The sequence below is a fragment of the Aedes albopictus genome, chromosome 1 (assembly GCF_035046485.1).
Source record: "Aedes albopictus strain Foshan chromosome 1, AalbF5, whole genome shotgun sequence".
In the NCBI taxonomy this organism is placed as follows: Eukaryota; Metazoa; Arthropoda; class Insecta; order Diptera; family Culicidae; genus Aedes; species Aedes albopictus.
The window spans coordinates 267,817,801-267,889,889 of NC_085136.1; the positions used below are offsets into that span (position 1 = coordinate 267,817,801).

The 72,089-nt window shown below is 44.4% G+C and overlaps 1 protein-coding gene across 1 annotated transcript; it reads left to right on the forward strand.

Annotated features, from left to right (window-relative positions):
- The first annotated feature begins 45,222 nt into the window (after positions 1 to 45,222).
- Positions 45,223 to 51,623, forward strand: LOC134291708 (uncharacterized). Its single transcript, XM_062859829.1, has 2 exons — positions 45,223 to 46,753; positions 46,914 to 51,623. The coding sequence occupies exons 1-2, from the start codon at positions 45,223 to 45,225 to the stop codon at positions 48,611 to 48,613; spliced, it is 3,231 nt and encodes a 1,076-aa protein (XP_062715813.1). The 3' UTR covers positions 48,614 to 51,623.
- Positions 51,624 to 72,089: the final 20,466 nt, after the last annotated feature.

The following is a 72,089-nucleotide window of genomic DNA, read 5'->3' on the forward strand; positions in this document are numbered from 1 at the left end:
AAGTGACGTAAGCGCCATTCAAAATGTCGATATTTTTTGGTATATTAAGTATAATATCTGGTGTAAAAATAACCGTCTAATACCCAACCCCGCTTTTAGATGGGGTATAGTTTGAGAATTTTTGTAGTTTTTGTTCCGTGGAAAATCAAATTTTTTATATTTTTGGCTGATATTTAGGACTGTTTTGTATATCTCCAATTTTTTAAATCATTGAAAAATTGATGTTTTAGTCATCTTCTAGAAGTCATTGTTTATTTTGTATTGAATCGCTACAATTTACATATTTTAAATTTTTCCCAAATCATTCTATCCTAGTTTTATAGTTTATGAAAATCGAATACACTCTAAAATTATTTTCCTTAAAATTACACGGAAAATAAAATTTTCTATGAAAAAAATTCAAAATATAAATATTTCAACAACAATCATAAAATCTCAAAATGTTTTCATCTCAAAAAATGCGTACCCCAAATAGGCTTCCAGGAAAAATATAAAACTGTGGGGATGTTCAAAAATAAAAATTAGAAAAATCAAAAACTGAAATTCACGAAATCGAGAATTAAAAAGAATCATCTTCCAAAACATGTTTAAATCGATTTAAGATGACGAAAAATGATATTTAGATCAAAATAAAAAAATTGGGTATTAGAGGGATAACACTGTGGTATGCCTGCTGTATTAGAATGCAAGATCTAGTCGTATTCTATCATCTATGGAAATAAACTTAGAGGATTAGCAAGAGTTTTATGCAAAATAACCAAAAAATGGGCCAAAACTATCAATGTCGCTTACGTCACTTTGCAGAATTACGGCAGTCCTGGAGGAATTTCCAGAGGTAAACCCTAGCGAAATCGCCTTGAGGACTCTGTCGACAGAACTCCTAAAGAATTCCCCAGAGGAACTTCTGATATAATTTCCTTCTTAGGGATTCTCCAGAAATCTATTGTGGGGGAACCTCCAGCAATTTCTTCCGGAGGTTCGTCGTTCTATCTGAGATTTCTCTGGCAGTTTTTCTCCCCATCACCAATAACTTCCAAGTAATCCTCTAACAATTCCTCCGGAGAATCCTCCAACTTTCCATTCCAAGGAATCCTCCAGAATTCCTTCCCGACTGGGGTACCGAACAGCAATCCTTTCTGGAAAAGCCTCCAGCAGTTTCATTAGAGAGTATGCAGTCAAATTGTACCGCTACCGATTGTTCCGGGAAACCCTCCTGCAATATCTCCGGGAATCTTACATCGTTTCCGTCTGTGGAACCTTCCAGGAATTCCTTCTGAAGAATGAAGCTATCCCTGTACTGATGATGACGTGACGAGCGAGGACAATATTAGAGCTGACGAATCGGTGCGTAACCAAGTGGATTGAAACAGGGCGTTACGACCACTCCATGTTTGCGAATAGCTTCGCTGTGGCCATACAGTAGATTCAGAATTTGAGGACAGCGTTCATCGACATACAGGGGATAGACAAAATGATCGGGACAGGCAAAATTTTCACTTTTCTAAAAATGTTCAATTAGCTGTAACTTTTCGAAAAGTTCACCAAATATTTCCTAATTTTTACTGTAAGTTCCTTAGCTAGTTGTGTATTAGTGGACAAAATTTGGAAAAGATCGGACAATTCTTCACAAAGTTATAAAGATTTTTGAAAAAGGTCAAATTATCCGATAGCCAGCTTTGAGCTGTTATATTTCCGGATTCAATGAACCGAATGCAATGAAATTTTGACCATTTATGACTTATATAATGAACTATGAAAAACCATTGACTTAACTTAATATTCTTAACACGGAAGAAAACTATAACGATTAGATTATTTTTCTAATAAAACACCAAATTATCCAAAACATCAACATCGTTTCAAAATTCAAGATGCTAATTATAGTTCATTTAGTTTCCCTCTAATTGACTTATATATAAATGCGTTTTGAAGGAAAGTAACAACATAACCGCCAATAAATTGTAAAAGTAATGGGATGCATATTAAAAATAGACCAATTTACTAAAAAATCGTGAAAAAACAAAATCGCTATAACTTTTTCGCTTGTTAAAAATTTCAAGTTATGTCAAATGTTTTCCAGAGTTCATTTTATAAGTTATGAATGGTCAAAATTTCATTGCAATCGGTTCATCGAATCCGGAGATATAACAGCTCAAAGTTGGCTATCGGATAATTTTATCTTTTCAAAAATCTTTATAACTTCGTGAAGAATTGTCCGATCGTTCCCAAATTTTATCCACTGATACACAACTAGTTGAAGAACTTACAGTAAAAATTTGAGAATATTTGATGCACTTTTCGAAAAGTTACAGCTAGTTGAACATTTTTTGGAAAGTGAAAATTTTGCCTGTCCCGATCATTTTGTCTATCCCCTGTATTAGCGAATATCAAGAGAGCTACTTCTAAAGCGGGGGTGCCATATATACAGATTTATCAGTATTATACAGATTTTCGAGCATCGGTACAGATAGCGTTTATATAAAATACAGATTTTCCATTTGTATGGGATACAGATTTTTTATCAAAATTTTGTATGGAATACAGATTTTTGGACGAGTGATACAGAAAATCAGCTGGCATCCCTGTTCAAAAGACCTGAAGTTCGCTCGGTTAGCAGCGGTTAATGACGAATATCGACTGGAATGTCTGGATTAACTCGGCTTTTTTCAGTTTGCACGGTTGGTAACATTTCGCTCGCTGAAGTCAGGGGATCCGACCTGTCATCACTAAAGGCAGTGCGCAACTTCAAGAAGCCATGTAAGATACACCAGTTTCGCATTGTGCAAGAGGATACGCAGTAGCGTGGTTCAAAAAACTGTTTTTGCTCCACGCTGCTTATTCGATTCATAACCAGATTGTATGACTTCTCCCAAAAATTGAGCTGAATTGGTTGAAAACTGAGAGTGCACAACAAGCCCTTCAAAGTTTGTATGTCAGTCATTTTGAGGATAGGTTCGTTGGTGTAATAAAAAATAACCTCAAAAATGTTTGACAGTTCTCAGGTCATATGCAACATGAGCAAAAAGAGGACGGCAACACAGTCGATAAAGTAGAAGATATTTTTTGTCCTTATCTTGCTTGTGTGTGATCTGTCCAGTGACCTGAGAACTGCCAAACATTTTCAAGGCTAGGTTGGTTGGTGTAATGAAGAATATTGATAACATGAACGCCGAAGGCGCAGGAAGGCATTACCTAGATCAGCTTCTGCGATAGCGTTCAAACAGTGCGTTGATGACTACATATTTAGACAGTTTCGACAGTGAGGAAGAAGCCATTGAGGTCGCGAAACTGAAACCAAAGAATATTGCTTTCTGGTTCTACTGTCGTTTTTCGACGGGTAGGGAAACCTGGCTTGCAGAATATGAAATAGGGTAAACAGGTATAATATGCCCCCCCTAAGCAGAAATGGCAATATATCTAAAACTTGCGCCTTATTTCATCTATTGTCTACTGCAAATCGATGTTCGTAAAGTTAGTGAAGTGTTGCATGCAAACTTTGCCTTTGGAGGAGCGGCTATGGAAGCTTTGAAACGTTTTTCGAAAACGTTCCAAAATTTGCCTTATCAAAACAAACGGGGCAAAAGAAAAACCTCCAGCCCCGTGATAAAACTGTTCCAGGGAATAATTCCACTACATGCTTATCCTAGGAGGATCTTTTAACAAATGTTTAACTGTATAAAAGTTGCAAAATAACACAAGCGAACAGAGCTAGCTTCGTTTACAATGATGTCAGTTTACAAGAGGTAAAATATTACGCCAAAAGCCTCGATTTCAGACTTTTTGATATTTTTGTTGCTTTTCTGTACCAATTAACTAACGGATCAGGTTGATGGCAATTATTCTTCAATATTCAAGATTTCTAATCGATCACGCATGCGAAAAGCGCTTGAATCGCTAGAAAATGAAGGGGGGCGTTTTGCCCCGGTGGGGCGCATTATACCCTTTTACCCTACATTGAACCCAATAAGGAGAAGGTTGTAAAGCGAAGGTTTTTGAAAATGTCCTGGGGTTCTAAGCGATGATCGATTCACGTTCTAGGTAGACGCAAGTATAGGTAACGTGTTTCCCACAATACGCAACTTGCTGCGATGCGTCATCAGCATCGTTGACGTTCTAAGACTGTCGCACTTTCCAGTACACGGATGGGTTATCATACAGAATGAATGATGGACGCAGACAGGATGGTACGAGGAAGTTCCGGTAGAAATTCAAGAAAAGTGGGAATGCTGGGTCGCTGAGATTTCCCTAATTCACATCATCCTCTCAATTTTTTTGTTTTTTTTTCATCGAATGATGAACTTCCACATGATGCAAGCAAAGACTCGTTCGCTTGCGTGGCGTATCTACGGAAGGAGATCAACAAGCAAGTTTACTGTACTTCGTGATGGCTAGTGCAAAGGTGGTGACACGAAAGGCTTTATCTATACCGGATGTGGTGGACCATTATCGAATCGAATTCGTTGTGCCTTGTTCAACTAGTGCTGCGGACTGATTCGGAAGCGGTGCTAACCTGGATCCGGTCCGACCATAGACGATACCGTCAATTTGTAACTTACCGGATGGGTGAAATATTGATGAACACGAATGCAGGAGACTGACTATGGATACCCTCAAAGTAAAACGTGGCTGATAAAGTTACCAAGTGGGAAAAAGATCCCCGTTTCAGCTCTGACTTTAGATGAGTCGCCGCGCGAGTAACGGAAGTTCCTTCGAGTATTCCTTCTAGGATTTCTTCGGGGATGTCTCATGGCATCCCTTCAAGGATTTCTTCTAGATTTATCCTGGAATTCCTTCTGGATTCATCCTGGAATTCCTTTGGGGATTCCTCCTGGAATTCCTTCGGGGATTCCTCCTGGAATTCCTGCGGAGACTCCTGCTGTAATTTCTTCGGGGATTCCTTCTGGAGTTTCTTTGGGGGTTCTTTCTGGAATTCCTTCGGGGATTTCTTCGGGAACTCCTTCGGGGATTCCTCCTGCAATTTCTTCAGGGATTCCTCCTGGAATTCCTTCAGGGATTCCTCCTGGAATTCCTTCGAAGATTCCTCCTGGAATTCCTTCGGAGATTCCTGCTAAAATTCCTTCGGGATTCCTACTGGAATTACTTCGGGGATTGTTGCTGGAATTCCTTAGGGGATTTCTCCTGGATATCATTTGTTGATTTCTCCTGGAATTCCTTTGAGGATTCCTGCTGAAAATCTTTGGGGATTCCTGTTAAAATTCCTTCGGAGATTCCTTCTGCAAAATCCTCAGGAACTCCTCCTGGAATTTCTTTGGGAATTCCTCCTGGAATTCCTCTGAAGATTTTTGCTGGCATTTATTCCCGAAGGAATTCCAGCCAAAATCCCCGAAGGAATTCCAAGAGGAATCCCTGAAGAAATTCAAGGGGGAATCCCCGAAGGCATTCCCGAAGAAATCCTCGAAGGAGTTCCAGGAGGATTTCCTGAAGATTTTCCAGAAAGAATCCCCGAAGGAAATCCAGGATGAATCCCCGAAGATTTTCCAGAAGAAATCTCCGAAGGGATTCCAGGAGGAATCTCTGAAGGAATTCCAGGAAGCATCCCCGAAGGAATTTTAGGAGGAATCGCCGAAGGAATAAAAGGAGGAATTCCCGAAGGAATTCCAGGAGGAATCCCTGAAGATATTGCAGGAGAAATCCCCGAAGGAGTTCCCGAAGAAATCCCCGATGGAATTCCAGAAAGATCTCCCGAAGAAACCCCAGAACGAATCCCCGAAGAAATTCCAATAGGAATCTCTGAATGAATTCCAGGAGGAATCCAGAAAAAATCCCCGGAGGAAATCCAGGATGAATCCAGAAGGAATTCCAGGAGGAGTCCTTGAAGGGATGCCATGAGGCATCCCCGAAGGAATTCTAGAAGGAATACTCGAAGGAACTACTGGGAAAATTCCGAAGGAATTCCTGGAGGAATTCCCGAATGAATTCCAGGAGGAATGCCCGAATAAACTCCAGTAAGGATCCAGAAGCAATTCCAAGGAGAAATTCCAGGATGAATCCCGAAGGAATACCAGGAGGATCCCCCGAAGGATTATCAAGCGTATTTTCTATATGTGTGAATTGATGTATATCATCGTACATTTCCTTTGCTTTATATAACATGGCCTGAAACCGGTTCCGGAGGAATCTACCGGGAATCCGGGGAAATATATCCGGAATTCGAGGTGGCCAAATGATACTTGACAGTGCTGAGGAGGTTCCTAGTAGGAATCAGCAAGTAGATGAAAATTGATGTGTTGCATCATATATGTGTTTACTTAGTGTAGCCTGGAACCAGTTCCGGAGGATATTCGGAAGTGGCCATATGGTCTCTGGGAGATGTAATATGAAGGTTCCAAAATTTGCTTGTTTTTAGGACCTAGATGTGAATTGATGTGTCGAATCGTACATTTCCTTTGTTTCACACAACATGTCGTGAAACCGGTTCTGGAGGAATCCACCCGGGATCCGGAGGAATCACGTGTTTTTTTTTCAGTTTATGTATTGGCTGAAACCGGTTCCGGAGAAACTTGAAATTTGAATTTTTTTTTACGATATGCACACTGCTCAGCTCTAACCCGACAAAAAGGTCTCTTACAGTTATAACCCTTTGCATCTGGCCCTCTTATTTGACAATACTTATTTCAGCTCGTTTTAAGTCTCGTTCTGCTCTTTTCTAACTCTCCATCAAATCAACAAACCGAAAAAAACGTCATCATCAGCTTTCTTCAGCTTCAACCAAAAGAGTCAATGTGGCAGCAACTGCTGTTGCTGCTGCTGCTACTTCTGCGCTGCTGTCTGGAGGTCTTTGTTTTTGCATATAATACCTCTTCCTCGCTCGCTCTGTACCCCATCACTCTGCCCTCACCTCGCCCAGTTCGACAAAGCGACATTGCTCGCAAATTAATGGCTTTTTCCTGCTGACGAATGAAGTTTCGCGAGTGCTGACTTTTAGGGCTGAGCCGACGGCATCATCTGCCATCGCCGTGCCGGGTCTTTCCTTACAGTCTCAACTTCACAACTCGTGCCTGCGGTTAGCTCTGTGTAGAATAAATGAGCTCAAAAGTATGCCGACACGATGACGGCGACGATTCCCTGATTCGCACTATTGGATTGTCCAACGACAATAATTAGGAACAGGGGACATTTATGGTTAAGGGGAACCAAAGCTATGCCTTTGTTGAATTCTTCACATAAGTAGAATGTTATTGATGATCAAACCAATTTGGACGACAATTTTATGATATTTTTTTTTTTAATAATAACATTTGGGAAAGTGTCTTCTTTTCTTTGACGTAACGTCTCCTACGAGACGAAACTTGCTCCTAAGCTTAGCTTTCTATGAGTGCATTCACTATCAATAATTAAGCTATACTAACGCAGATTTATGCCACTTTCTACAGTTTTGGCGGGGTTTTGTCGAGATTCTTCAAAAACTCAACATTCTGACGCTTGTGTACCGCAACGATCCTCTACACCTCCTTCAGAGTGCCCCTTGGCCCCACAATACTCTACCAATCATCGCCACCTGCTGATGATGAGCGAGGGTGGAAAATGCGCAGAAAAAAAGTCAGAAAGCTTTTAACAATCACTCTCCTTGTGCCATCACATTTGGTGTGGAAAGTAGGATGCACGGGACGGAGAAGCGACCGGCGGCCGCTTCAAACAGCAATTCAAAGCCTGTCAATCGATGATGGGGCTACTTGTGGTGTGTATCGAAATGTGCACCATTAACGATTCATGTACAGCAGCTCAGTGCCAGTGCCTATATGTGACGGTCGTTGTCATCATCAGAGCGTCGTCAATTTTTGCATAAACCTACATATCCACCACGCACTTGACTTGATTGCTCGGTGCTGTTGCTGATGTACCGCATCGCATTATTATCGCTTACGCAGCACGCTCGATCGATCGATGGATGGATGGATGGATGGATGGATCGATCGTCGCCGTGTTGGTCGGAACTCGATTCCAAACTGGTAGCGAAAATGCTGGTTTTAACATTTTCTGATGGCAATAACAAAAACAGTCAAACGACACCATCAGAGCGAGGCAATCAGTTTTTGGCCATGACAGGTTTCTGTGCTTGCTCGTACATGATGTAATCAACCGGTATCATACATATGATATGTATGAAAATTTTACGCAAATGGGAACATGTCGTCTCAATAATCAGCGCCCGCATTAACATCAAACTGCCATTATTGGTAGAGATTGGTTGGACCCATTTACCCGGTGGAATGATCCAGAATTCTGAATCTAGTTAAATTTTGACACCTTTCTTTTCTGCTCCCGGTTTTGAATCCAAATTTTACCATTTCATCATTCCATCTATACCAATTTAAACAGTATACATATGATCATTTGGAAATTTTGAATACAGAAAATTTCAATAAAACTGTACTCTAGAGATGCGCTATGCACGGTAGCTCATAAGAATAAGTATGAAAACCAAACAAATGTTAAAATTCAACCGAACGATAATTGTTTTGAACTTCCGTGAAGTTAAATCTGAACAAGCATAAAATTTGCACAATACCGCATCTGAAGTTCTATTATACGTTGTTATAGGTTCCAAGGGGCTGTCCATAAACCACGTGGTCATTTTTTTGGGACTTCTCAACCCCCCCCCCCCCCCCCGCGTGGTCATTAGTCCTTACTAATTTTTTTATTCGTCCATACAAAATGCTCATTGGCCGAACCCCCCCCCCCCTCATGACCACGTGGTTTATGGACAGCCCCCAATAGGTTCCAATCCATAAATGACGTAGCATTTTTGTCCAATTTTTGACACCCCCTCTCCCTCGTTGCATAATTCTTCATATCCAAGACATGACTCGTCACACTTTTACAAACTCCCGCTAAAATGCAACGTCATTTATGGATGGTCCCCAATCCACTATTTATTATGCGTTTGGTTTTCATGAAATTGCTGCAAAGATTCCTTCAGAAATTTATCCACAAATTCCTCTACAGATTCCTTTATGCGCATAGGTTCCCAAACTTTTTTGGTTGGCGACCCCCCTAGCTACTGGGCTAACTTTTCGCGACCCCCCAGAGAAAAATGTAAACTTAAAAAGATTTCAAACTTTTTCATAAAACCAAATAAAAACTGCAATTTTACTACATCCTTTCAACATACAACATGTATAATCTTAAACAATGACTAAATGTACTTTAGTGATCTTGTACCGACTTTTCGTGCACGGGCTTGGTGGTCTAGTGGCTACCGCTTCTGATTCGTATGCAGAAGGTCATGGGTTCAATCCCTGGTCCGTCCTTTTCATCCTACTTTTTGTATCTTTCTATCCACTTTCTCTCGCTCTCTCTTCTCTACATATACAACTCATGTATATTCATATGTTCATAGCCATCGCTAGAAACAGAAACGATCCGACTTCCACTCACAGACTGTGTGGAACTCACAGTACAGCGTATATATAACGCCTATAAGTTATGCAACCAAAGCGTGCTGTGCCGCTTGACCTTATTCACCTTATTCACCACACAATCTCTAACGAACACTATAAATAACCCCTATCCATGGATCGCATCACCGACCCAACGGTAACTCCTAGATCTGTCATCTCTAGTCTCTGTCATCTGTCGGTCTCTAGTAGCAACAACCAGTACACTCTAACATTCCTTTCCCTTCCCAGCTGACTATAAGGACTGCGCCGGCGCCGTTATTGATCGAATATGCATGAGCTGCTAAAATTGCACTTTGAGAATAAGTGGAATGTCCCAGCCCCTTATTCAGTTGGATCTCTGTGCAATTGGTACCAGTTCAGATCAATCACGGAGGAGCAACCATTGACATGTATAGTCAGAATTGATCGTTTAGTGATCTTGTACCGACTTTTCGAACCCTCTAAGAGGGTGTACTTTAGTGTTAACCCTTATGTGGCCGGCAAGGTACCCGGGTACCCAGCACCCATTTAAAATACACGGTGTAGAAAAAAGCAAAAAGTTTGCCGGCCACATAACGGTTAATATTACCATAATCATCTAACATATATTATGAAATAAAAACAAAAATACATACTTATACCAATACCAATAAAATGAAACTGTCTCTCGCGACTCCCCTTCCTAAGGCCGGCGACCCTCCTGAGGGGTCACGACCCACAGTTTGGGAAACTATGCTTTATGGATTTTATTCAGATATTCCTCTAAAGATATTCCCAGGGATTCGTCTCATGATTCTTCCAGAAATATATTCAGGGTTATATCCAGGAATTTTCCAAGGGCTGGATCCAAGACTTTCACCAGGAATTCCTCTGATTTTATTAGGAATTCCTGTAAAGAGTACTTCAGTATTTCAGAGTATTTCACCAGAGATTTCTCCACAAAACCACCCAGGCATGCCTGCATAATTTTCTTCTCAAGGATCCCACCAGGTAACCCTGCAGAAATACCTCTAGGGATTTGTACAGGAATTCCACAAGGAATTCATCCAGGGCGTTAAACTCAAAGAATTCCTTCAGGAATTCTACCAGGATCTCTAAGGTTTTCCAATTACTCCATGAATTCATGTAGAGATTTCATCAGTAACATTCTCTCAGATATCCTCTCCAAGGGTTTATCCAGGAATTTCTTTTGGAACTTTCTCGGGGAACAATTTCACCAGATATTCCTCCTGAAATTCCAGAGATTTACCTAGGAGTTCCTCCAGAGATTATTCCTGGCTATTTCTCCATAGATTTCTTTGGTTATTCCATCAAGGATTTATCCTGGTGTTTCTCCAGGGTTTTCCCAGGAGTTCTTCAGGAAATTCCTTCTAAAGTTCCTGCAGAAGTTCCCCTCCAAGGAGTTCTCCGGTGATATCTGATGGAATCCCAGCGCAGTCAACCGATCGACCAGACACAATTCCGTCCCGGGATTCGCGTGATATTGAAAATATGAATAACACGGACTGTTTACAAACGACGTCTATTTACAACATCAGACTAGTACGGACTGGAGAAAAACAAACATTCATCGTCAGAATACACATTATCACTTATGCTTCGTCGATTGTTACACTCACAAACTCATATACTAGCTATCCCACCAGGGGGCTGCCACTACTCTACTCCAACACTCCTCCTTAGAGCAGCCCCTCTACCATAATGAACTACATACAAAAGTTTTGCTCCTCCTGGCTCGAAACCTCCGTTAAGCCTCCGTCAAGTAGTACAACCCTTCGCTTTTCTCACCAACTGCAATGACTGTACTACCATCCAAGATTCGGCAATTCGTTGAACTAAACACCACAGCATACCCTTCATCGGTGATACGGCTGACGGAAAGTACGTTACCGGACAATTCAGGCACGTACAGGAGCTCCTTCAGTTTTATGTCTACCGGCCTTCCATCTAATCCACGCCCGAAGATTCTTCCTTGCCTTCTTCCTTTGGTCGTCACTGTTCTGTCATCTGCCAGCGTAACCTTCTCATTCCACAACATTTTTCTGACCAAGCTTCCTTCCGAACCAGTCATGTGCTTAGTACAACCAGTATCCAAAATCCACTTTTGCCTTGTCAACGCTCTTCCGGTTGTCGTCGTCGTGGTCGTCCTAAAGCGCACTCCTCCAATAGTACCACTTCCTCCTGGTTCCAGATTCTGGATAATCATCGACTCCACTTGATCCTGCTTGCTCTTAATTTTTGGTACTTCTTCTTGCAATACTAGACAGTTTCTCCACACATGGCCTTTTTCTTTACAATGATGACACACTCGTACATTTCTTCGATACTTCAAAAAAAAAAAATGGTTGCTTTCATTGCTATCTCTTGCACGTTGTTCCGGTTTCCGCTCTCGCATTTTCTACGCCATTCATCCAGTAGCTTCCCCTTTATACATTCTACTTTCAAGTCCTCTTCCGGACGACCTTCGAGTGTAGTAACTAGTGGATTATATGACTCCGGCAAACTGTACAAAATAATCGCCACGACAAAACGTTCTTTCAACGCTTCACCCATTTTTGATAAACAATGAACAAGCTCTTCCGCTTCCACCAGATGACTGGACATACTCGCTCCTTCGACCAGGTGTAACGAACAAAGTTTCCGCAAAGCATTAATCTTGTTCGTCAATGAACCCCGTTCGTGATATCCTTTTAGCACATCCCACATCTCTTTTGCACAAACGGTTCCCATAATATGGCATAACTTGCTATCTTCCAGTGCTAACCCTATCAGAGCTCGAGCCTCCTCGTCTTTCCGTATCCATGCTGACGTTATATCCTCTACACTGAGATGATTTTCCGTATACTTATTATATGTGAAACTACATAATTTTTTGCAATTTGTCATCCCAAATAAAATATATGGATGAGAAACATAACAAACATAAGATTCATCCCATATAAAAATTATGATTTGAAGCGCATACAAATTATTTGCGTTGATTATATAAAATTTATGTGTGAGCCTTATAGCTTTTATGTTTTGAAAAATTATAGCTTTTATGCGTTTCTTTCAAATACAAATTATATTCATAGCAATTATTTTTAATTTCTTCTGTTTTGAAATAACTTAATAATTATTATGCAATCAATTTTATTAAAATTATTATTTTTATTGACATCAGGAGTGGTTTTCGAAGAAGTTGCGAAAAGTGCGTCTATACGCCATATGATACAGCTTGACTTCGTTTCTGATGCATTGTAATCCTCGTGCGCCGCATCGCCATCGTCGTCGACTGCAACAAGAAGTGTACCCTGCGTTGGTCCTGTACCTCGTCTTCCTTCCAGCTCAACCGAATCTCAGCGTAGGTTGGCTGCAGCAAAAACGCCAACGTTTTTCATCAGGGTACGCGATATCCATGATAATGTTAAGATTAATCTGCTGGTTTGTGACGAAGATTCCGGAAATGTTCACCGCTGCTAAGATGCGTCGGATCTGTCCAGAATGGTGCGGTTTTAGATGCACTGCAGGAGCCCCGACAGGAATCGTTGTTCGTCGGTTAAATACCTAGTTTGTCATGTAGAAATGAAAAGCAACAATCAAGCAATTGGCGATTTGCTACACAACATCAGTATTTACCTTCTAAAGCGACCGTCAGAACCGCAATCAGACTATTTTACTGCTACTATCTCAGCTTGCCACCTAGCTCGTCGTTTTCCGCCATCTGCTTTTGCCAAACTTTGAAATTATGTTTGAAGAAACATAAATTTTAACTATAACACAGCAACCATAAATTTCATAATAACACAAACATAAAAGTAAAGAATACATATATACACCTTATGAGTCGCCTCATATTGAATAATAGGGTCGTTTTAATATTTATGTTTTCATACATAAAAACAATGATTTCAAAACCTTATACCTATTATGTTTGAGAGTCTTATAATCATTAAGTTTGCTTTTTTGTCAGTGTACTTCGGGCTTAGGGTTCTTCACAATCGTCCACAAGTCTTCCCTCATGAGCATTAGCTCCATCCTAAACCGCCACGTACTCCTGTTGAAGTCATTCAACCGATCAAAAGTTATCTTCGTTTCATCCATATTTCTCAACAGTTACTACTTTACGCCGACAAAAAACACCTCTTTGAACCACTGTGTAGCTTTCCTTGCGATTGCACTCCGCTACACTTCAGTCAACACATCAAAATAGCACTTACTAGTCCGTCACACACACGTCGGGGGAAAAATCGTTCGGAATCATTCACTTCAATTCATATTAAAATGCCTCTCAGAACAGAGAACACATTTAATTATTTATTTTCACGAAATCTGGGCCATGACCTGATGGAATCCCAGCGCAGTCAACCGATCGACCGGACACAAACCTGTCCCGGGATTCGCGTGATATTGAAAATATGAATAACACGGACTGTTTACAAACGACGTCTATTTACAACAGCGGACTAAGTAGTACGGACTGGAGAAAAACAAACATTCATCGTCAGGTCAGAATACAAATGCACTTATGCGTCGTCGATTGTTACACTCACAAACTCATATACTAGCTGTCTCACCAGGGGGCTGCCACTACTCTACTCCAACAGTATCTCCAGAGATTGCGCCGGATATTTCTCTAGGGATTTCTCAGGAAGTCTAAAGAATTTTCTCTTGGAATCCCATCAGAGATTTATCCAGGAATTCTTCTGGGGATTTCTACGGAGGTTTTTTTCAGGAAGTTCTCAAAGGCTGTTACTAGCGTCGCTGATTGCACAGATCTTATGAAATTTCTTAACTTATCTTGATGCGTGGAAAATTCAGATAAGGATTCGCTGGAAAATGTGCAGCCGCTGCACTTTTCATTACCGCAGTATAAAGCTGGGGAGGAGCGTCCGAAGTTTTCAGTGAAAAAATTGTTTGTTGTTGGAAGAACGTGTCTCTAGAGCCGGCCTGCCGATATCATTTTGTCAAGTTGTTCTCGATTTTAATGCAACCAGGGGCTAACCAAAAAGGTGGGCTGCAAAACGGTGAGTCGATTAAGAGAGGGCCTAACATAAATGTGGTCCTCACAAGTTCCTACGCTTCCACGGGCCAAGCGATGACAAAGACAACCAGCTAAGAGTTGTGTGCTTATCTGGTAGTGCCGCCTGGGCACTGTTGTCTTTCTGACTTCAGCTAGATTGAGAAGGTACGACCCGAGCGTCTGTACACCAAGGAGGTTCGGCTCAAACAGCGTCTGTTCTGGCATCCATCGGCTGAGTAAGAAGCGCTGCACCACGCCCAGCTAGATCCAAGGTGGTAGCCCCATCAGCATGGTCGTCCCAGTGTTGATTGGGACGTTAAACAGAACTGGCACGATGGCCCTCTGGCGAGACAGGAGTGTTGACGTAGGCCCAATAAGCCACCCGTCAAAATCCCCATTGCGAATAACATAGGAGAAAATACGACTCGATACAATCGGCAAAGACCCACGCGACGAAATAAGGACTACGATTGGAAACTTGGAACATGGAATTGCAAGTCACTAGGTTTCGCAGGATGTGACAGGATAATCTACGACGATGTACATCACCGCAACTTCGACATCGTGGCGTTGCAAGGACTTTGTTGGACTGGACAGAAAGTGTGGAAAAGCGGGCATCGAGCGGCTACCTTCTACCAAAGCTGTGGCACCACCAATGAACTGGGAACAGGATTTATAGTGTTGGGCAAGATGCGACAACGTGTGATCGGGTGGCAGCCGATCAACGCAAGGATGTGCATGTTGAGAGTTAAAGGCCGTTTCTTCAACTACAGCATCATCAACGTCCACTGCCCACACGAAGGGAGACCCGATGACGAGAAAGAAGCGTTCTACGCGCAGCTAGAGCAAACATACGTGAAAATCGTTGTCGGCGACATGAACGCGCAAGTAGGAAAAAGGAGAAATCTACAGACCGGTAATCGGGCGAAACAGCCTGCACGCTGTATCGAATGATAACGGCCAGCGATGCGTAAATTTTGCAGCCTCCCGTGGTGTGGTAGTCCGAAGCACCTTTTTCTCCGCAAAGATATCCACAAAGCCACCTGGAGATCAGTCGAGCATCAAACAGAAATCCAAATCGACCACGTTCTAATCGACGGTAAATTTTTCTTGGATATAACCAATGTCCGCACATACCGCAGTGTGAATCTAGATTCGGATCACTACCCGGGTAGAGGTGAAGTACTGACGATCAAAACATGATATTGGTTTGATTGATATAAGAGATAAAAGATCTGAAAATAATATCTGAAAAATGTTCCTGGAACATCTGAACAACATCAAAATTTGATATTTCAAGATCAAATGAATAGCTTGCTGCTATTGCTTAGATCTTACAAAATCTAAATATGATCTGATGATGATGTTCCAGGAGTAAATTTTTGATCTTATTTTTAGATCTTTTATCTCTTATGTCAATCAAACCAATATCACATTTTGATCTCAATATCAAAATATGCTATTATTGAGCTCTTTTCGTCTACTCGGGTACTTGGTCGCTGTATGCATGCTCTCAAAATTTTCGACAGTTATCACCACGCGTCGAAGTCGAACGCCGCGGCTCAACATCGAGCAGCTGCTTAACGTAGAAGTGGCTCAAGACTACGCGCAGCAGTTAGCAGTGGCCCTACCAACGGAAGAGCAGCTTGGAGCAGCTACACTTGAAGATGGCTGGAGGGCCATCCGATCCGCCATAGGTAGAACCTCGGCTACAGCACTAGGTTTTGCGACTCCGAATCACAGAAACAACTGATACGACGCCGGATGTGAACAGTTGAAAAACGAGAAGAAAACAGCATGGGCGAGAGTGATGCAACACCGTACGAGAGCGAATGAGGCACGTTACAGACAGGCGCGGAACAGGCAGAACTCAGTCTTCCGGATGAAGAACCGCCAGCAGGAAGAACGAGATCGCGAAGCGATGAAAGAGCTGTACCGCGCTAAGGACACACGAAAGTTCTAAGAGAAGCTGAACCGCTCGCGCAGAGGCTTTGTGCCACAAGCCGACATGTGCCGAGATAACCACGGGAATATTCTCACGAGCGAGCGTGAGGTGGTCGAGAGGTGGCGGCAGCATTACGATGAGCACCTCAATGGAGTCGTTGCAAGTACTGAAGGTGGCGTGGTAACAGACTAGGAGTATGTGCACAGGACGAAAGATTTCCGGCCCCTGACCTGCAAGAGATTGAGGAGGAGGTTGGCCGGTTGAAAAACAACAAAGCCACTGGAACAGATCAACTACCAAGCGAGCTTCTAAAATACGGTGGAGAAGCACTGGTGAGAGCACTACACTGGGTCATTACCAAGATTTGGGAGGAGGAAGTATTACCGGAGGAATGGATGGAAGGTATCGTGTGTCCCATCTACAAAAAGGGCGACAAGTTGGATTGCGGGAACTGTCGCGCGATCACACTACTGAGCGCAGCGCTCAGATACTCTCTCAAATTTTATGCCGCCGTCTATCACCGATTGCAAGAGAGTTCGTGGGGCAACGGACCAGATGTTCGCCATCCGCAAGGTGTTGCAGAAATGCCGCGAATACAACGTGCCCACACACCACTTGTTCATCAATTTTAAATCGGCGTATGATACAATCGATCGAGACCAGCTATGATAGATAATGCACGAATACGGATTCCCGGATAACCTGATACGATTGATCAAGGCAACGATGGATCGAGTAATGTGCGTATTACGAGTATCAAGAATACGGCAAGGTGATGGTATTTCGTGCTTGTTGTTCAACATTTCTTCAGAGGGTGTAATTGGGAGAGCGGGGATAAACACGTGGAGCGATTTTCACGAAGTCCGTTCAGCTGCTTGGTTTCGCTGATGATATTGATATTATAGCTCGTAAATTTGAGACGATGGCGGAAACGTACATCCGACTAAAGAGTGAAGCCAGGTGAATCGGATTGGTCATTAATGTGTCGAAGGCACATGATGGCAAAGGACTCCATGGCTCCGCGCCCGCCACCCCGAATTTCTATCGATGGTGATGACATCGATGCGATTGAAGAATTCGTGTACTTGGCCTCACTGGTGACCACCGACAACGACACCAGAAGAGAAATTCAGAGGCGCATTGTGGCAGGAAATAGTACTTACTTTGGACTCCGCAGAACTCTACGATCGAATAAAGTTCGCCGTAACACGAAGTTAACTACCTACAAAACGCTGATTAGACCGGTAGTCCCCTATGGGCACGAAACATGGACCCTACGTGCAGAGGACCACCGCGCCCTTGGAGTTTTCGAACGGAAGGTGTTGTGTACAATCTACGGCAAAGTGCAGATGGAAGACGGAACTTGGAGAAGACGAATGAAGCACGAGCTGCATCGGCTGCCGAGAGAACCTACCATCGTCCACACTATGAAAATCGGGAGGCTACGATGGGCGGGTTACATCATCAGGGTGTCGAATAGCAACCCGATTAAAATGGTTCTCGGGAGTCATCCGGCCGGTACAGGAAGACGTGGTGCGCAGCGAGCTAGGTGGGTCGATCAAGTGGAGAATGGTTTGCAGATCCTTCGCAGAGTGCGGAGTGCGGAGACGCACAACCATGAACCGAATGGAATGTCGACGATTCATTTGTACAGTAAAGGACACTCAGGCCTTAGCCCGACCGGTAAGGTAAGGTTAGCTTGAGTAAATCTACGCTTTTTCAGAGCTGGTTGCTCAGTGTGCTACTTGGAGTAATCTTGATGATACCACAGACCATGAGCGAGCGATAAGTAGAAACCAAAACAAAGAACGCTGTTGGCAAGAATCGGGTAAGTGAATGAAATTTCCCATGCCTGGCTATCCTAGATCGTCTTCCACCGCCTATACCTATAACGAATAACTTCGTGAGGAGTTATCAAACCGGCTACGTCGATGGCCGGTCGCTCAAGATGTTTATGGTACGGCAACTCTTCCGAAAATACCGGGAATATCAGATTTCCATGCATTACATGTTGCATACAACAGTATCGAGCTGTGACAAATAATGGACGAGAACGAGTTTCTCTAGATTGATAAGAGGAATAATGGATAGTTTGCAAATCTGCGTGAAGATTTCTGGCGCAGTACTTCACTCGAATCTCGACAGGAACTAACGATAGGGTGATGGAATTCCGTGTCTGCTGTTCAACATTGCGCTAAAGTTTTTCATGTGGAGACCCGGGTGTAGCAGCCAGGGCACGATTTTCTATCAAGTCGTTCAATTCGACATAGCTGTAGGTACATACGCCCTATGCCTTAATCGAAAGGAACAGATGTCGGTCTGGTGGTAAACGGTTTGTCGTATTTGACTAGTGGATGGGTTATCTAGAGTTCTTGTAAAAAAATTAGCGAGTGGTATTGGAACTACTCTTGGTTGCTCTCCTCTCTCATCTTCTTGGCGTAACGTCCTCACTGGGACAAAGCCTGCTTCTCAGCTTAGTGTTCTATGAGCACTTCCACAGTTATTAACTGAGAGCTTCCTCTGCCAATGACCATTTTGCATGTGTATATCGTGTGGCAGGCACGAAGATACTCTATGCCCAAGGAAGTCAAGGAAATTTCCTTTACGAAAAGATCCTGGACCGACCGGGAATCGAACCCGTCTTGGTTGCTCTAAGTCTGTCGAAATCTTTATATACCAAATAAAAAAAAAGTGAAACAGCTACAAATCCCACTCACTCGCAATTTGTAACCGCTGTCAGTCAAAAGGTTGCCGAACATAAATATGCACCGACCGTGCTCATTATTTCCGCTTGATTTAATTACACTAAAACCCCAATTTACGCTCACTTCTTTTGCGCCAAACTCAATTTGCGCCCCCCGATTTACGCACTAATTCCCAAATAACGCTCTTCCCATTTACGCACTAATTCCCAAATAGCGCTCCCCCAAATTACGCTCCTTAGGCGTAAATTGGGGTTTTAGGTATTCGGGAACAAGTATGTAACATGTGATACATATGATACATTGAGGGTTAGGGTAGAGGGTAATGTTAGATGGTAGGGTAGAGGGTAGGGTAGAGACTATAATAGAGGGTTAGGGTAGAGGGTACGGTAGATGGTTAGGGTAGAGGGTAATGTAAGATGGTATGGTAGAACGTAGGGTAGAGGGTAGGGTAAAAGGTACAGTCCGGATTCGCTGGTTGGGTCACGACTGCGCCCCGATTAGCGAATCGTGTTCGTTCGTTGGGGCAACTGACAACTGATCAAAATGCTCTAGACACACGCAAGTGACGAGAAATACGTCACGGAACACTCACATACTTGCGTAAACGTTCTGTATACAGGAGCTGTGATGCGACGGCGGTCAGACGTCAAACTCGTTTTGACATCTATTTTGACATTGACAGTGCTTTTTTGTTGGGTTTTGCCCCAACCAGTGAACATTCAACCATCGAGACAGGCTGTCTCAGACAGCCCATCTAACGAGCTCTCAACGAACGAATCGTCACTGTATAGTAGAGGGTAGGGTAGAGGGTTAGGGTAGAATCCTACCTACCTAGGGTTGGGTAGAGGGTTGGCTAGAGGGTTCGGGTAGAGAGTAGGGTAGAAGGTAGGGTTGAAAGTAAGGTAAAGGGTTAGGGTAGAGGGTTAGGTTAGAGGGTAGAGTAAAGGGTTAGGGTATAGAGTAGGGCAGATACTATGATAGAGGGTTAGGGTAGAGGGTTAGAGTAGAGGGTAGGGTAGAGACTATGATAGAGGGTTAGGGTAGAGGGTAGGGTAGATGGTTAGAGTAGAGGGTAATGTTAGATGGTATCGTAGAAGGTAGGGTAGAGAGTAGGGTAAAAGGTAGGGAAGAGGATCGGGCATAGGGTTAGGGTTGAAGGTAGGATAGAGGGTTGGGTAGAGGGTTAAGGTAGAGGGTGGGGTAGAGGGTTCGGGTAGAGATTAGGGTAGAAGGTAGGGTAAGTAGAAGGTTGGGTTGAGGGTAGGGTAGAGGGTTAGAGTAGAGGGTAGGGTAGAAGGTAGGGTAGAGGGGAGTGTAGAGGATAGGATGGAGGGTTAGGGAAGGATGACATGAGATGATATGAAAGATGAGATGATAGATGAGATGAGAGATGAGATGAGATATGAGATGAGAGATGAGATGTGAGATGAGATGAGAGATGAGAGATGAGAGATGAGAGATGAGAGATGAGATATAGATATGAGAGATGAGAGATGAGAGATGAGAGATGAGAGATGAGAGATGAGAGATGAGAGATGAGAGATGAGAGATGAGAGATGAGAGATGAGAGATGAGAGATGAGATGAGAGATGAGAGATGAGAGATGAGAGATGAGAGATGAGAGATGAGAGATGAGAGATGAGAGATGAGAGATGAGAGATGAGAGATGAGAGATGAGAGATGAGAGATGAGAGATGAGAGATGAGAGATGAGAGATGAGAGATGAGAGATGAGAGATGAGAGATGAGAGATGAGAGATGAGAGATGAGAGATGAGATGAGAGATGAGAGATGAGAGATGAGAGATGAGAGATGAGAGATGAGAGATGAGAGATGAGAGATGAGAGATGAGAGATGAGAGATGAGAGATGAGAGATGAGAGATGAGAGATGAGAGATGAGAGATGAGAGATGAGAGATGAGAGATGAGAGATGAGAGATGAGAGATGAGAGATGAGAGATGAGAGATGAGAGATGAGAGATGAGAGATGAGAGATGAGAGATGAGAGATGAGAGATGAGAGATGAGAGATGAGAGATGAGAGATGAGAGATGAGAGATGAGAGATGAGAGATGAGAGATGAGAGATGAGAGATGAGAGATGAGAGATGAGAGATGAGAGATGAGAGATGAGAGATGAGAGATGAGAGATGAGAGATGAGAGATGAGAGATGAGAGATGAGAGATGAGAGATGAGAGATGAGAGATGAGAGATGAGAGATGAGAGATGAGAGATGAGAGATGAGAGATGAGAGATGAGAGATGAGAGATGAGAGATGAGAGATGAGAGATGAGAGATGAGAGATGAGAGATGAGAGATGAGAGATGAGAGATGAGAGATGAGAGATGAGAGATGAGAGATGAGAGATGAGAGATGAGAGATGAGAGATGAGAGATGAGAGATGAGAGATGAGAGATGAGAGATGAGAGATGAGAGATGAGAGATGAGAGATGAGAGATGAGAGATGAGAGATGAGAGATGAGAGATGAGAGATGAGAGATGAGAGATGAGAGATGAGAGATGAGAGATGAGAGATGAGAGATGAGAGATGAGAGATGAGAGATGAGAGATGAGAGATGAGAGATGAGAGATGAGAGATGAGAGATGAGAGATGAGAGATGAGAGATGAGAGATGAGAGATGAGAGATGAGAGATGAGAGATGAGAGATGAGAGATGAGAGATGAGAGATGAGAGATGAGAGATGAGAGATGAGAGATGAGAGATGAGAGATGAGAGATGAGAGATGAGAGATGAGAGATGAGAGATGAGAGATGAGAGATGAGAGATGAGAGATGAGAGATGAGAGATGAGAGATGAGAGATGAGAGATGAGAGATGAGAGATGAGAGATGAGAGATGAGAGATGAGAGATGAGAGATGAGAGATGAGAGATGAGAGATGAGAGATGAGAGATGAGAGATGAGAGATGAGAGATGAGAGATGAGAGATGAGAGATGAGAGATGAGAGATGAGAGATGAGAGATGAGAGATGAGAGATGAGAGATGAGAGATGAGAGATGAGAGATGAGAGATGAGAGATGAGAGATGAGAGATAAGAGATGAGAGATGAGAGATGAGAGATGAGAGATGAGAGATGAGAGATTAGAGATGAGAGATGAGAGATGAGAGATGAGAGATGAGAGATGAGAGATGAGATGAGAGATGAGATGAGAGATGAGATGAGAGATGAGATGAGAGATGAGATGAGAGATGAGATGAGAGATGAGATGAGAGATGAGATGAGAGATGAGATGAGAGATGAGATGAGAGATGAGATGAGAGATGAGATGAGAGATGAGATGGGAGATGAGATGAGAGATGAGATGAGAGATGAGATGAGAGATGAGATGAGATGAGAGATGAGATGAGATGAGAGATGAGATGAGAGATGAGATGAAATGAGAGATGAGATGAGAGATGAGATGAGAGATGAGATGAGAGATGAGAGGAGATATGAGATGAGAGATGAGACGAGAGAAGAGATGAGAGATGAGACGAGAGAAGAGATGAGAGATGAGATGAGAGATGAGATGAGAGATGAGATGAGAGATGAGATGAGATGAGAGATGAGATGAGAGATGAGATGAGAGATGAGAGATGAGAGACGAGAGACGAGAGATGAGAGATGAGAGATGAGAGATGAGGGATGAGAGATGAGATGAGAGATGAGATGAGATATGAGAGATGAGAGATGAGAGATGAGAGATAAGAGATGAGATGAGAGATGAGATGAGAGATGAGAGATGATGCATTGGTGCAAGGGTGCCAGGCGTAAAGCGATAGATTGTGTGAAAATTACTGTGAAGCGGCACAGTCCTCTTGGTTGCATAACTTGTAGGCGTTTGACACTGTGTTGTGATGAAAATTGGAAGGAATGGAAACGGCTTTTTATTAATCCGTTTCTGGTTCTAGCGATCGCTACGAACATACGAATATACATGAGATGTATATGTAGGAGAGAGAGAGAGAGAGAGAAAGTAGATAGAAAGATACAAAATAGGAGGAAAGAGACGAGCCAGGGATTGAACCCAGGACCTTCTGCATATGAATCAGAAGCGGTAGCCACTAGACCACCAAGCTCGTTCCTCAAGAATCCCAAAGGCGATGAGAAAGTGAAATCGGCTTTTCAAATTATGCATCTCAAGCAGCATTATACAATAGGGTTCTGGGTCATTTTGCCGAATGCCATTTGGTCGAACTCCATTTTTCCGAAAAGGTCATTTGGCCGAATGCCGTTTGGCGGAAAAATGAATGATGAAATAAAGTGACCATGGCATTGTTTCCCGTTTCAGTATAGCTCAAAAGAACAGTCCATGATTCAAAGAAGGAAAAAGCTTTTATAAAGTATCGGTAGTTTCAACGCCAACTAATCAATGAAAATCAAAACTAGACAGAATAGCCTATGATTGAAAGAAGGAAATACTTCTGATGGTCATATTGGCAGTTAGAATGTCAAAAACTACCTCTGAATTCTTTTGATCATGATTCGGCCAAACGGCATTCGAAAAAAAGACCCTATCGGCCAGATGGCATTCGGCCAAACGACATTCGGCCAAACTAACTTAAACTTAAACTTTGCTCTTCATCCTAGCACTTTCGGTTCTTGAGATATTCACATGGGCCGTGACCATAGATTAGAAATAATTGATGTTTCAACATATCTATATTAGGGATACTGATCGTTAGAATGATCAATCCGTAAAACATTGGCTTTTCTTCCTAGTTCTTTCGGATCTTGAGATATTCACGTAGCCCGTAATCATAGATTGGAAACCACTAATTTTTCAACATATCTATATTAGAGATACTGATCCTTACGATGATCAATCCGTAAAACATTTGCTCTTCTTCCTATCACTTTCGGTTCTTGAGATATTCACGAGACCCGTGATCATAGATTGGAAACCACTAATTTTCAACATATCAATATTAGAGATACTGATCCTTAAGATGATCAATCCGTAAAACATTGGTTTTTCTTCCTAGCACTTTCGGATCTTGAGGTACTCACGTGGCCCGTGATCATAGATTGGAAACCACTGATTTTTCAACATATCTATATTAGAGATACTGATCCTTGAGATGATCAATCCGAAAAACATTTGCTCTTCTTCCTACCACTTTCGGTTCTTGAGATATTCACGTGGCCCGTGATCATAGATTGGAAACCACTAATTTTTCAACATATCTGTATCAGAGATACTGAGCCTTGATATGATCAGTCCGAAAAACATTTGCTCTTCTTCCTAGCACTTTCGGTTCTTGAGATATTCACGTGGCCCGTGAGCATAGATTGGAAGCCACTGATTTTTCAACATGTCTGTATCAGAGATACCGATCCTTGAGATGATCAATCCGTAAAACATTGGTTTTTCTTCCTAGCACTTTCGGATCTTGAGATGTTCACGTGGCCCGTGAGCATAGATTGGAAACTACTGATTTTTCAACATATCTATATCAGAGATACTGATCCTTGAGATGATCAATCCGAAAAACATTTGGTCTTCTTCCTACCACTTTCGGTTCTTGAGATATTCACGTGGCCCGTGAGCATAGATTGGAAACCACTGATTTTTCAAACATATCTATATCAGAGATACTGATCCTTGAGATGATCAATCCGAAAAACATTTGCTCTTCTTCCTATCACTTTCGGTTCTTGAGATATTCACGTGGCCCGTGACCATAGGTTGGAAACCACTGATTGTTGCCATACAACTACATTGTGGTAAGTACATACTCCCTGAAGTGCAGAATTCGGAAAACCTTTTATCTTCACATCTCTGATTCTTGAGAAATTCGCTTGGCCCATGACCGTAGTTTGGGAACCACTGAATTTAGCAAAAATGCTAAATTATTAATTGTAATTGAATAACTTATAACCTTTTAATAGGTTAGGAACTTTGTGATTTCGATCTTCACAAACTAATTATAAAACTGAAAAAAAAAACACTGCCCCGATTTACGCACTAATTCCCAAATAGCGCTCCCCCCAAGTTACGCTCCCCCAATTTACGCTCCCCCCGTTTTGAGCGTAAATTGGGGTTTTAGTGTATTCAGTTCTCGTTTTCACCCGCCGCTGATGCATGGAAGGTATTTTCCTTTTCCTTCGACACGTTCGACGTCAATCGAATCCTATCCATTTAGGAAGGGAGAAAGCAGTGCATTCTGGCGTTGTTCCTGCCATGGCACGCAGGACACCAACCATTAAGGGGCTGTCCATAAACCACGTGGTCATTGGGGGGGGGGGGGGGGGGGGGGTTCGGCCAATGACCATTTTGTATGGACGAAAAAAAAATTTGTATGGACTAATGACCACGCAAGGGGGGGGGGGGTTGAGAAGTCCCAAAAAATGACCACGTGGCTTATGGACAGCCCCTAATTACTTTCGCTTCCAAGTGTTCACAAACAGACGACTTATTGTGACGGACGAGGTAGGAATGCACGCCCCTGTTGGTTGGTTTCGTTTTGCTGCAGTAGGTACCTACATAATTCCTTCCGAACTGGGTTGGAACTCGGGCGTATAGTTTCCGCCTGTGAAGATAGGGGTTCATCACTGATGCAATCAGTTCGGGTAGCGAAGATTGAACTTCATCAGAGGGATTAAATTTTTCCGAAGGATTTTGAGATTAAATATTATTCTTTCATAACTCGGGGTATAATGGAACGGTATGGAGTTTTTCGAGAATTTGGTAGTGCTTATTGTTGAATGCTGACATGTCTGCACCCTCCTATATTGAGTGCTTTGGGTAGGGAAACCGTCCATCTACGCCATTCACCGCAGTTCATTTAAGTGTCTGGAAAGGAATGCTGTTTAATTGCATTTCAGTAAAAGTTTGGCAATCAGGCAAAGAGAAGTGAGGAGGAGTAATTCCACTAATCGCTAGAGAAGACATAGAAAATTATACGTTGCGAATTTTTGTATGAGCAGGGCATGTTTGACCGCACATGAAAAATCTACGTAGAATTTCTGCACCCAAAACACCGTTTATGTTGAGAACGTGTCATGTCCGGGAGAATTGTCCCATTCTATGGCAGATTTCCTACACATATTATGTTAATGGGGTAAATCTTGTATGTAGGGTTTTTGACCCTATTTCCGGCACTACAGGTAAACACAATTTTACTACACCTAAATTCACAACAAAACGACCGTTTTCGTCCACTTCTTCTACCTGAATCAGTTACCTTATTGCGTGAACTTGTTGTTAACAATGATTGTTGTGATGGTTTTGTGCCGGAAAGTTGATTTTGAACGAGTTTACTGCACCTCGCCCTGCGCCAATTCTCGGCACTAGTGCCCAACTTCCGGTAAAATCAAATGGGAAATCTTTGTGCTGACGAAGTGCACTTGTCCGCGTGTAATAGTTGTTTTGAGCACTTCTACGGCTTCAGAGTGAACGTGTAGGTTATTCACTGTTCGTTGCTGGAGATGATTACCTACGGAAATGCGTTTGGAGAATATGCGGCAAGTGATTATTTTGATTTGTTTTGCTGTGAGGTGCCGGGAATAGGCCTTTTCAGCTGGCAGGTTCGTGTATGCCACTGTTTACAACCGCCGAACAAAGGCGCAAACGCTAAACTGTCATTTTCATAGGATTCTCAATGTTGAGTTGATTTAAGACGTCAAATGAAAAGTGCCCAAGTAGTTCGAAACCCTACCCAAGGAAGCGCCACAAAACACGTGTACAGGCTAGATTTTGGTGCCACGGAAACGCCCGAGAATTTTGTCTCGAAAACCGAGCTCTCAAAGTACATGTTTTTTGCGGACAATCTAGAAGGTTGTTGTTGCGCGCCGGCCGTCGTCGTCATTGAAAGCGAACCGAAGAACCCTCTGTGTGGATCTCATTGTCCGCTGCAGTAGCAACGACGACGACCATCCAATTTACCGCCAACAATAGAGTCATCAATACTTTCTTCACAGTAATATCACTTGTCCTTTATGTGTGACACTCCAACGATACGGTTCGAGCGTTTCGTCATTCCCCTTGATGATGCTCCCCGTCCATGGGCGGGGGGACCCTTGGCGCTGCCCTGGGAGGCATGTCGTATGTCCCCATTCGATTGACAAAAGGTGGTGGCTGGCGACGACGACACGGTGCGGCAATCTTCATCGTTGTCAACAATTGTCAACATTATTGCTGCCGAGTCGTCGTCGTCGTCGTGTTTCTTCGAGCGAAAAAAGTTCGTTTGTCGCTGCTGCTGCTGCTGCTATGACAAACTCACAAAACCGTCCGCCGGGCGCTGGGGCTGGCTGGGGCCTTGCCGGTCAACACCGACAATTCAGCAATCCATAAGAGAACCCCGTTCGAGAGCGAGGCCCGGGTAAAGTCGTTATCATCATAATAATATCCATTATTTTCTTCTCTTTCATTTGCTCGAAATTACAGCGTTTATTGTTGAGTGATTTTAATGAATGTGGTTTTTATTTCTCTATGTTGTTGCTGCCGGCGGGAGCCGGCCGGGGCTTGCCCGCTGTCGATTGTCGAGGGACGAAGAAAGAGGATTGCAACAACCCCCGGACCCGGCGGCCATAAAGAGTGGCTAAACTACCGTCCGACTGACTGACGACCGCTGTTCGAAACATTCTCGAGAGTGGGTAGCTGAGCCATTATTAAGTACACGGGAGGAACCCGACAAGCAGCGAGGCAGCATTTCCTTTGCCGTGGGCGACGACGGCTAATGTCGTGGTGAGGAGCAGAAAAAGGGCGGAGCGGGAGCGTGTGTGATATGCTCGGTGCATGTGCTCGGCTCCTTTGTAATTGACAATTGATGGTATCTGCGAGGGACAGTTTCAGATTCTCACGGTTCGAGGGTAGGACAGAAGTGCTGATTTTCTATGTGATGTTCGAGGATGCAAATTACCTTTTGGTACTCAGAACCTTTACTTTCGATTTATACTTTCTGGTGTGGGCCGGAAGGGCTTTCACATAACCTCAGGAGTTCCGAAAGTTTTCATCCTGAGGGTTGCATGTTTCCGATATTATGACAATATGTAAGACATGACCATATCTCGGTGACCTCCTAAAAGAGCAAGTCACGAGTACCGTAGCTGCAAGATTAGACAGATCACGCCGAGGGTGTGAACTGCACTAATCTCTCTCCGATGGTCCTGAAAAGACGATGGGCCTGGTGACAGTTCAGAAAAAAAACATTACCTAGCACCACGCGCAGTCTTGTTAGCAATCACAGTCTTTGACATCTTTTCATCGATATTCAGCTGCCTTTGTCTCCGACATTCGCAACACAAGCGATCAAACTACTGCACGAAGCAAAAATGTCAAACGAATGCATTTAATGCACGTGAGCGTCTTCAGGTGGCGGTTCGGTTTTTCTTGTTGCTGTATTTTTCTATGATGAAAATGGATTTGGCCCTCATATTCGATTAAACAAGCAAGATTAATCTAATATTAACAATCATAATTGGATTTGACTGAAGTCTATGCGAAAAATTAGAATCAGACAAATGTCATCATGTCAGGGGACATTGATTTGATCGGTTTTTTTTATTTATTTATTTATTTATTTTTATTTTTTTTAATAATCTTTTTTGGTATCTCAATCAATTTTTACATTCTTCAACTTAATCTAGGTGTTCTGTGTATTATATCACACTATCATCCTAATTTGGTAAAATAAATTTAAGCTATTATCAATACTAATTAATAACATATTACATTTCATTTGCTGTAGCAATTAAGATTTTTTGCAGGCTTTATTTTTCCCCTGCGTGTCAGAAATACATTTTTTTAACTTATCCTAACCCGCCTCACCTAACTTAAACTAATTATACAAAGAACTAATCGGCAATAGAAGACTGCAACGGTTCGCAAATATGTTGGGGCAGGTTCGTGATTTCCGGGGAAATTGCTTCGGAGTGAAAATCGGACACTGGCTGTTGGATAGCCTTACACCGTGCGGGGGCGGTGTTACCGGGTAAGCACTATTTTACGCTCCACAAAGCTCGCTGTGTTGCAGCTAACTGCCACTAGGAGGATTTCTTCTTCGCAATAGGAAACGTTTGGCACTTTGAAGATCACTTTATTGACTCGCAAATATATATTGGAACTATTTAAGGACACTTTATTTCTTCGGGAGTTCAACTTAGACTAATTTTATTTTATAATTCATGATCTAATGAAACCTAACTGCCTACAACTACTTACAGTATTTAAATTACACTACCCGTCATAAGTACGGACTCACAAAAAGTATTGCAACAATATTGCATCACCCTGACTCACTTCGATATCTCTAAAACCAGAACACCTGCGAAAATGCCGCCTTCAGAAAAAATGTTGCTTTTGTTCTTCTGAGTAACTTTCCTGAAGACAGCATCTTTGTAACTCCTCAGGTTTTGGAGATATCGAGGTGAAACAGGGTGATGCAATATTGTTGCAATACTTTTTGTGAGTCCGTACTTATGACGGGTAGTGTACATGCTATTCATTCTTCATTCGACTAGTCTCATACGGTCAGACACGTTCATTTTCTCAAAGCGGGGACATTTAATGAGAAAGTGATACTGATTGCAAGCGTAGCATTTGGACTGTTCTTCTGCGACGGCGTGGGTGGTAACTTTGTGGAACAATGGCTTTCGATGGAGAGGGACTTGATTGACTGGCGTTTGCGAGTTATGCGACTGGTGGTTGACGGACATCGATTCTAGAACACGGATCCTACGTTGTAGAAAATCTACGAGACAGGTGCAGTTTGGGTTAGCGACGGTAGTAGCATAATCCTCCCAGGCCTTGAGGGTACCATCGTCAAGGCGGATGCAGTGCAGATGCTCGAGCATTGTGCTCCATTGATCAACGGGTTCTTGGAGTTGGTGGAGAATTTTTGTATGGCGTTGGTACCCATCAACAAGGCTATGCAGGGCTTCGGCGGATTCTCTTTTCATGCGGGGACAATCTAGGAGGGCTTGCAAGTGGCGCTTTTTGAGCAGGTAGTCGTTGGCGTAGCGGGTGGTAAGCGTCTGCCAGGCGACGGTAATAATTGGCAGAGCTAATTGCGATCGACTCAATCAGCTGGGCCGCTTCACCTTCCAAGGCGGCGCGGAGATAATGGAATTTTTGCACGTCGGGGATGGCAGCGTTAGAGTGTATCAGGGCAACAAACGTGTCATGAAAAGCCAGCCATTGATTATAGTCGCCATCGAACTCTGGCAACAAAATGGTCGGAAGCTTGATGCCAGAAAGCAAATTGGCGGGAGGGTTAGGGATTGCGCTTGGAGTTTGGATTGGATTAGCGGGTAAGAGGGAATTTAGAGCAGCCTTCACTTTGAAGTAAACGGATTCGAATTTGGAACGGATTTGATTGTTCTGTTCCCTACCTTCTTCGGTGATCTCCAGTTCTTCAAGTTGCGTTTGAACATCCTCCAGTCCCATCCACACGTTGTCGATGTTCTCGATGCGTAGCGGCACTTGGGCTTGATCACGGTCGGCTTGATATTTGGACACAAACTGCTCGGCTCTCCCCAGTGAAGCCATGAGGGTCGTGCGGCGGTTGGTTAGCTGAAGCTGGCGTTGTTCCTCCATGACGGGACGTTGGGGTACGGCGTAACAAAATGGCGGTTCTAGATGGGGATGCACACAAAAGAGACCCGGTAGAGCCGGACAAATGGCGTGGGGGATTTTGGAATACTACTAACCTCTTCAAGGCTAGGATAATGCCTTGTATTTCTTATAAAACACCTCTGGATACTGCGGATTCTCGGCTGGATTGGCGGAAATGGCGACGGAATGGCCTCTGGGTATTCGGTAGCACTCTCGAGGGCGGGAAACGGGAAACGGCACTTCTATTCACCGGCGGGAGTGGGCCGGAAACGAGCAAAGCTCTTGCGTTCACTGGCGGGAATTCTCGATGGACGGATGTTGAAAGCGTGGAAAGAAAATCGAAAAATCTCAAGGCACCCGCGGATATTATCTGCGCACTGTGGAATCACACGTACCGTGTGCCTAATTTCAATAGGCCTTGTATTAATTTTCTGGAACACTCTGGAATCTTCTTCGGAGGAATGGCGGTTGATCGATCGAAAATGATGGCGGAATTTCAATAGCGACGTCTTCTCGTGATGGCGGTTGAAGGTCACTCGGATCACGGGCACAATGGCGGGAAGGAAACCGAATCCTGGTCACGGCACCAAATTTACACCGGCTGACGTAATTAAGGCACTGGTAGTTCAGGACTCTGACAAAGGCGCCGGCACGGATGGCATACCACCAGTTCTTTTAAAAAATTGTTCCACGTCGCTAGCATCTCCGATAGCTCTAATCTTTAACAGCTCAATTCGCGAAAGAGCGTTTCCAGATGAGTGGAAAACAGCTCGCATAGTTCCGATCTTCAAATCTGGAAACTACAGCAACGTTTGCAACTATCGGGGTATTTCTATTCTTTGTTGCCTTAGCAAGGTTTTAGAGAAAATGTTGCATAATATTTTATACAATGCTTCATGTTCATTTATCTCGGATACCCAGCACGGTTTCATGAAGCACCGGTCTACAACCTCGAACTTGATGTGCTACACTACTAAATTGTCAAAAGAACTCGCGGCTAAGCGGCAAGTTGACTCAATCTACATAGATTTCGCTAAGGCCTTTGACACCGTTCCGCACATCCTGATAGTCAACAAAATGAAACACATTGGATTTCCCGAGTGGATAACAGAATGGATCTTCTCCTACCTCATAGGACGACGAGCTTTCGTAGTTCTAAACAACATACGCTCGCCGACCTTTCATATAACATCCGGCGTACCTCAGGGCAGTGTGTTGGGACCGCTACTCTTCAATATTTTTGTGAACGACTTGTACATATTGTTCTCATCATCAAAACTCTCCTTCGCAGATGACCTTAAATTATATCGTGTCATTCTCTCACCAGTTGATTGCGAAGCCTTGCAGGAGGACATAAACAACCTGATTATATGGTGTGATAACAACGGCATGCGGGTCAACAGTAACAAATGTAAAATTATATCATTCAGTCGACACGAGAACATCCATCGCCATGACTACACGATGGGTTCAGCCACACTGGATCGAGTGTACTCTATATGTGATTTGGGTGTAACAATGGATTCAAGGCTATGTTTTGAGAAGCACATTGGGATTATTACTGCTAAGGCATTCTCAACACTTGGGTTCATACGCCGACACACCTCTGGTTTCACCGATATTTATGCTCTGAAATCTCTGTACTGTTCTCTGGTACGAAGCATCCTAAAATACGCAGCTGTGGTATGGTGTCCGTATTATGTTACACACATACTAACGATCGAGCGAGTGCAGAAAAAGTTCATACGCTTTGCACTGCGAGACCTTCCTTGGCGGGATCCAGTGAACCTTCCCCACTATTCGGATCGTTGTCAACTAATCAAGTTGGAATCGCTATCCATTAGGCGCACGAATCAACAGAGGATGCTCATTTTCGATCTGCTCACAGGGAATATCGACTGTTCGGAACTACTTGAACAGATTCCGATTCACGTCCCTCCCAGACGATTCCGTCATTCACCCTTCCTGGTCATTCCGTTTCACCGCGCCAACTATGGACATAACAATCCATTTTTTATGTGTCTTCGCTCCTTCAACGATGTTGCTGAGCTATTTGATTTTAATGTATCTAAATGTGTTTTTAATAGTAGGATAAGAGAACTAGATTAATTTTAGTATAAGAAATTCAGTCTGTGCGAGATAATCGAAGATGGTGTAAATAAATAAATAAATAAATTTTTTGCAGAAAGTTTGCAATGATTTTAGTTGACATCTGTTCCAATGTTTCAATATTAGAAATTTGATGCAACTCATTAGTGCTATACCAGGGAGGCAACTTCAGAATCATTTTCAAAATTTTATTTTGAATCCTCTGAAGTTGCTTCTTTCTGGTATTGCAACAGCTCGACCATATTGGGACAGCGTACAACATAGCCGGTCTGAAAATTTGTTCATAAATCAAAAATTTGACTCACTCAAAGTGCAAATTTTCGGTAATACCAATTCGTGTGGTCAATTAGGAATTTCAAATAACTCAACGTACATATGTACTGATGGGTAAATTATTGGTTAAATTGGGAAAAAATCCACAGTTCAGGTGAGATTTGAACTCACGACCCTTATTCGCTAGACAAGTGTTTTACCAACTAAGCTACCGAGCCAATTAATGACCCGGCAACTTAGTTGTCATAAGGTTCAATTCTAATCTCATCGATCTATATCATCTTCCCCTAAACCGCAAATATAACCATCTCTGTTGTACATACATATATACGAAGAGCGAAAGCGATTTGTTTATTGTTTGAAACTGTTTGCCTATCGTACAGGCACCGCTTCCCCAACCACTTGTAGAGGAAGAACAATACTACCTGGAAGGCGATCAAACACGTCGTTCGCATTCTGTTTGATACGACGGATAACTACGTAGAGGTAGATGCTCGAAAACGACTCACTCAAAGTGCAAACTAAATAAAATTCTTGAGAGATACCCTGCTGAGAATTCTCAGAGCGGGTTCTCTTTTTCATTTTTATTACTTGGACTGGATTGAATCCAAGTAATAAGTTGAGTTCATTTTTGATCTCATCAGGTGATTTATCATCACTTGAGAGACCCTTTAATACGACTTTGAACAAGCGTGCAGACCTGTCGTCGTATGTGAAAAATTTATGCTTCTTCTCAGTAAGGTACTTGAGAAGAAGATCCCAATCTTTCAGGGTTTCCGGCAATACGCGGCAGTCTCCTTTCCTGGCAATTTGGAAGGAAACCTTGATTCCCCTTATGGAGTTCAAGATCTCCTGCCTAAAACCAGCAAATTCACAGACGCTGACCACGATTGGAGGCACCCGTTTTTTAGCAGAAATTGAAGTACCTGGGCTAGAGGCATCCTCAATTTGCTGTTCCGAAAAATTGTTCAGCGTTTCATAGGGATTACTCATTTCAACAAATTTTTCATCCGAAACAATTGTTTTAGTAGAAGGAAGCGGAGAAGCTGAAAGTTCTCCTTTCCTTCTAACTTTGCCGCGTTTAGCGACAGTTTTGAATCCGACTTTTTTGGAAGGAAGCGGTGAATTCAAGGATTCACCTTTCCTTTTGTTCGATGATTTAATTAGAAGCGACCTTCCAGGAGGTTTTTCCCTAATCGGTGTCCAAGTAGGATTACCACCGTTTCACGGAATTTGACTTCCGTAAACGGGTCCAACGAATAATCGAAGGCACGGGTCCAAGCAAGGATCGAAAAGGAATCAGTAGGTACAAATTTAGCGCTGAAAAGTGCTATTGTAGGTAGTACTGATAAGTACTGTTGAATTGCTTTAGGTAGTAAAACTTCCTGCAGCAGAGAGAGCTTACGTCCGCACAGTACAAGAGTACGATGCGAACTGATGATTTGATCGGTTGTTTTGTTCATTGTTCGTCGTTCTAGCACTCGTGTTGTATGTAAGAGGTAACGGTAGCAAAAGAGTATAGCAAAACAAGCTGACAGCCGATTAACAAAACGAAAGTAGTGAAAAATGTCGAATGTTTTCAAAACAGGCCACGCGTTTCATTATCTAACGCTTGACTGTCGGAGGGTACAATCGAATGACCAACGAGAAGAAGCCGTCAAAAGTCAAACGCTATATTGGCCGGTGCCCGGCTCAAGGCTTAACAGAAAGTTGCAAGAGCAGAAGAATCGAAGCAACGACAACATGAACCCCATTTTCTCTCCTGCTAGCTTATCGGGAGAGGTCATGGATGAAGCGCAGCAGCATGACTCCATCGTTGACGTTGCGTTCTCAATGTCTAACATCGGTAAGGACCTCAAGCAGGACCATGATTAACTCATGACAATTACGGCTGCAGCTTCCCTCGTGCTAAACGATATAGATTACGTTCAGCTTGAGCTAGTTCCGCTTGAATTAACGGTTTTGTTTTGTTAAGACGTTCACACCAGTTATTGGCATTATCTGTACCGGGCACCGTCTTTCTCAACAATGTAGACCACAGGGAGAAGCTTTGCAATATTATGATTGAGTGGGCGAGTAGATGTGGTCTGAGCTCTTCTTCCGTAGTGCCGGTAGAAGACGTGGTTTCTGGCCATGTTTCGCGTGGTTTACAAAGAAAGTTGGCTACTGTAAACCAGCGGCTTGAAGAGCTTAAGTTGATCGTCTGCTACTATTTAGTTCCGGTTCCGTCATCGGCTACGTTGTGTTTGGTTGTGCCATTCATCTGAATTTGAATATTCTAGGACCTCGCTGACACGATGAACGACGAGTTGGCTATATCGCCGGTAATCTGAATTTAGCCAACGTAACACGTCTCTTGAATCGGTACAAAAGAATCTGCTATGTAGATATCTTAACGGAGAGCACTTGCAATATGGTTTTACTCAGCCATACGCGATCTCCAAATTCCTTGAAGCTATACTTTCAAGAGCATCGTAATGTGGGCTACAGGAATGCCATATATACAGATTTATCTGTATTATACAGATTTTTGAACATCTGTACAGATGGCGTTTATATGAAATACAGATTTGACATTTGTATAGGATACAGATTTTTCACCCACATTTTGTATGGCATACAGATTTTTGAGCGAGTGATACAGAAAATCATCTGGCATCGCTGGTGGGCTATGAGCCCTAGTGGATCGAACAGCATGATAAGTGTTTGTAGAACATCGCGTTTAACGGGACGGCAATCCGCGAATAATAGTTTAGAATTTAGGCGCGAGGATAGCTTGAGAAGCGATACCAATTGGTCTGGTGGGCCCTTCAGCAAAACGGAGTTCTGGGATACACCATAGGCCGTTGCGGCGGCGTCCTATACCATACGTCCTATATCTTGTTTTATCCGCTTCTTTGGGATTCAAGACTGGAAACATCAGTAAATACCAGACGCGAGGTGGTGGAATCATAAGCTTATATGCTGATATTGTTTCTGATGTATCCTTTCGTAATGTACTCTTCAATTTTGGGTCTTGGAAATTCGGTTAGAGATCACCAGGTCCTTCCTCAGGCGATAATCCAACAAACACTTCCAACGCTTCAAGGCTATTTGCTTCGAGTCCGGTAGTTTAAAGTGGTCGTACTTCCATAATGTAGAGTAAGAAGGGGGTAAACGAAATTGGTGTGTATTTGGAGAGTTAGGAAGAGTTAATGGGTGCAAAGAACGAAGGATTGATCAGAAGGCAGAAACCAGTGGAACAGAACGGATCTAAAGTAGTGATCGAATGGAAAAGTGATTGTACACGGAACTGCGAGACAAAAAAAGTATGTAAAAGTAAACGTAGTTAGGGCCTGTTCATAATCTACGTAGATTCATAAGGGGAGGAGAGGGGAAGGGCTCAGGCCAAAATCTACGCTCCAAAGAAATTTTGAAAATTTTGTATGGGGAAGGGGGTCTGAGATAGCTAAAAATGAGTCTACATAGTTTAAGAACAGCGCCATATGTGATTTATTTCGGATTCAATTGAACTAGATCTGAGAGCACGAGGGTAAGATGCTACACGTAACAGGCCACATTCGTAGCTTCCTTCCTTCGGTATTAGGCAGCATCCATTTATTACGTAACGCTAAAATCGTCAATTTTGGACCCCCCTCCCCCCTTCGTAACGCTTTTTTGTATGAAAATCCTAAAAATTTTGTATGAGCCGTAACGCTTGGCCATACTCCCCCTCCCCCTAGAGCGTTACGTAATTTGTGGACGGCGCCTTATGGGTGTATGCAGTAGGGTTTGAGGCCTCTGCTCCTCTAATGACAACAGCCTTCTAGACGGAACAGTAACACCGAGGCTGTCTAAAGACAAATACTGCTTTATTACCAAATGAAGATCTTCTACGCTTGCGCTGCAGTGACAAGCCTCAACGCTATGATGATTGACGTGATAAATCCGTTTAGCATCAGTTGAGCAGCAGTCATTCACTGTCCATTCGAGTAGTGCAGAGGTTCCCAAACTTTTTACTATCGCGGCGCCCTTTGACATTTCCAAAAATGTCGCGGCGCATAAAAGTTTTTAACAAAGTTTTTTTTTTAATTTTGGGCAACTTTCACTTTATAGTGTGCGAGACAAAATCGTGAAACACTTCTCTAATATCATGTTTTCAGAATTCAATATTTGGAAAACTAACTATCTTTTCAAATTAATTTCTCAAAGATAGTTTAAATATTTGTAAGATTTCAAAAATCATGTTGATTTCATCATAGTAGTTTTAAAAATAAGAAGAAACTCAGATGTAAAAGTAAAACAAGCTGCTGAAATTCAAAAATTCAGCCACAAATTCTAAAGCGTTTGCAATAATTATAGAATTCTTATTGAATGAAAATGACTACGCAGAACTTGACCAAAGTTTCAACTTTTTTGCGGAAATTGCAAAGCAACACTTTTATTTATTTTGGAAAATAACTGGGACACATGAAGAGATTGTAAAGACCTACCAGGATTTTCATAAATTTCAACTTAATCCTTTGGGCCTGGATTGGCCATATGTAAGGGGCTGTTCATAAACCACGGAGACCAAATGTTGGCCATCTCAGACCCCCCCCCTCCCCCTCGTAGACTTTCGTCTATACAAAAAAAATGAAATTTGTATGGAGCGTAGACGTTGGCCAGACCCCCCCCCCTCTCCCTAAAAAGTCTACGTGGTTTATGAATGGTCCCTAACCCCATTGATGAAACTTATTCGAGTTCTGCGAGGTTGTGGCAATACTGATGAAACAGTCCGGTTCAAAGAGGTCAAAGCTAGCTCTTCACACTACCAGATCGGCAATCCTGCATGCCGCTAAGCTGTTCCGAAGACCTTGTAATTATTCTGAAAGGAACGTAAATAATGTTCTTGAAATTAAAATCGTTGGACAAGTTATAGTAAAATCAAAAGCTAAGCTGAAGCTTAAGAATTTTAAAAACAGTTTCAAAAACTTGAAATTATAAAATGTGATTTCAATTTCTATGTTTAAAAAGGGTACCAGAAATGCTATGGAACAATCGAAAAGTCAGGAAAGATTTAAAAAAAGAGCGACATTAGTTTTACTAATAAAAAAAAATGAAATGTGTTCCGCAATACAAATAAAGAGTTTGTTTTTTTTTTGTTTCGTCACAAAAGCCAAAATCCTGCGGCGCACCAGGGTGCCGTGGCGCACAGTTTGGGAAGCACTGGAGTAGTGCCTTGACGGCGATGAGCTCGTTCAGACTTCCATCTTGACTTTTGATTACGTGATCCAGAGTGTTATTGTCATGTCCTATCAAGAGTCCTGGACTGATGTTGCTATATGATTGCAGTGGTATTCCCGCTAGGATTAGGGTTGGTTCTTTCAGCCAATTTTCTCCGCGTTTTCTTAGGTTTCCTACTGTACGTACATCAGAAAGTCTGAACTTCTTTTCCAGATTCTGCGCGGCGGATATTTGAACTCCTATTTGGTAACCGGGAAGATGCGGAACAAAAGGTCTGATTTTCCCTAGTGTACGTTGACACTGGTGGTTCAAGTCAGAGTGAATCATGTTGCGAGACGCTCGATTTACCGCTAGCATGCCTAGTTCCGTGGTGAAGTGGATAATGCACTTGCAATTAATCCAGACTTGTTGCTTCAGTCTGCAGCTTCCGTTATGTTTACGGGTACATTTGCGACACAACTTGTGCTCCTTGATAGTGGATCATGCACTGTCCGGCGTATCAGCGTTAAACCTTCTTGAGGCAGAGGATGCTGCTCTTACAGTCAGATCTGGCAGACCGTACGCTGATGTGTCTGGACTGGACAGACCAACAGCGTTCTCGACGACTGCTACACTACTGTCGTTTAGATTTCCAATGCCTTGTTTGACGACCTAAATCCTAATGTTTTCAGGTGGTGCACTGCAGTTCGTTAAATTGGAAATCTGCGAGTCTTGCTGATCTACCCTTTCCAGCGATGTGCTCCGCGAGCAAGTTTGCATTGTTCGCCATATAATCTTTCGATTGTTGATTATCCGGAATCTAGTTCTCCACTGAAATCTTCTGTTGCGGTAGTCTAGTCTTGGATCTTCTCCAAGAGTTTTTCGTCCAGTATTTCACTGCTACATTCACTCGCCAACTCCAGCATGAGACTGTACTTCTGAACCATATAATGCTGATGAAACTATAGTGTTGAAAGCTGTATTTCAATTCTTCTGCTGGCCCACGTCTACTGATGGATCCTTTGCTTTGTCCCTGGTAGATTGGGTTCCTGGATCTGGACCTGACTCTTGGGTGGTGCCGCTGGAGGTGGATTGCATATACTGGTAGTTGAGGGTTGGTGTCGCCAATATGGCCTTTCGGTAAATCCGAGTAAAACATCTATTGTTCTTTTCACGGAAAAGCGAAACCGTAATGGTGTTCGACCTTTACGTCTCTTTGATTCTGATATCAATGTGACTGAACAGGTAAAGTACGTTGGAGTCATTCTTGATTCCAAGCTTTGCTGGACACCTCATGTTGAGTTCAGAATCAAGAAAGCTTGTATGGCCTTCGGGCAATGCCGGCGAACCTTTGGTACAACTTGGGGTCTTAAACCCAAGTATATCAAATGGATTTACACAACTGTTGTTCGTCCAATATTGGCGTATGGATGTCTTGTGTGGTGGCAAAAGGGCGAAGTGAGAATGGTCCAATCAAAATTAGGCCATCTCCAAAGGATGTGCCTAATGGTGATGTCTGGAGCGTTCTCTTCAACTCCTACGGCAGCGCTCGAAGTTCTCTTTGACGTTGCCCCACTACACATTCATCTCAAACAAGAAGCACTTTCTTGCACTTACCGTCTATGGGTACTCGGTTTACTAGAGGAAACTCCTGTGAACCGCAGTTCAACACACACCTCGTTGTTTCCACTTTTATTGAATTGGGACAAAGTTGTCCTTGCTCCAAGTGATCTTACAATTGCTTGTAATTTTCCATATAGGACATTTTCCACGAAATTCCCTTCTCGGGAAGAGTGGACATCTGGATATCTGGAGAGAAGTATTTCAGACGGCATCGTATGTTACACTGATGGCTCCCTTCTCGAACGTCGAGCAGGTGCTGGTGTTTATTCTCGTGAGCTAAGGCTGAATCAGTCTTATTCACTTGGTAGACACTGCACCTTTTTTCAGGCCGAAATCTTTGCTCTTATGTGCGGAGTGCAATCAGCACTTAAGCAGCACGTAATGGGCAAAGTGATATACTTCTGTTCAGATAGCCAGGCTGCTATTAAAGCACTTGCTTCGGCCAACTCCAGGTCGAAGATAGTTATCGCTTGTCGCTCTCAAATCGAGGATCTGAATTCAGCAAACGCTGTTCACCTTGTATGGGTACCTGGCGATTCTTCCATCGCTGGAAATGAATTGGCTGATGAGTTAGCTCGCTCTGGAGCATCACATGACTTCATAGGCCCTGAGCCAGCTATTCCGATATCGAAGTGTTGGGTAAAGCTTCAGATTCACACCTGGGCTGCTACTCAACACAGACAATACTGGAATAGTTTGGAGTCATGTCGTCAAACCAAATTGTATTGTACTGAGCCATCTCCAAGGGTGGCGAAGTATCTTACAAATCTGTCAAAGCAGAATTGCAGCATGCTGGTCAAAGCATTGACTGGCCACTGCCGACTCAGTTATCACATGGCGAACATTCAGCAAGCTGATTCATTTGCCTGTAATAGCTGTGAATCCGATTATGGAACTTCGTATCATTTAATATGTAACTGTCCAGTTTTTGTGCAATTGCGTTTCCGAGTACTCGGTAAACACTTATTAAGTGAAACTGACTTCAGAAACCTGAATCTTCAGGACGTTCTGTTGTTCTTGACCCGCTGTGGTAAAGAGCTATAGGCTTTCTTTACGCTTTATGCGATACACTAAAACCTCTTTTTATGCATGTTATTTTTATGCACATTTAATTTATGCACCTTTTTTTATGCCCTGCATAAAAAGAGGGAAAGCTACTCAGAACCAATATTGTACATAGGAATATTTAATAATGATGGGAACTATTGCAACGGCGGCCAATTGGTGTTTACAGAGGAGAGCAAAGGAAGGTTACAGGCTCGTTTTTGGGTGTTTCCGAAGGTCTCTTGTGCGTTACATGGGGCCCGAGTGGGTCTTAAGGGGGTTTCGGAGTCATTTCAGGAAGTCTCAGAGCATTTTAGGCTGCTTTCAGAGGCATTACGGAGGCGTTTTTAGGGGTTTTGGTTTAGGAAGATTTTTTGTGGCATTTCAGGATGTTTCAGACCATTTTCAGTGTGATTCAGAGGCGTTACTTAAGCGTTACGGAGGAGTTTTCGGGGTGTTCGGAGCTTCTCAGATGCGTTACATGGGGTTCGAGGGGGTTTAAGGGGAATTTTGGAGGCATTTCAAGACGTTTCAGGGCATTTTTGGCGGTATGCAGAGGCGTTACTTAAGCGTTACGAGGAGTTTTCGTGGGGTTCGGAGCTTCTCAGGTGCGTTACATGGGGTCCGAGGGGGTTTAAGGGGGATTTTGAAGGCATTTCAGGACGTTTCAGAGCATTTTCTGCGGAATTAAGAGGCGTTATGAAAGCGTTACGGAGGAGTTTTCAGGGGGTTCGGAGCTTCTCAGGTGCGTTACATGGGGTCCGAGGGGGTTTAAGGGGGATTTTGAAGGCATTTCAGGACGTTTCAGAGCTTTTTCTGCGGAATTAAGAGGCGTTATGAAAGCGTTACGGAGGCGTTTTCGGGGGGTTTGGAATCCCATGTAACTCAGGTGCGTTACATGGGGTCCGAGGGGGATTAAGGGGGATTTTGGAGACATTTCAGAATGTTTCAGACCATTTTCGGCGTGATTAAGAAGCGTTACGAAAGCGTTACGGAGCAGTTTTAGGGGGTTTGGAGCCTCTCAGGTGCGTTACATGGAGTCCGAGGAGGTCTAAGGGGGATTTTGGAGACATTTCAGGACATTTCAGAGTCTCTTCGGTGGGATTCAGAGGTGTTACAGAAGCGTAACGGAGGAGTTCTCAGGATTTTCGAAGCCTTTCAGGTACGTTACATGGGGTCCCCGGAGGGTTTAAGGGGGATATTTGAGGCATCTCAGGACGTTTCAGAGCAGACTCTGAAAACCCTTAAAATGCCCCTCAAACCTCTTGCAACGCCCTTTAAAGGCTCCTGAGATCCCTTGAATTGCCCCTAAACCCCTTGGAACGCCCCTGAAACCCACTTAATACTTTTGAAATACCCCAGAATTCTCCGTAATCCCATGAAAACACCAAAAAATCTTGTCAGAACACCCTTAAAAGGCTCCCCAAATCCCCCGAATCAACCCCTTAAAACGCCCCTGAAGCCCCTTGGAACCCCTTTTCTGGGCTCTCTGGGATCTTTCTGGAAACCCTCTTAGCCCCACCTCAACTGCCCAGGAGCAAGACCTGTTCTCGCGAACTAGATTCTCTAATTGAAGCCCGAACTTAATTTATGCATAAATTTCCCTCTTTTTATGCCTTTTTTAATTTATGCACATTTTTAATTTATGCAGTCCCAGCTATGTGCATAAAAAGAGGTTCCAGTGTATCACAGTGCCCTTTTCAGGGCGCTGTTTGAACCCATTGTGGTACGCTTATGCGATATTTCAGTGTCCCTTTCAGGACGCCATGTGAACCCATTGTGGTACGCTTATGCGTGTATGAAGACCCTATTCCGTTACCTGTCCTTTTCCCTGTCCCATCATTTTTTTCCTTCCCTTCTCCCTCAGGTAAATGATGAATGGGCTCGTGTTTATGGCGATGGCACAAATTTCCCAAATGGAGAAGAACGTGCCTCTGGAGCCGACCTACTGATACCTGATACGTCTACTGATGGATCCTTTGCTTCGTCCCTGGTAGATTGGGTTCGTGGATCTGGACCTGACTGGTGGTGCCGCTGGAGGTGGATTGCACATACTGATAGTTTTCTCCTATCCTCCTATCCCCGCCGATTATTATTATTATTAGCTTTATTAGGGAGATTTTCAGCCCGAGGCTGGTTCATCTCCAAAACTCCCCGCCGGTATTGGCGGGGTTTGCTCTAATATCGGCCTTATCATCAATTACCTGCTCTCCGAGAGAGGGGACTTTGGGGTTGTAACTAACCTTCGTTACGCCCACTCAGTTCCAAGGACTCCCAGCCCCCTTAGGGTCGGTTCTTTCCGCCGAGGCTTCGCGAGAAAGGGGAAAACAGAGGATAAGGATTTTTGACGGTTTTATTCGGAAGTAACCTATGTCCCTACGTCCCTATATACGCTCTAACACAGTACTTACGGAGGTGTATGGTGTTAGCGTGGGGCCCTGATGACGCTGCCTAGAATCGCGCTGCTTCCCTATCGTCCTGGCCGTCGCTGGCACTCGTGCCCGAGTTGCACGAGGGGCTCTCGGCTGTTCTAACGGCCTGACCGTCGCTGGTCCTTGTGGAGTGGTTGCACCCGCAGGAGTTGCTTGATCGATTAGTGGTCTCGATGTGGTCTGCCTGGCACCACTCGTCCGCCGGGTTGGAGACGTTGCCGTGGAACCGATTCGCTAAGTGTCCTTGTGGTCTCGCTGCGGCTCCTCAAAATAGGCTCCCGTCCGAAAGCTGGGCTTCACTTGGCTGCCAACCAAGACTGCGGATTCGTTTCATTCATCTGGGTTCTATACGTTACGAGGTCGTGGTGCCTCCGGACCCAAGTCCGGAGCTTTTCGTCACACCGTCCGTATTTTTATTCACCACTGACTAAACCAGATTGGCTCGACACATCCACGTGGTCCACTGTTGGTAAGTACTGATCAGCACTGCGGTTTTCGTTGTAGGTCTTCACTGGCACTACCAATATCCTTCCAGTCACTGGCTACTGTTAACTTGTCGGGAAGCTAAACGTTTCCAGCACCTTTTGGACATCAAAATTACTTTCACGAGGCTTTTTCTTCGAGAGGTGTTAATACTGTCGTAGTACTCTAGCAAGTGGACGAGTCTCGGTCTCCCGACCTACTCGGAACCGGTGAATAGCCCTTTTTCCGTCCGTTGGTAGCTGCCCAAGTGCCAAACTGCATCGGCTACCAAGCGCAGTCAGCATAAAGTGTATTGTGGATGTGTGGTGTTGTCTGTCCTTCAACTTCTGTATAGTATACGATTCGTTAACAATCACGCACATATTGGTCGTCTACTATTTTTGATGTTTTTCGTCGTGTAATTAGTCTAAAATTCGTAACGTTTGTCGCGTCCGTTGTATTGCGAAAAGTTAATTCTTCAAGTGCCCAAGATAAACTAATATCGGTCTCGAAGAAGCAAAAAAATCGGAAATAAATTTGCTATATTTCCCGATATACTAGCAGTCATGGAGATGGAGAAGAAACAATGCAAAGAATGCAAACTGGAGGTGAACGATATTGAGCCCGTGCGGTGCGGCTTTTGTGATGCTTTTTTCCACATTAGCCAGCAGTGCTGTGGATTCAATCACCGTGCCAATCGAGACATTCTCTCGCAGGGCAAAGCGGTGTTTTTTTGCAACGACTGCCGGGTTGAACTGAACGGTCGGAGTATTAAATGCTACCTGCAAGATAAACTGGATGCCCAGCCCTCCGCTCACGCGGGTGATACGCCGGATAATTTATAATCCCAAGTGCAGCTGCTTGCTGATGCCGTTGGTAAATTAACTAAGAAGGTTGATGTGTTGTCGTCAGCTCAACTCAGTGGAAATCGGGTGAATCAATCGATTACACCTTCGCTTCGGAAGTGGCCGAAAGTCGGAGTAAAACGTCCTCGGGTGGAAGCTGAGCAATATGATTCTACTGCTCTAAATACCGATCGTGGTACGAGAACCATTGATCTCAGCGATTTATCAATCGGTTCTATCATGCCCACACCGACACCGCCAAAATTCTGGCTATATTTATCGGGTTTCCAACCACTCATCTCACCCGATGATGTGCAGAAGATTGTGGCTCGTTGTTTGGATCTCTCTTCGCCGTGCGACGTGATTCGCCTGGTGCCAAAAGGGAAGGATGTTTCGAACATGTCGTTTGTTTCATTCAAAATCGGCCTCGATCCGTTACTGAAAGAACAAGCTTTATTGGCGTCAACTTGGTTGGATGGACTGACGTTTAGGGAGTTTATGGAACAACCAAAAAACTTCCGCCGCTCGCTACCCAATCAAATGGACATCAGCCAGACTCCTGTGTGATTCACCGTATCTCGAAGGAAGAAAATCGCATAATCTCGCCTCCGCTGCTACTGGGACGCATCGATGTTAGCCCTATGGAAGCCCTGAAGCCCCCCACCGCAGTCGAGCCATTCCAGCCAGCGTTCTGCAGTCGTCCCGGTCCTGCGTGTGGGAGTGGTGTTAGGGGTTTCCAAATGAATGTTCCAGGCAAGTACGATAAAGTAACGTTCTCGATGTCTTCTGATCCGTTCATCGCTTCCAGCCAACTTGTATCTGTTCCACCGTCACCACTAATGAAATCAACCCTGGGACGCACTGATGTCGGCTTCATGGAAGCTCTGAAGCCCCCCACCGCAGTCGAGCTATTCCAGCCAGCGTTCTGCAGTCGTCCCGGCCCTGCGTGTGGGAGTGGTGGAAGGGTCTTCCAACTAGAAATTGAAGGCAAGTTTAACTCCTGTAATCAATCAGCGGTCCCTGATCCGTGCATTGCTTCTAGCTCATTAACGACTGCACCAGTTACCCTAGCACAAGCTTCGCAAGATGGTGATGACGATATCGATATTGCGCCTACTATCGAGCCAGTGCCGCAAATGGTCAACAACTCCGACGAACAGAGCATTGGTGTCTCGATTTATTACCAGAATGTTCGAGGACTGCGAACGAAAATTGAGGATTTCTACACGGCTGTCACTGCTTCACTATACGATGTGATTGTGCTGACTGAGACCTGGCTAGATGAAGTGATTCCGTCGTGCATGCTGTTCAACAACGACTACATGGTTTATCGCGGGGACCGAACGCCGCTGACAAGTACCAAAACACGTTCTGGCGGTACACTCATCGCGGTGAAGTGCACCATCCCGTCCAACCTGATTCCAGTCGATGAAGTTGGATTTGAACATGTGTGGGTGTCCTTGAGAACGAATAGATGCAATCTTGCAATTGGAGCGGTGTATATTCCTCCGGATAAAGCATCCGATGCACAACTTATTAACCGCCATATATCCTGCATGGAATCCGTGATGTCATCTTCCAAACATGATGCAGCGGCAGTATTTGGTGACTACAATCGTCCAGGAATTCGCTGGATACGACACGTGGATCACACATGTTCCGTGGACGTCGCCTGTTCATCTCTAACACAGTCCAACGTAACATTGCTTGACGGAATGAGCTCAAACAATATGTGGCAACTAAATGACTTGAAGAATCAGTACGGCAACGTCTTGGATCTACTATTTGTCAGTGAAGAGTTGGTGAATGTTTCCACTATTGAAGAAGTTGACGATCCTCTCGTTTCAATCGATCCCAATCACAAACCTTTTCTGTTTTGCGTCGAAAACTGTGGTCCAACGATGGATGCATTCGAGGACGACTTCGATTTCAATGCATTAGACTTCAGAAAAGCAGATTTCAGTGGACTGAGTGAACACCTGACACTGGTTAATTGGTCAATTGTGACTAGTTGCACTACTCTAGATGAAGCTGTTGAGAAATTCACGGACATCCTCCAGAACGCATTTGCGATGTTTGTGCCACAACGTCGTCCCCCGAAAAAGCCAGCTTGGTCGAACGCCGAACTGAGACTTCTGAAGCGGAAGTGCAACGCAGCCAATAGAGTATACCGTAAACACCGCACACCGATGAACAAGTTGTCATTCAAGTTCGCCAGCCATCGTTACCGTAGTCTGAACTGTAGACTATATCGACAACACGCTGCCTCTACAGAACGTAATCTAAAGCAAAATCCCAAAAGCTTCTGGAACTTCGTGAGATCCAAACGCAGAGTCAGGTTTACCGTCGTCAATGTATCTGGACCACCAACGTGCCAATAGCCTGCCCGAAAAATGTGAACTGTTCGCCTCTTTCTTCAGTTCCGTGTTTGCCAATAATCGCGGAAGTGCTGATGCTGCATTGGAATTGACGCCAGCTGATTGCGTAGATGTTACTACGTTCGTTGTGTCACCTGAATCCTTGCGAAAAGCAGTAAAAAAGCTGAAGTCGTCTTATCAGCCTGGACCTGACGGAATCGCCGCATGTATCCTGAAGAAATGCAGTCAGCAATTGCTGGAGCCTCTCGCTTATCTGTTCAATTTTTCATTAAGAGCTTCAACTTTTCCTACGCGTTGGAAAGCATCGTTTATGTTTCCGGTGCATAAAAAGGACAGCAAAAACGATGTACGGTGTTATCGTGGTATTACATCGCTCTGCGCGTGTTCAAAGTTGTTTGAGATAATTGTGTCGGAACACCTGTTTAGCCGGACGAAGAATTACATCTCTATGAGCCAGCATGGATTTTTCCCAGGAAGAAGCGTCTCGACAAACTTGTGCGAATTCACATCTTTTTGCCTGCGCAACATTGATCAAGGTCGACAAATAGATGCTGTTTACACCGATCTGAAGGCTGCATTCGACAAGGTTGACCATGATATACTGCTGAAAAAACTAGGAAAGCTTGGATTTTCTTCCAATTTAGTGGAATGGCTGCGTTCATACCTTTGCGGTAGGAAACTAGCAGTGAAAATTGGTTCGTCTATCTCGCGTTGGTTTGTAAGTAGTTCGGGTGTACCCCAAGGAAGCAATCTGGGCCCGCTTCTTTTTTCTTTGTTCATAAACGACGCTATCCTACACCTTGGAGACGGATTTTGCTTAGCATATGCTGATGATCTGAAGCTGTTCATCCTAGTAAATAGTATTGATGATTGTCGCAAACTCCAGACTGTGCTTGATAAGTTTGCAGCGTGGTGCAGTGCTAATAAGATGCAACTAAGCATCCCCAAATGTTTTGTCGTTAGTTTCCACCGCAAAATGAGTCATGTGCCGTTTGATTACACCATTGACGGGGAATTGTTAAACAGAACCGAATCAATTCGTGATCTTGGCGTGACGCTAGATTCGGCTCTATCATTCAGGAATCACCATGAAGAAGTTATCGACAGAGCACGCCGTCAATTAGGGTTTGTGAGCAAACTGTGCAAAGAGTTTAGAGACCCGTATACGCTCAAATCGTTGTATGTTAGTCTCGTTCGACCTATTCTCGAAACCTCTTCGATTGTATGGGATCCATATCACAGCACTGTCGCCTCCCGGATAGAATCCGTTCAAAAGCGGTTCATCAGGTTCGCGTTACGGAACTTGCCGTGGAATGACCCTTTAAATCTGCCACCGTATGGGAGCCGCTGTGAATTGATAGGACTGGAAACTTTGAAGCAGAGAAGAAAACGGGCTAAGGCTATGTTCGTAGCAAAACTTCTATCGGCGGAGATTGACGCGCCCAACTTGCTTCAGATGATCAACTTCAACGTTCCTGGATATGCTCTTCGTCGCCCCGAATTCCTCCGATTGCCTTTCAGACGCCGTGATTATGCATCCCAAGAGCCGGTGCGATCAATGATGGAGTGCTTCAACGAAGTAGTACACTTGTTTGATTTTAATATTACGACTAAGAGGTTTAAGGCTATTCTAACACGTGTTATGTTCAATTAGTTGTATATTTTTATTCATTAAGACATCACTGTCGGATGAAATTCTCAATAATAAATAAAAAAAAAAAAATAAAAAACTTCGAATGAGTGTTATCAGTTTTGTACCTTTTAATTCCGCGCCAATTACTTATCCTTTGACAAATACGCATACTTCGACTACCACTTATAATCTTCCTCAGTGTCAGTTATCCGCTCCACTGAGGAAGATTACAAGAGTCGAAATACGCGTATCTGTCAAAGGATAAGCAATTAGGACGGAATTAAAAGGTACGAAACTGATTACACTCATTCGAAGAGGGTATTCTGCTTAGAGGGTTCCAAAAGTCGGTACAAGATGTCGTTTAACGTTAACCGTTCTCTGATGTGTTTTTTGGCTTTGCTTTTCACAAGGAAACCGTTTTCATCGATGATATCATACGTATTTCTAGCGTTCCATTCCGTTACACATCCAAATACTATTAGAAAATTCATCGTTACATATCATGTTTCGAAACTGAAATCAAACATGCACAAACCATACAAAAGCCTACAAAAAATGTGATTAAATTGGCTCATACACACATGTCGTGCCGTTGACAGTTTTTTCCTAATAAATTCACATTCACACTCTCCTCGACTTGCTAACGAATATGAAAAACCCACATGGTCTAGTTATTTACGGGCTATAGCCAAAATATAATCGGCATCGTAGCGTCGTCGTCATCGTAACGAAACGAATTGAATAAGATGCGGACACGTTTTTCCCGCATCACCTACCTCTATACGTTACGGTGTGTGCCGATCTCAGAAGGGAACATGTAAGCTTGAGGACGGTTGAAGTTGAGCCCAGCGACGTATTGTATGTGTATTTAGGTTTGTCATATTTTATAATTTTCATCATTTTTTCCTGCTTCATGTTTTTCGAATGGAAGTCGCATATTGCTCCATGGCCATGCTCGGATTGACACACAAGAGTGCTGGAAAGAATCAGTAGGGGACATGTTTTTTACTCCGCTGCGTTCCGCTCAGATTGAATGAAAGTGAAATAAATTACGGATTTAAGGTTATTACTCCTGTGGGACGGCTTAGCAGCTCTGCCAAATGGTGATCGAGAGCGTGTCGTGGTTCTCGTAATTGGAAAAACGGCTCTAATCTTGTGAGCGCAATGTTTGCCGTTCCCCGGCGCCCTAGAATCGCTACAAACGAGTTCGAGGAAAATTGTTCTGCTCATCGCATCACATCGGGGCCATCTGACTAATGCGCTATCGCTGAATGGTGGGTGAATGGTGCTGCTGACGGCAATCGAGTCCAAAGTAGGTTCCTTGATTGATCAAAATAGGATTGACGCCAACATCCATCAGAGAGTAGTGCTTCAATGGAGGACCGAGATGTGAACTATCGTTTCCTTGTTTGGTTCTATCATGCTGTGCTCACTGCTTAGTTCCTCTAGGAGGTTGAACTAGATTCGACTCAGACAGGCGACTCCGCATCAGGGAGCATACCTGAACCCACCGAGCGTTTGTCGTTTCGGTCTCAATGAAGACCGTGTTGGCCTCGTTCCATCAATCTAATTTAGCATGTACGAATGAACCGCAGCCGCCGCCTGACCGACACTAGAGTTATTGAGAGCGATCCATCATGGTTGTTAGGTTGACGGGATTGGTCATGCACTCAAGATTGGAGGGTCGTACTTACGAGCGCCTGACATTCTTGCAGCATTAACGAAGATTTTTGAACGAGCCAGTTTGAGAATATGTGTAATATTTATCAATAAATATTCGAAACAGGATTCCCCGCCGTATCGAGCAAGTATATTGGTTCTTCTTCTTCTTTATGGCTCGACATCCCCACTGGGACTTGGCCTGCCTGGCTTCAACTTAGTGTTCTTTGAGCATTTCCACAGTTATTAATTGAAGGGCTTTCTTTGCCTGCCATTGCATGAATTTGTATATTGTGAGGCAAGTACAATGATACGCTATGCCCAGGGAGTCGAGAAAATTTTCCCGACCGGAACGGGAATCGAACCCGCCATCTCCGGATTGGCGATCCATAGCCTTAACCACTAGGCTAACTGGAGACCCCAAGTATATTGGTATACATTCCAATGGATCACAAGGTGATTTCCCCGCTGAAAAGACATCCTCGTCCAGCCATTTCTGCATAGCAGATCTGATCATTTGGAGAGCCTCTGCAATGGCTACTTTTGAAGCCAGGTATAGAGCTTCGTCCAGACCTGGGGCCTTACTAATACTAAAGGATTTTGGATCACCCCACGAGTTCGTTTATTGGCACTCTGACAGAGGCCCCTCATTGCAGGCCTTTTTACTTAATCATATCTCGGTCTTGTGCGCGACTTTGGCAGCCGCGAACGCGAACGAAAGAAATTCCTGGAAGAATCTCGGAAGGACCATTTTGGAGAATCCCGAAATGATCTGCATGTGGAAAACGGTCAAACATTTTTGGTGGAATCTCGGAAGAAACTCCTGAAAAGGTCCAAAAATCTTCTGGAAGAATCCTGCAGGACATCCTGAAAGATACCCGATGTCAGGGAAAGAACTCCTCGAAGAATCCCACAAGAAACACTTTGATGACACCCCGGAAGAATTTCAGGAGGAATTTCAGGATGAATTCCAGTATGAAATCTAGGAGAAATTCCAGCATGAATAAATCCAGTTTGAATTCCAGTAGATATTCTTGGATTCCTGGATTCCTCCAGGAGGAATTCCAGAGGAATTCCAGGAGAAATTCCAGAGAAATTCCAGAGAAATTCCAGACGAATTCCAGACGAATTCTAGAAGGAATCCCAGAGGAATTCCAGAAGGAATTCCAGAGGAATTCCAGAAGGAATTCCAGAGGAATTCCAGAAGGAATTCCAGAGGAATTCCAGAGGAATTCCAGAAGGAATTCCAGAGGAATTCCAGAAGGAATTCCAGAGGAATTCCAGAAGGAATTCCAGAGGAATTCCAGAACGAATTCCAGAGGAATTCCAGAACGAATTCCAGAGGAATTCCAGAAGGAATTCCAGAGGAATTCCAGAAAGAATGCCAGAGGAATTCCAAAAGGAATTCCAGAGGAATTCCAGAAGGAATTCCAGAGGAATTCCAGAAGGAATTCCAGAGGAATTCCAGAAGGAATTCCAGAGGAATTCCAGAAGGAATTCCAGAGGAAATCCAGAAGGAATTCCAGAGGAATTCCAGAAGGAATTCCAGAGGAATTCCAGAAGGAATTCCAGAGGAATTCCAGAAGGAATTCCAGAGGAATTCCAGAAGGAATTCCAGAGGAATTCCAGAAGGAATTCCAGAGGAATTCCAGAAGGAATTCCAGAGGAATTCCAGAAGGAATTCCAGAGGAATTCCAGAAGGAATTCCAGAGGAATTCCAGAAGGAATTCCAGAGGAATTCCAGAAGGAATTCCAGAGGAATTCCAGAAGGAATTCCAGAGGAATTCCAGAAGGAATTCCAGAGGAATTCCAGAAGGAATTCCAGAGGAATTCCAGAAGGAATTCCAGAGGAATTCCAGAAGGAATTCCAGAGGAATTCCAGAAGGAATTCCAGAGGAATTCCAGAAGGAATTCCAGAGGAATTCCAGAAGGAATTCCAGAGGAATTCCAGAAGGAATTCCAGAGGAATTCCAGAAGGAATTCCAGAGGAATTCCAGAAGGAATTCCAGAGGAATTCCAGAAGGAATTCCAGAGGAATTCCTGAAGGAATTCCAGAGGAATTTCAGAAGGAATTCCAGAGGAATTCCAGAAGGAATTCCAGAGGAATTCCAGAAGGAATTCCAGAGGAATTCCAGAAGGAATTCCAGAGGAATTCCAGAAGGAATTCCAGAGGAATTCCAGAAGGAATTCCAGAGGAATTCCAGAAGGAATTCCAGAGGAATTCCAGAAGGAATTCCAGAGGAATTCCAGAAGGAATTCCAGAGGAATTCCAGAAGGAATTCCAGAGGAATTCCAGAAGGAATTCCACAGGAATTCCAGAAGGAATTCCACAGGAATTCCAGAAGGAATTCCACAGGAATTCCAGAAGGAATTCCACAGGAATTCCAGAAGGAATTCCACAGGAATTCCAGAAGGAATTCCACAGGAATTCCAGAAGGAATTCCACAGGAATTCCAGAAGGAATTCCAGAGGAATTCCAGAGGAATTCCAGAGGAATTCCAGAGGAATTCCAGAAGGAGTTCCAGAGGAATTCCAGAAGGAATTCCAGAAGGAGTTCCAGAAGGAGTTCCAGAGGAATTCCAGAGGAATTCCAGAGGAATTCCAGAAGGAATTGCAGAGGAATTCCAGAAGGAATTCCAGAGGAATTCCAGAAGGAATTCCAGAGGAATTCCAGAAGGAATTCCAGAGGAATTCCAGAAGGAATTCCAGAGGAATTCCAGAAGGAATTCCAGAGGAATTCCAGAAGGAATTCCAGAGGAATTCCAGAAGGAATTCCAGAGGAATTCCAGAAGGAATTCCAGAGGAATTCCAGAAGGAATTCCAGAGGAATTCCAGAAGGAATTCCAGAGGAATTCCAGAAGGAATTCCAGAGGAATTCCAGAAGGAATTCCAGAGGAATTCCAGAAGGAATTCCAGAGGAATTCCAGAAGGAATTCCAGAGGAATTCCAGAAGGAATTCCAGAGGAATTCCAGAAGGAATTCCAGAGGAATTCCAGAAGGAATTCCAGAGGAATTCCAGAAGGAATTCCAGAGGAATTCCAGAAGGAATTCCAGAGGAATTCCAGAAGGAATTCCAGAGGAATTCCAGAAGGAATTCCAGAAGGAATTCCAGAGGAATTCCAGAAGGAATTCCAGAGGAATTCCAGAAGGAATGCCAGAGGAATTTCAGAAGGAATTCCAGAGGAATTCCAGAAGGAATTCCAGAGGAATTCCAGAAGGAATTCCAGAGGAATTCCAGAAGGAATTCCAGAGGAATTCCAGAAGGAATTCCAGAGGAATTCCAGAAGGAATTCCAGAGGAATTCCAGAAGGAATTCCAGAGGAATTCCAGAAGGAATTCCAGAGGAATTCCAGAAGGAATTCCAGAGGAATTCCAGAAGGAATTCCAGAGGAATTCCAGAAGGAATTCCAGAGGAATTCCAGAAGGAATTCCAGAGGAATTCCAGAAGGAATTCCAGAGGAATTCCAGAAGGAATTCCAGAGGAATTCCAGAAGGAATTCCAGAGGAATTCCAGAAGGAATTCCAGAGGAATTCCAGAAGGAATTCCAGAGGAATTCCAGAAGGAATTCCAGAGGAATTCCAGAAGGAATTCCAGAGGAATTCCAGAAGGAATTCCAGAGGAATTCCAGAAGGAATTCCAGAGGAATTCCAGAAGGAATTCCAGAGGAATTCCAGAAGGAATTCCAGAGGAATTCCAGAAGGAATTCCAGACGAATTCCAGAAGGAATTCCAGAGGAATTCCAGAAGGAATTCCAGAGGAATTCCAGAAGGAATTCCAGAGGAATTCCAGAAGGAATTCCAGAGGAATTCCAGAAGGAATTCCAGAAGAATTCCAAAGGAATTCCAGAAGGAATTCCAGAGGAATTCCAGAAGGAATTCCAGAGGAATTCCAGAAGGAATTCCAGAGGAATTCCAGAAGGAATTCCAGAGGAATTCCAGAAGGAATTCCAGAGGAATTCCAGAAGGAATTCCAGAGGAATTCCAGAAGGAATTCCAGAGGAATTCCAGAAGGAATTCCAGAGGAATTCCAGAGGAATTCCAAAGGAATTCCAGAGGAATTTCAGAGGAATTCCAGAGGAATTCCAGAGGAATTCCAGAGGAATTCCAGAGGAATTCCAGAGGAATTCCAGAAGGAATTCCAGAGGAATTCCAGAGGAATTCCAGAAGAATTCCAGAAGGAATTCCAGAGGAATTCCAGAAGGAATTCCAGAGGAATTCCAGAAGGAATTCCAGAGGAATTCCAGAAGGAATTCCAGAGGAATTCCAGAAGGAATTCCAGAGGAATTCCTGAAGGAATTCCAGAGGAATTTCAGAAGGAATTCCAGAGGAATTCCAGAAGGAATTCCAGAGGAATTCCAGAAGGAATTCCAGAGGAATTCCAGAGGAATTCCAGAAGGAATTCCAGAGGAATTCCAGAAGGAATTCCAGAGGAATTCCTGAAGGAATTCCAGAGGAATTTCAGAAGGAATTCCAGAGGAATTCCAGAAGGAATTCCAGAGGAATTCCAGAAGGAATTCCAGAGGAATTCCAGAAGGAATTCCAGAGGAATTCCAGAAGGAATTCCAGAGGAATTCCAGAAGGAATTCCAGAGGAATTCCAGAAGGAATTCCAGAGGAATTCCAGAAGGAATTCCAGAGGAATTCCAGAAGGAATTCCAGAGGAATTCCAGAAGGAATTCCAGAGGAATTCCAGAAGGAATTCCAGAGGAATTCCAGAAGGAATTCCAGAGGAATTCCAGAAGGAATTCCAGAGGAATTCCAGAAGGAATTCCAGAGGAATTCCAGAAGGAATTCCAGAGGAATTCCAGAAGGAATTCCAGAGGAATTCCAGAAGGAATTCCAGAGGAATTCCAGAAGGAATTCCAGAGGAATTCCAGAGGAATTCCAGAAGGAATTCCAGAAGGAATTCCAGAAGGAATTCCAGAAGGAATTCCAGAAGGAATTCCAGAAGGAATTCCAGAAGGAATTCCAGAGGAATTCCAGAAGGAATTCCAGAGGAATTCCAGAAGGAATTCCAGAGGAATTCCAGAAGGAATTCCAGAGGAATTCCAGAAGGAATTCCAGAGGAATTCCAGAAGGAATTCCAGAGGAATTCCAGAAGGAATTCCAGAGGAATTCCAGAAGGAATTCCAGAGGAATTCCAGAAGGAATTCCAGAGGAATTCCAGAAGGAATTCCAGAGGAATTCCAGAAGGAATTCCAGAGGAATTCCAGAAGGAATTCCAGAGGAATTCCAGAAGGAATTCCAGAGGAATTCCAGAAGGAATTCCAGAGGAATTCCAGAAGGAATTCCAGAGGAATTCCAGAAGGAATTCCAGAGGAATTCCAGAAGGAATTCCAGAGGAATTCCAGAAGGAATTCCAGAAGAATTCCAAAGGAATTCCAGAAGGAATTCCAGAGGAATTCCAGAAGGAATTCCAGAGGAATTCCAGAAGGAATTCCAGAGGAATTCCAGAGGAATTCCAGAGGAATTCCAGAGGAATTCCAGAGGAATTCCAGAGGAATTCCAGAGGAATTCCAGAGGAATTCCAGAGGAATTCCAGAGGAATTCCAGAGGAATTCCAGAAGGAATTCCAGAAGGAATTCCAGAGGAATTCCAGAAGGAATTCCAGAGGAATTCCAGAAGGAATTCCAGAGGAATTCCAGAAGGAATTCCAGAGGAATTCCAGAAGGAATTCCAGAGGAATTCCAGAAGGAATTCCAGAGGAATTCCAGAAGGAATTCCAGAGGAATTCCAGAAGGAATTCCAGAGGAATTCCAGAAGGAATTCCAGAGGAATTCCAGAAGGAATTCCAGAGGAATTCCAGAAGGAATTCCAGAGGAATTCCAGAAGGAATTCCAGAGGAATTCCAGAAGGAATTCCAGAGGAATTCCAGAAGGAATTCCAGAGGAATTCCAGAAGGAATTCCAGAGGAATTCCAGAAGGAATTCCAGAGGAATTCCAGAAGGAATTCCAGAGGAATTCCAGAAGGAATTCCAGAGGAATTCCAGAAGGAATTCCAGAGGAATTCCAGAAGGAATTCCAGAGGAATTCCAGAAGGAATTCCAAGGGAAATCCAGAGGAATTGCAGATGGAATTCCAGAGGAATTCCAGAAGGAATTCCAGAGGAATTCCAGAGGAATTCCAGAAGGAATTCCAGAGGAATTCCAGAAGGAATTCCAGAGGAATTCCAAGAGGAATTCCAGAGGAATTCCAGAAGGAATTCCAGAGGAATTCCAGAAGGAATTCCAGAGGAATTCCAGAAGGAATTCCAGAGGAATTCCAGAAGGAATTCCAGAGGAATTCCAGAAGGAATTCCAGAGGAATTCCAGAAGGAATTCCAGAGGAATTCCAGAAGGAATTCCAGAGGAATTCCAGAAGGAATTCCAGAGGAATTCCAGAAGGAATTCCAGAGGAATTCCAGAGGAATTGCAGAAGGAATTCCAGAGGAATTCCAGAAGAAATTCCAGAGGAATTCCAGAGGAATTCCAGAAGGAATTCCAGAGGAATTCCAGAAGGAATTCCAGAGGAATTCCAGAAGGAATTCCAGAGGAATTCCAAGAGGAATTCCAGAGGAATTCCAGAAGGAATTCCAGAGGAATTCCAGAAGGAATTCCAGAGGAATTCCAGAAGGAATTTCAGAGGAATTCCAGAAAGAATTCCAGAGGAATTCCAGAAGGAATTCCAGAGGAATTCCAGAAGGAATTCCAGAGGAATTCCAGAAGGAATTCCAGAGGAATTCCAGAAGGAATTCCAGAGGAATTCCAGAAGGAATTCCAGAGGAATTCCAGAAGGAATTCCAGAGGAATTCCAGAAGGAATTCCAGAGGAATTCCAGAAGGAATTCCAGAGGAATTCCAGAAGGAATGCCAGAGGAATTCCAGAAGGAATTCCAGAGGAATTCCAGAAGGAATTCCAGAGGAATTCCAGAAGGAATTCCAGAGGAATTCCAGAAGGAATTCCAGAGGAATTCCAGAAGGAATTCCAGAGGAATTCCAGAAGGAATTCCAGAGGAATTCCAGAAGGAATTCCAGAGGAATTCCAGAAGGAATTCCAGAGGAATTCCAGAAGGAATTCCAGAGGAAATCCAGAAGGAATTCCAGAGGAATTCCAGAAGGAATTTCAGAGGAATTCCAGAAGGAGTTCCAGAGAAATTCCAGAAGGAATTCCAGAGGAATTCCAGAAGGAATTCCAGAGGAATTCCAGAAGGAATTCCAGAGGAATTCCAGAAGGAATTCCAGAGGAATTCCAGAAGGAATTCCAGAGGAATTCCAGAAGGAATTCCAGAGGAATTCCAGAAGGAATTCCAGAGGAATTCCAGAAGGAATTCCAGAGGAATTCCAGAAGGAATTCCAGAGGAATTCCAGAAGGAATTCCAGAGGAATTCCAGAAGGAATTCCAGAGGAATTCCAGAAGGAATTCCAGAGGAATTCTAGAAGGAATTCCAGAGGAATTCCAGAAGGAATTCCAGAGGAATTCCAGAAGGAATTCCAGAGGAATACCAGATGGAATTCCAGAAGGAATTTCAGAAGGAATTCCATAGGAATTCCAGAAGGAATTCCAGAAAAATTCCAGAGGAATTCAAGAAGGAATTCCAAAGGAATTCCAGAAGGAATTCCAGGAGGAATTCCAGAAGGACTTCCAGGAGGAATTCCAGAAGGGATTCCAGGAGGAATTCCAGAAGGAATTCCAGAGGAATTCCAGAAGGAGAATCGCCCAGAGCTATGGAGAATCATGGACGAAAACGGCTTTTCTGGGAAGCTGACTACACTGATTAAAGCAACGATGAACGGTGTGCAAAACTGCGTAAGGGTTTCGGGTGAACTATCTATCCAGTTCATTCGAAGCTCGCCGGGGACTGAGACAAGGTGACGGACTCTCATGCCTACTCTTCAACATCGCTCTGGAAGGTGTGATGCGACGAGCCGGGCTCAACAGCCGGGGAACGATTTTCACAAAATCCGGTCAATTTTTGTGCTTTGCGGACGACATGGACATTATTGCCAGAACATTTGGAACGGTGGCAGAGCTGTACACCCGCCTGAAACGCGAAGCACCTAAGGTCGGACTGGTGGTGAATGCCTCAAAAACAAAGTACATGCTGGTAGGCGGAACTGAAAACGACCGGAGCCGTCTGGGTAGTAATGTTACGATAGATGGGGATACTTTCGAGGTGGTGGAGGAATGCGTCTATCTCGGATCCTTACTGACGGCTGACAACAACGTGAGCCGTGAAATTCGGAGGCGCATCATCAGCGGAAGTCGGGCCTACTAGGGGCTCCAGAAGAAACTGCGGTCGAAAAAGATTCACCCACGCACCAAATGCACCATGTACAAAACGCTAATAAGACCGGTGGTTCTCTACGGGCACGAGACATGGACTATGCTCGAGGAGGACCTGCAATCACTTGGAGTTTTCGAGCGACGCGTGCTAAGGACGATCTTCAGTGGTGTGCAGGAGAACGGTGTGTGGCGGAGAAGATTGAACCACGAGCTCGCTGCACTTTACGGCGAACCCAGCATCCAGAAGGTGGCCAAAGCCGGAAGGATACGGTGGGCAGGGCATGTTACAAGAATGCCGGACAACAACCCTACAAAGCTGGTGTTTGCAACTGATTCAATTGGCACAAGAAGGCGTGGAGCGCAGAGAGCACAATGGGCGGACCAGGTGGAGCGTGATCTGGCGAGCATTGGGCGCGACCGAGGATGGAGAGTGGCAGCCACAAACTGAGTATTGTGGCGTACTATTGTTGATTATGTCTTGTCTTAAATGTGATGTTGAACAAATAAATGTATGTATGTATCCAGAAGGAATTCCAGAGGAATTCCATAAGGAATTCCAGAGGAATTCAGGGAGGAATTCCAGAGGAATTCCAGAAGGAATTCCAGGAGGAATTCCAGGAGGAATTCCAGAGGAATTCCAGAGGACTTCCAGAGGAATTCCAGGAGGAATTTCAGAGGAATTGCAGGAGGAATTCCAGAGGAATTCCAGGAGTTATTCCAGAGGAGTTCCTGGAAAATTTCAGAGGAATTCCAGAAGGAATTCAAGAGGAATTCCAGGAGAATTCCAGGAGGAATTCCAGAGGTTTTTCAGGAAGAACTGCAGGAGGAATTTCTTCTCGCTTTCCTCCAGGAACTCCTCTTATGAATGGCTCCCGGGATTCCTGAAGGAATTTCTCCACGAGAGGAATGCTTGAAGGAATCCCGGCAGAAACTCCCGAAGGAAATATGAATGAAATTCCTGGACAAATCTTCCAGAAATTCCGTGAAAATCAAGTTCCAAAGTGACGGGCTCGCTTTGGCGGCAGTGTTGCGATACGTAGATACGTAGAGATACCTATCCAGTAGTGGAGGAATTCGTCTATTTTAGATCTTTACTAACTACCAACGGAAAATAAGGGGGCAAATCATCCGTGGAAGTTGTGCCTACTTCAGCCTTCTTGATAACTGAGCCCGGGAATAAAACTAAACTAAAATTGCCACCGCTCAACGGAATTTTGGACTCGCAGAAACAATAACTCCAGCTACCCACCACGATATCATTAGATCCAGTCACTTCCAATAAATTACTTGCAACTTTTCAGACATAATGCACCGTGACAGAAAGTGCTCAATACACACACCCGGCAGACCTCCAACCGTGGAAACTTCTGCCTCTTCTGGGCTGCCACGCCGCGCCGCTGGCACCAGCTTCACTGTGTGGGGCCTGCGAAAACAATACCCAAACCCAGACCAACCGACCGACCGTCCTAGCGTCCTCCTAGCTAGGCACTCTATTGCTATTGCTATCGTGTGTTCTGCATCGGGAACTCCAACTGCACAAATACCGCATCTCATCGCCCGGAGTGCAAGTCAAGGCAGCCAGAAAGCAAGCGAGAGTGAACGATTTATTTATGAACAATGTAGCATTTTATTTCACTTCACCATTTAGGTATGCCATATCCGTCATAGTCATCGTATTCGTCGTCGTCATTGTCGTCACTGCAAGACCCCGGGAACCAAGCGTAGCTCTGGAAAGCTGGAAACACGAAATAAAAATAATGTAATATGTATGTAGCGTGCGGGGCCCTAAATGTGATATTTATGTAGAAAACTCTCCCACAGAGCACAAACGAGCAAACGTTTCTGCCGTATCTAGCCGGGCCGGGGCTACATAAAATTGTACGAAGCCGGGACAAAGCCGATTTTCGGTGCGCTGCGTTGGCTGACTGGGTGTCGTGCCGAGAATGGAGCAGTTTTTAATGAATATAATTTATAAGCGTTTTTGTTTTGCCATCCGTTAGCTGCTGCAACCCCTCTGGCATCTTCTGGCCCGTTGGCTGCTGTGGATGCGTTTCGGAAGCGTGAACTGATATATCTAGGTACAAATTGCTAGTTGGAAGAAGAGTTTTCGGAGAAATCATGGTATGGCCGACATCCTATCATCACTGACACTTTGTCATCCACTTCATATTCTATTGTCAAAACATCATAGTGTACAGACATGAGAATTTTACCTCAACAAAATTTTGCCAATCAACTTATAGGGGAACTTACGACAAAAACGTGACAAGCAGTTCAAAACACGTCTGCATGCGGCAACACCTACTGCTTTTTTTCCCAAGACTCCTCCTTAGCATCCCAAACTTCAAACCACAATCATTCCAACCTCCATTGCAACCGAGCTACTTCCGCAATCAAGATCTTCCTGGCTCTAAGCATCCTTCGCCACTGAGTACCTTCAGTCATCCAATTCCTAACATCCGTTGATACACCAGCAGCAATCTTTCAGATGACGCCTATCGTTCCAGTACTGTGTCTTCGCGACTTAAGCGCTCCTGGGCCCATAATCGGTTGGAACTAGTCCACCATAACCACACATAGGTTTTGACGAGATTAGCCCTATCGATAACCGTTTCTATATCATATAGAACAGAACGCAATATGTAGTCATCTTCCATCAATGTAGACGGGAACCGGAACGGAGCACTCGAAGAAGCGAGTGAAGCAGCCGTCAGATGAAGATCTGTACGGCGGTGCTCGCAAGGCTGGGCGGATACTAACCCCGAAGGTCGGCAGTAAAGCCGGCAAGTCGGATCCCAACCAGGTGTCCCGGAAAGCTGGAAAGGTTGGGCCTGAAAAGTCTGGCCGCCCCGGATGGAAGGGAACAGGGGGTTGCGACCGTTGTTAGGAGCTCAGCAACCACAGAGTAGGGTGAACCAAGGGGAGGACCCCCTTTGGACGAAAGTAGAGCGGAAAAGCTAGAAGAAAAAAAAAACCGCAGGTTGAGGAGATCAGGGACGCCAAACCAAGAAGGCGCAAAAGAGTGGGTGCCAAGCGCAAGAAAGACGACGCGCTCGTCATTAGGACCGAACAGTCTAAATACTAGGACGTCTTGAAGGCGATGCGAAGCGACATCCGCAGTATTAGGCGTACATGTACTGATTAAATGATTCTTGAGCTCATACGCGACAAGGAACGCAAGGGCACCGTCTACAAATGTCTGACGGAGGAGGTCCTAGGCGAGGATTTGAGATGAAGGATCTTACAACGGAGGCGACTCTGAAGGTGAAAAACCTAGACGAGATCACTAATATGGCAGAGCTAGTCACAGCACTGTGGCAACAGTGCGAGGAACAGGTTACTGACCACCGCAGCCGTTCGGAAACGAAAGGGCCTGTCAGGGATACAGGTAGCCTTGGTACAGCTATGTACCTGTGGCGGACGCAAACAAGTCCATTAAAGAAGAGAAGTTCAAGGTGAGTTGGTCAGTAGTCGACCAAACCAGTAGTTCGAATTGGAGTAGTAGGCCTAACCAGTAGTTCGAACTGGAGAATAGACGATGCCTACACTCACCTGGTTTCGCTACAGTATCGACTAGAGCAACAACAGGCAACGGGTAGCGAAAGAGGCGTTTCCGAGCGATTCAGGGAACTCCAGGGTTAAACCTGAAACCCTGAAAAAAAAAAAACATCACTTGAAAGGTCACTTGAAACCCCTTGAGTCTCCTTGGAACCCCCTGAAGTACTCCCAAGGCCCTCTGGATCACCCGTGAAACTTCCTGGAACACCAGAAATCACATGAGACCCACTGAAGTGCCCATGAGACTCTCTGAAACTCATCCAAAACCTCTGAATTGATCCTCAGAATCCCCGGAAGCTCTCTTACATCCCCTGTAACACCTTCGAGACCTCCTGGAGCCACCTAGAAGCCTAAAACCTCTTTAAATTCCCTTGAAATTCCCTGAAATGCTCGTGTGGCCCCTGAGATCCCTTGATACCCCCTGAAACCACGTCAAATGCCACTAAGACCCCCACAAACACCCCTGAGAGCTTCTGAAGGCGCCCTATGCACGCCCTGGAAACCCTTGGAACTCTCTTGAGACCCCCTGAAGCGCCATTGAGACCTCCTGGTACCCTCCCCCCCCTCATTAAGTATCCTATACATCTGGGACCCACCTCATGATATGCCCTATAAATCTCTTGGATCCTGAGGCCCCTTGAGACCTTCGAAACACACCCAGCGAAAAAAGAGAGTTTTCCTCAATTTGGACACATGATTGTGCATGTGAAACAAAAAAGTGCTTCACAGTGACTGATAACCCAGTGATGGAGGCGGCGAAGTCAATGAGTCGTCGACCGTTCTTGTTAATCAAGCGGGGTTTAATTTTAGAATTTTGAATCTTACTGTTCCCAACAGTATCACTGTCTCGTACAATATAGTGTCCGTAGTTCGATGCGATCCGGATATTATTTCTTCAGTGTTAAGGCTATTATGCACCATGTAGGTAAAGAACCCATTTTCGGCCACACCCTCATCAAAATTCAGCACCATTCCCAGCTCAATGTGCCACGCGCTTCTAACGACGACATTGTTGCTCAGGCATCACCACCAGTCTTCTCAAATTCCAGTTTGTACATCCAGTTTTTTTTTCTATCCTGCTCTCTATTCAAACAACTCAAATCGCAATCAAGCATCAACTTGAATTGGACACTCCCGTCCCCGTATCAAATGTATCACCTTCGGCCGCCCGGAACACCAGAGACGAAGAGATAATCATGTTGGTCGGCGCGGCATGTTTGTTCGCTCGTCTCGTTGGTTGCAAGCGGCTAGGGCACACTGGCACTGGTGAGTGAGTATGTTACGGTTACATGAGTCTCGGCGGATTTCTCGACGGGAGTATTCAGTGTCCCTGCTAGGATTTCTATTGGAAAAGCTCCCTACTGCTGTCATACCAGGCGTTGTTTTTGAATTCTCCAGATACATCAGGGTTGCCAGCTGTGGAAGAAAGTCTTAACTCGGAAGGCACATGATTTTTTGATAGTCAGGGCTGGACTTTTCTGGGCTTATCTGGATGAGTTTAGCTGGGATACCATCCTGCTGTGTTGGTTTTGAGCTAATGAATGTCATCCTTGGCGTTCCTCAGTGAGGGCGTTGAACCGTTTTCATCCTCTTCCGTGCTGTTTAGGTGATCGCCGAAGTGCTGCTTCCAGCTTTCAATCACCCCAAGTCCGTTCGTCAAAATGTTCCCGTCCTTTTCTCTCGATCGTGGCAGCACTACCGTGTTTCTTGAGAACGATATAGAAGCTCTAGTATGGTCTTTTTACCAGGAAAGCCGTTCATCACCATCTCTTACCAATTTACAATTTAAATTTTGTGAAAGCATTAAGAAAATGTACCTCTTCTTACAATCCTTCAACGAATTGTTTTACAACTGGAGATACTGTACTTCGTGCAGGCATTTTACGAAATCATATGGCATCCCTGTTCGCCATGGCTTTTATTCCCAAGCAAAGTTTGCATATACCTAAGACGTAGTGCAACCAGCAAATAGGCTCCCGGACGAACGTGATACCCAACTCGCCGAGGCGATATTCAATGTCTTTTGTTCCGTGCCTACGACGACGACGACGACGACGACAACGAAGGTTTGTTGGGTTGGCCGGTGACGTGTCGTCTGAATTGCAACGACACACAAAACAGCTTCTTGCAAATCCTCGTGTCGCCGCCTCGTGAACTGGGTCTTCCCATTTTCCATTTCCCACACCGCTGCTGGCTGCCACCGTGGCCACGGCGAGGCTAGGTGGTTGCTCCAGTTCCTGCTAAGTAACTATACCTACCCTTCTTACCATCCGTGTAGCCGTGGTCGGCTTTTGTATGCGGATCTTTTCTTCTTTATTGAAAGTTGTCTATTCGTCGTTGGGTGGATGGGGAAACGTGTGTATAGAAAATGGGTGCTTTGAATGAACCGATTCTTTTGGATTTTTTTTTTCAAATCCGGAGAAAAAGGAGGAGGGAAAAGACAAACACGAGGCATACCCAATTGCTTTCGCTCAGCTCCCGGACGACGACGAGTCGAGATTCTGGTGCGCCTTCCGTTGTCATATAGACAAGTGTCTTTTATTTCACCCGTCATCAATTTCTGTACTCTGATTTCTAAGAGGGGGTGAGATACCTACCCTACCCAGTATCTTTTACCTTCTTTGCTCGAAGCATTCAATCAACCGTGCCTGAGTGAAGCCCCGAGCTGTATCTAGACACCGCATTGGCTCCGATGGTAAGCGGAAGCTGAATCCACTGCTATTGAATTAACACGTCTTGATTTCGAAAAGTGTTTCTATGCATCACTGAATCTTCGGCAATAAGTTGTGGGTTTTCCATTGAATCGTTCGACGAAGGATGAAATAAACGCAGAAGCGATCAAAAGGACAGAAAATTTGTTCGAAGGAGAAGTTGTTTCACTATAGCAATCAATTAAGCTGAAATTGATTTGATGGGTAACATTTTTACAAATATACACGGAAACAAATCTGATGTGTAATTCTCACTGAGACCGGCGCACTATTTACACCTTGCCTTCAAAAATGCTTGAGAGGCCGATTTTCTCAAAGTCCTCGCTAAACAAGTAAGGACAATGCATTTGGTTACTCAAATTGATGGGGGGTTAATTAGAGCCACAACATTTTTGCAGAACCTTGAGCACGAAGTTCTGAGATAGTTTCAAGGCACTGACGTAGTGTTTCATTCTCCCTTGCAGCTTCCGGATAATGTTCTGCGCTAAATTGAATCAACTGTTCGCAGGTTGCAAGATCGATTCCGTGAAATTCGGGGGCTTGACTGATTCCGTCGAGGCACGATTCCGACATATACTCGTTTTGGTTGGAAGTTGGCGGAAAAAGTTTTGAACTTAACGATTGTATGTTGTCGGATGTCTGCCGTTTGATTTTTATTTTTTGCACAGTATGTCTGTTTTTGTATTATAGAACGATACTTAAACACTTTTCTTCGAAAACTTCCACTTTATAAAAAAGTTTTAATTTTTTCTCCGGACTGAGACAGCTTGTTTACAAATAAGCAGCTATGAACGAAAACATAACTTGAAACGGCGCAAGCTTTAGTGATGGTGTGTATAGAGCAATACATGCACGCAAAACAAGAAAGGCTACCAAAAATTGAGATACACTCCCGTTCAAAAGTTTGGGGTCACCCCCTCAAAAACATGTCATTTTTTTAGGCCCATATCTCCGCCAATTTGCGTCCGATTTCAAAACCCTAGGTTTCATTCAAAAGATAATAAGTCAAAGAAGCTTTGAACATGATTTAAAAGAAACTTTTTCAAAAAAAATTTGTATGTAAACTTAACCCAAAGTTGCCAATTTTTCTAGCTAAGTTCTGTAAAAAGCTAAGTTCTGTAAAAAGCAGTTGAAAGCTAATAGAAAATTGGTCATATTACCGCTCTCATCTTAAAATTTGGTCGACCCAACTTCCAGCGACACTGCCGTAAGTTTAAATTTATTTTTTAGAAATTGGTTTTTCAATGAGCTATATATTAGTCATAAATGTGCAAATTTCATTTCATTCGGTTCACTTAATCATGAGATATATCAGTTTAACGAAGAACACTCATATATGAAACATTTTACTAGAGTCGCTCTAACTTAATGTAAAACTATCCAAACGAGCTCAAATTTGTATTCATAGCTAATTAGTTGTGCAGCTAGCAGATAAAATTTGAGAATTTCCCCTACACTTTATAAAAACTTACAGCTTGCTGAATATTTTCGAGATAATAAGTAAAAGTTGCATGTTTCTGCTAATTTGCAACTAGTGCCGTCTACTGGCAGAATCTTGAACCAACCAGTTAATCAACTGGAAGGTCTTAATAAACCAAACAACATTGCCGAAGAAACCAACTTTCTAAGTGATCAGAGATATCTCAGGACTGGAATATAAAAATTGATTTATCGTCAGCGCTGCCTAGTCGTGGAATTTTGAATCAAACGACCCATCAGAAGAAATACCTTGGCTGACCTAACAACGGCTCTGGGCCCATTGTGCGTGAAGTGTGGTGGCAGTATCACTTCCATCACCAAGCCACGTTTGTGTTGTTAATGATGGCTTTCAGCCTCTCCTCTATCCATGTGCAGTTGTAGCCATGCTGGTTAGAGCGCAGGGTACTGTGAATCACCATTATAGTGTCTCGGTTCGATTCCCGCCGCCGCTCGTATTTCTTTTAAACATGTTTTGAAAATTGATGCCGCCACTGCTGCCATGATCAGTCTTAAAAATAGAGCAAATAAAGAGAAACCAATGCCACAGAGCCACACGCATTCATACATACATTTATTTGTTCAACATCATTAAGACAAGACATAATCAACAATAGTACGCCACAATGCTCGGTTCGTGGCTGCCGCTCTCCATCCTCGATCGCGCCCGATGCTCGCCAAGTCACGCTCCACCTGGTCCGCCCATCGTGCTCTCTGCGCTCCACACCTTCTTGTGCCTACCGGATCAGTTGCAAACACCAGCTTTGCAGGGTTGTTGTCCGGCATTCTTGCAACATGCCCTACCCACCGTATCCTTCCGGCTTTGGCCACCTTCTGGATGCTGGGTTCGCCGTAAAGTGCAGCGAGCTCGTGGTTCATCCTTCTCCGCCACACACCGTTCTCTTGCACACCGCCGAAGATCGTTCTTAGCACGCGTCGCTCGAAAACTCCGAGTGCTTGTAGGTCCACCTCGAGCATGGTCCATGTCTCGTGCCCGTAGAGGATCACCGGCCTTATTAGCGTTTTGTATATGGTGCATTTGGTGCGTGGGTGAATCTTTTTTGACCGCAGTTTCTTCTGGAGCCCGTAGTAGGCCCGACTTCCGCTGATGATGCGCCTCCGAATTTCACGGCTCACGTTGTTGTCAGCCGTCAGTAAGGATCCGAGGTAGACGAATTCCTCCACCACCTCGAAAGTATCCCCTCCCCGTCTATCGTAACATTCCTACCCAGACGGATCCGGTCGTTTTCGGTTCCGCCTACCAGCATGTACTTTGTTTTTGAGGCATTCACCACCAGTCCGACCTTTGCTGCTTCGCGTTTCAGGCGGGTGTACAGTTCTGCCACCGTTTCAAATGTTCTAGCTATAATGTCCATGTCGTCCGCAAAGCACACAAATTGACCGGATTTTGAAAAAATCGTTCCCCGGCTGTTGAGCCCGGCTCGTCGCATCACACCTTCCAGAGCGATGTTGAAGAGTAGACATGAGAGTCCGTCACCTTGTCGCAGTCCCTGGCGGAATTCTAATGAGCTGGATAGTTCACCCGAAACCCTTACGCAGTTTTGCACACCGTCCATCGTTGCTTTAATCAGTCTAGTCAGCTTCCCAGGAAAGCCGTTTTCGTCCATGATTCTCCATAGCTCTGCGCGGTCGATACTGTCGTATGCCGCTTTGAAGTCGATGAACAGGTGATGCGTTGGGACCTGGTATTCACGACATTTCTGGAGGATTTGCCGTACGGTAAAGATCTGGTCCGTTGTCGACCGGCCGTCGATGAAGCCAGCTTGATAACTTCCCACGAACTCGTTTGTTTTTGGTGACAGACGACGGAAGATGATCTGGGATAGCACTTTGTAGGCAGCATTCAAAATAGTGATCGCCCTGAAGTTCTCACATTCCAAATGGTCGCCTTTCTTGTGAATGGGGCAGATTTCCCCTTCCTTCCACTCCTCCGGTAGCTGTTCGGTTTCCCAGATCCTGACTATCAGCCGATGCAGACAGATGGCCAACTTTTCTGGGCCCATCTTGATGAGTTCAGCTGCGATACCATCCTTACCAGCTGCTTTGTTGGTTTTGAGCTGGTGAATGGCATCCTTAACTTCCCTCAGCGTGGGAGTTGGTTCATTTCCGTCCTCCGCTGCACTGGCGTCGTCGTTCCCTCCGTTGCCGTGGGCTCCCGTGCCTACGTTCTCCACGCCGTTTAGGTGCTGATCGAAGTGCTGCTTCCACCTTTCGATCACCTCACGTCCGTCCGTCAAGAGGCCTCCGTCTTTATCCCTGCATATTTCGGCTCGCGGCACGAAGCCGTTGCGGGATGCGTTGAGCTTCTGATAGAACTTCCGTGTTTCTTGGGAACGGCACAGCAGTTCCATTTCTTCACATTCCGCTTCTTCCAGGCGGCGCTTTTTCTCCCGGAAGAGGCGGGTCTGCTGTTTCCGCTTCTGTTTGTAACGTTGCACGTTCTGCCGAGTCCCTAGCTGCAGCATTACCGCCCTCGCTGCGTTCTTCTCCTTCAAAACCGTTCTGCACTCTTCGTCGAACCATTCGTTCCGTCGATTCCGTTCCACGTACCCGATGGTGCTCTCGGCTGCGTCGTTGATGGCTGCTTTCACTGTACTCCAGCAGTCCTCTAGAGGGGCCTCATCGAGCTCGCCCTCGTCTGGCAACGCGTCTTCGAGATTCTGCGCGTATGCTGAGGCGACATCCGGTTGCTTCGGTCGCTCTAGGTTGTACCGTGGCGGTCGCCGGTACCGTACATTGTTGATGACGGAGAGTTTTGGGCGCAGTTTGACCATCACCAGATAGTGGTCGGAGTCGATGTTGGCGCCACGATAGGTCCTGACGTCGATAATGTCGGAGAAGTGCCGTCCGTCAATCAGAACGTGGTCGATTTGAGATTCCGTCTGCTGTGGTGATCTCCAGGTGTAACGATAAGGGAGGCTGTGTTGGAAAAAGGTGCTACGTATGGCCATATTTTTGGAGGCGGCGAAATCAATGAGTCGTAGGCCGTTTTCGTTCGTCTGCTGGTGGGCGCTGAACTTACCAATCGTCGGTCTGAATTCCTCCTCCTGGCCTACCTGAGCGTTCAAATCTCCTATGATGATCTTGACGTCGTGGCTTGGGCAGCGATCGTACTCGCGTTCGAGCTGCGCGTAAAATGCGTCCTTGTCATCATCAGTACTTCCGGAGTGTGGGCTGTGCACGTTTATTATGCTGAAGTTGAAGAATCGGCCCTCGATCCTCAACCTGCACATTCTTTCGTCGATCGGCCACCAACCGATCACGCGCCTCTGCATATCACCCATCACGATGAAAGCTGTTCCCAGCTCGCGTGTGTTGCCGCAGCTCTGGTAGATGGTATGATTACCTCTAAACGTTCGCACCATGGATCCTGTCCAACACACCTCCTGCAGCGCTACGATGCCGAACCCGCGGTCCTTCAGTAGATCGGCGAGTATGCGGGTGCTCACAATGAAGTTGAGAGATCGGCAGTTCCACGTACCGAGTTTCCAATCGCAAGTCCGTTTTGTTCGCTGGGGTCGTTGCCGTTGGTCTCGGTTCGTATTATTCTGTTGCTGATTTTCCGTTACAATGGTTTTTTACGGCTGGCTCGTAGGGCCTGACACCAACCCCCTACTTTCCGGAGGGCCATAGTGCACAGTTGAGCTTAGAGTCCTTCCCTGGCACTCGGCCGTAGATCAGCCGCCCCTAACATGGGGATCAGACGCTGTTGTGAGCCGCTCCTCCTGGAGAATAGACGCTCAGGTATGCCGAAGCAAACCTCCCCTTCCCTGTCAGCCTACGACCAAAGTTCCCACCGGGGTTAGTTACCCGATCTTCCCTAAGGTTGCTCATAGTTTCCGACCGGTACCGCGTGGAGGTAGGGATAGGAGTTGCTGGGCAGAGGCTAGTGGATCACAATGGGATCTGAATTGCGCAGTATACCCAGCCTTTACCGTGCCACACGCACACATGCGAAATTTTCCTTTTCCAGATTCTAGGAACCCAATACAGTTTTTGGTATACTGCCACCTACCAATTTTTGTATTTGCAAAGCCTTAATACAATATTTGTATATGTTTCAAACCGCATTGTATTAGAATCTGCCAATCTCCGGTTGCGTGTGCTTGCATTATTTTATGTTTTGAAGTGTTTAGCTAAATAATGCAATGGCCATAGAGAACTGGACTGTCAAAATTCCTCAATTCTTCAGTGCATTCAAAATGTAGGTATAATGCTTCATTATTGCTTTGGTATTGTTAAATAGAAGTTACTTTGCATTAGATATACTGAAAAACGGTTGAATTATAGTAATGATAAAATGCTTGTGGCTACTTGGTGAGGCTTGCAAAGTTGGATAAATACGACGAGTGCTGTAAAAATCGAGTTTTGCAACGAGTTGCATACAATACTTTTTGCAATGACAAAAAAATCACTTTTGATCGTTTCCATCAATGAACCATAATGCAATTATTTGGAATCGTGCGGAAAAGTAGGCCGTTACCCTACCGAAACGGCAAGTATAAAAAATAATTTTATAGTGCCGAATTGCAAAAAAACATTTATTTTTTTCCTGTGCATGGGACGTAAAGAAATTTAAAACTAATACATCACTTTATAGTGGGTCTAAGTTGCTCATCTAGCAAAATTCTTAGAACATCTATAAAATATATAGTACGGAAATAAACGACACTGACCTATCTCGCCCCCTGACCCCTCTTGCCGTCACAGTTTATACTTCAGAGTGCCAATACGAACCCGTGGGGTGACGCCTACAGAATCGTTATGGCCAAGACGAGAGGTGTGATGGCTCCTACAGAGCAATCTCCAGAGATGTTGGAGGGGATCATTGGAGGACTTTTTCCGCGTCATGATCCTAGTCCTTGGCTTCCTTTCGTAGGACAGCCGGGGATTGGGGCTGGCGATGAGGAAAGGGTCACCGATGTGGAACTTGCGGGGATAGCTAAGTCCCTTAGCGTAGGTAAGGCCCCAGGTCCGGACGGAGTTCCGAACCTGGCCTTAAAAGTAGCTATTGCAGAGGCTCCCGAGATGTTCAGGTCTGCTATGCAGAAATGCCTGGACGAGGGAGTTTTCCCAGAAGCTTGGAAGAGGCAGAGCCTGGTACTATTGCCAAAGGCGGGGAAACCACCCGGAGACCCGTCGGCATATAGATCAATATGCTTGATTGACATGGTGGGGAAGGTGCCCGAAAAGATCATCCTCAATAGAATGTTGAGCTTCACCGAGGGCGAAAATGGTCTTTCGAGCAACCTGTACGGCTTCCGGAAGGGGAGGTCCACCGTAGACGCTATGTTGTCGGTTACAAAAACCGCCGAGAAAGCACTCGAGCCTAAGAGGAGGGGAATTCGCTTTTGCGCGGTAGTGACTCTGGATGTAAGGAATGCGTTTAATAGCGCCAGCTGGTCTGCTATTGCTTATGCGCTCTTGCGTCTGGGTATACCGGAGTACCTGTACAAGATTCTCGGAAGTTACTTTCAGAATCGTGTACTAGTCTACGACACGGAGGTGGGTCGGAAGTGCTTTCACATAACCTCAGGAGTCCCGCAAGGTTCCATCTTGGGTCCGGTGTTATGGAATGCCATGTACGACGAGGTGTTGAGGTTAGAGTACCCAGTGGGAGTGGAGATTGTCGGATTTGCCGACGACATTACGCTCGAAGTCTACGGTGAAACGATCGAGGATGTGAAGTTGACTACCGACCACTCTATAAAGGTTGTGGAGGCGTCGATGCGATCCAGGAAACTGGAGCTGGCTCACCACAAGAGAGAGGTGACGGTTGTTAACAATCGGAAGTCGGAGCAGCAGACGGAGA

Coding starts and splice junctions, on each gene's coding strand:
- LOC134291708 (XM_062859829.1), top strand. CDS start 45,223: ATGGAAGCCCTGAAGCCCCCCACCGCAGTCGAGCCATTCCAGCCAGCG. Junction 46,754..46,913: donor CGCAGCCAATAGAGTATACC/GTAAACACCGCA, acceptor ATCCAAACGCAG/AGTCAGGTTTACCGTCGTCA.